Source organism: Genypterus blacodes, unplaced genomic scaffold (assembly GCF_046128005.1).
Source record: "Genypterus blacodes isolate CSIRO-AG114 ecotype Tasmania unplaced genomic scaffold, CSIRO-AGI_Gbla_v1 ptg000030l_1, whole genome shotgun sequence".
Taxonomy (NCBI): domain Eukaryota; kingdom Metazoa; phylum Chordata; class Actinopteri; order Ophidiiformes; family Ophidiidae; genus Genypterus; species Genypterus blacodes.
Window position 1 is genome coordinate 6,672,501 of NW_027466843.1, and position 62,500 is coordinate 6,735,000.

The 62,500-nt window shown below is 48.4% G+C and overlaps 3 protein-coding genes across 4 annotated transcripts in view; 1 reads left to right on the forward strand and 2 right to left on the reverse strand.

Annotated features, from left to right (window-relative positions):
- adgrl3.1 (adhesion G protein-coupled receptor L3.1) overlaps nucleotides 1–25,366 on the reverse strand; it is a 101,312-nt gene extending 75,946 nt beyond the window's left edge. For both annotated transcript variants that reach the window (XM_076145677.1, XM_076145676.1), the window contains exons 1-2: nucleotides 24,930–25,366; nucleotides 15,133–15,218 (exon numbers count right to left, since the gene is read on the reverse strand). The gene's annotated coding sequence lies outside the window, so the exon portion shown is untranslated. The remainder of the gene's footprint in view (nucleotides 1–15,132; nucleotides 15,219–24,929) is intronic.
- Nucleotides 25,367–28,842: 3,476 nt separating this feature from the next.
- Nucleotides 28,843–55,967, forward strand: LOC142994856 (multiple PDZ domain protein; the record flags this gene model as incomplete). Its single annotated transcript, XM_076145731.1, is given in 43 exon segments — nucleotides 28,843–29,034; nucleotides 30,223–30,429; nucleotides 30,531–30,599; nucleotides 30,689–30,811; nucleotides 30,922–31,005; nucleotides 31,217–31,324; nucleotides 31,619–31,727; nucleotides 31,919–32,010; nucleotides 32,552–32,761; nucleotides 32,893–32,974; nucleotides 33,521–33,615; nucleotides 33,774–33,920; nucleotides 34,311–34,496; nucleotides 34,649–34,810; nucleotides 35,216–35,425; nucleotides 35,953–36,102; nucleotides 37,374–37,497; nucleotides 39,267–39,465; nucleotides 41,395–41,436; nucleotides 42,913–43,254; nucleotides 44,440–44,649; nucleotides 45,148–45,325; nucleotides 46,741–46,851; nucleotides 46,967–47,029; nucleotides 47,347–47,418; nucleotides 47,882–47,981; nucleotides 48,566–48,774; nucleotides 49,071–49,162; nucleotides 49,256–49,376; nucleotides 49,542–49,634; nucleotides 49,983–50,057; nucleotides 50,147–50,482; nucleotides 50,815–50,898; nucleotides 51,135–51,328; nucleotides 52,010–52,157; nucleotides 52,259–52,325; nucleotides 52,483–52,611; nucleotides 52,764–52,792; nucleotides 52,937–53,059; nucleotides 53,366–53,470; nucleotides 54,283–54,371; nucleotides 54,778–54,901; nucleotides 55,119–55,967. Coding segments are annotated over 43 exon segments (5,832 nt in total), but the record flags the coding sequence as incomplete, so codon positions are not given.
- A 3,291-nt stretch (nucleotides 55,968–59,258) lies between these two features.
- LOC142994775 (5,6-dihydroxyindole-2-carboxylic acid oxidase-like) overlaps nucleotides 59,259–62,500 on the reverse strand; it is a 3,917-nt gene continuing 675 nt past the window's right edge. The window contains exons 3-8 of the mRNA XM_076145621.1: nucleotides 61,892–62,105; nucleotides 61,599–61,803; nucleotides 60,246–60,413; nucleotides 59,805–59,984; nucleotides 59,558–59,704; nucleotides 59,259–59,464 (exon numbers count right to left, since the gene is read on the reverse strand). Coding sequence (XP_076001736.1) covers nucleotides 59,259–59,464; nucleotides 59,558–59,704; nucleotides 59,805–59,984; nucleotides 60,246–60,413; nucleotides 61,599–61,803; nucleotides 61,892–62,105 — 1,120 coding nt within the window. The remainder of the gene's footprint in view (nucleotides 59,465–59,557; nucleotides 59,705–59,804; nucleotides 59,985–60,245; nucleotides 60,414–61,598; nucleotides 61,804–61,891; nucleotides 62,106–62,500) is intronic.

Genomic DNA, 62,500 nt, shown 5'->3' on the forward strand with positions numbered 1-62,500 from the left:
CTCAGTATTCCACATCAGCATCAGAGTGTGAAATGTATCAATGCTGCAATCTAATTGTTCATTTCATGGTCTATCAATGATAAACAATTAATAAGACGACGTCTCACAGATTAGTTATAGAAGTAACACAATGTTAATGTCTTTTCTTTTTTTCCCTTTCACTTTTTTTTTTCATAGGTGATTACAGCCGGTGGCCGGCCTCGTCCATCACTCACACACTCACACAACCCATTCACTTCTTCCCTAATTACTCTTTCTAAATGATGTCAAACGGTGGTATTTAGCCTTTTCCTCTGACAGTCTGACACATTTATGTATTGTATTTAAATGTGTCAAACGGCAGACGGATCATAATGTCTTGTTTGTTGTTTGTTGTGATGACTTAGGTGATGTCAAAGCTGCATTTCACACGGAGGCGCTTCAAAGGTAACAGCGGCTCGATTTCGGGACTTGAACGTTTTAAGAACTCTCGGGAGAACACACAACGCCCTGCAGCTCCAGGTAAACAGGTCTCTGTATGTGTGTGTGTGTGTGTAAGACAACAGGAAAGAGAGAGAGGGAGGGAGGGAGAGAGAGAGACAAAGGCTGCAGCAGGGATTTGGGACAGCAAGGGACGGATGGAGCGGCGCAGACAGGCAGAGTCGTGGGAAATATATCATGTGTAACAGAGACTATTGATCAGGGCGACCGGAATATTTCAGGGCCGACAGAGACAAAGACAGAGACAGAGACAGAGAAAAAGACAGCAGTCAGCCGTCAGGCCATGAAGGCAAAGAGCTGCTTATATGCCACCATCGCAGATTGGACATTTCCTAATGCAAAGAAACAGTCGGAATGATTCAGATCCTCCCTGTACAGCCGCCAGAGACTACAGGCGGAATTCCTGGAATAGGAAATTAATAAATATTGAATTATCATATAAATAAGTTTGACGGCAGCTACTTTTACATTAATGGAATCGGCGATATTCGAGGATGAGCTTGAGTGTCGAACAGGGAAATGTTAGTTTGTTCGCGACGCATTATGGGAAGACGTTTTACTTCCGGTGACGTAATTTCCGTGTAGTTTTATATGCGACGTTTGAGTCCCGGATATTGTCAATTCCTCGACGTCCTAAAATAAAGACACCAAACATGATCTTTAGAAATGAATCCTATATACTGCAGGTGTCATTTAGCTCTTATCTACATGTTTATCAACTAGCAATCGCCACCGACTGATTCAATTGAGTATCGTAAGGACCTTGAACGCATCACATTTCCAGGTAAGCCAAGCGGGAAACCAGCGTGTGTGTTCGGTAAATAATGAAAAATTGTTTGTCTGACTTTTCTTCCAAACTTTCCAAACGCGATGATCACTGATACGAATCAAAACCCCAAAATAACAAAGTTTCATCTGACCGACCTGGAGCCTGACAGCAGAAATGTCAGCGAGATAAAGCGCACATGTTCTTCAAAGAAGCCAATCCTCACTTTTCTCTTCCTAAACAAAACCAAACCACAAAATCTTCTCGAATCGGTTAACTCCTTTTGTTTCCACTCACTTAAATAACTCAACCCACTGCCCCATTTTGATTGATTGCTCCCTAACTCGCTCCAGCGTGAGCAACACACACACACACAGTTGTCACACACACACACTGACATATGGGCCGGACGCCACCAGCCGCGGCATCGCACCGTTCCTCTCCATAATTCAGGGGCTCTTCCGTCGCCCCTCACCCCCCGATCATGAACCCTTTTCTCCGGCACGACGAAGCTCGCGTGACCGCCTCCCAAACCGGAGCCGCGTTAATAATTCAACAGCGCCGCATTCCGCCATATGCTCCCATAATGATGTAATTACGTCCCATCCGCAGCGTCCGCCGCATCAAAGGTAGACAACAGCAGAGCGCCCGAAGCGTTTCTCTCAAACTGCTTCCTTCCATTGTGTTTAAACGCGTTGATCGGTTACAAACGACAAATAAACTGGCGGTAAACGGCGCTGATTTCCTGCACGTATGCGTCGCCTCGCCTGTATTCATCGGGAAGTGTAGTCGTCACGTTTACTGTTCAAACGATTACGGAATAATGGAGGCGAATGTTTTCAACGCTGCCTCCATCTTCTTCTCCACCATGAGATTCGATGGAGACCCGCGGTGAGATCAGCGGCATCTGCATGAGAGCTAATAAACAAGAGATCAGACCAAAACAAAGAGCTGTGCCTGGATCCAAACCCTCTGATTTACCTGCTGTGTGTGTGTGTGTGTGTGTGTGTGTGTGTGTGTGTGTGTGTGTGTGTGTGTGTGTGTGTGTGTGTGTGTGTGCGTGCGCGCGCGTGTGAGGTCTATCAGGTGGTTTGTTTACAGTATCATAATCATCATAAGCTTCTTTCTTCTGTCTTCTAATGTAAGTGAATGCGGCGGCACTTAACTAATGCTTTGGAGTCAGATTACTGTCGTCCCAATGAATGGAGTTCATTATTTCTGTGTCCTGCTATGACAGTGTGCTGTGGCCGCCTGTCGTGCGTCTCTCCGTCTCCGTGACCTATATGTCCCGTATTTCCTTAAGTTCCTATAGTTCCTATACGTCTCTGTGGCCTGGATCTGGGTTCCCGGAGCGTCCTGAGTGTACAGGGCCGCTGCCGAGGCCTCTACATGCTCAGGCTCTGCCGCACGAGACCGCGAGCGAATTGATGCTTGGCTAATTCTGTGCAGCCTGACCCTGTGTGTGTGTGTGTGTGTGTGTGTGTGTGTGTGTGTGTGTGTGTGTGTGTGTGTGTGTGTGTGTGTGTGTGTGTGTGTGTGTGTGTGTGTGTGTGTGTGTGTGTGTGTGTGTGTGTGTGTGTGTGTGTGTGTGTACGTGCCAGTCCCCTAACGAGAGTCCTGCCTGTCACACGACTCCTCATTCGGGAATTCTCTCTCTTTCGCTAATGAGTGCTGACCGGACTGGGCTACCTTGTCAACGCACGTCTCTCTCCCTCTCTTTCTCTCTCTCTCCCTTCCTCTCTCACACACACACACACACACACACACACACTATAGCGCACACACAGACACAGAGAATGCTTATCACTAGGACACCAGATGCCGTACTCCCTCAGCCTCCAGGCAGAGTCTCAAATGTGTCCATGTTTGTAGTCGACCCTGTGTTTGTGTGTGTGTGTGTGTGTGTGCGCAACATGTAGAAACTCAAAATTTAACTATTTTGTAATCCTATAACAATAATCACTGTATTGTCTTATTCTTCCAAATTATAATGGGATGTTTCTCTGTTATGTTTGTCATTAGTGAGCCTGAAACGCTTTAATTAAACCAAATCAGTGTGTGAGGCGTGTGTGTGTATACGTTTATCTCACGGTCAGTGTGCGATCGACTGCGAGCGCCACTGTGTATGGATTCTTTCTCCCCTGCCCTGCTCCGCCCTCTCTCAGCCTCTTCACTCGCCCATTCTCTGCTCTGCTGGAGGGGAAGCCTGAGCGGAACAAAGCTCACGGGGCCCCGACGCCGTGTTCGCCAAAATGGCATGTGTCCGCCAAAGCTACGGTAAATTACCTCCAGTTGGCTTGCTCTGGGGAGGCAGAACCGCCGCGCGCCGTTTCTCTGTGGCGAGGTGTGTGATTGTGTGTGTGTGTGTGTGAGAGGTGGGAGTTGGAAGGTGGGTTGTGCGGGTGAAAGAGTACGCGTGGGTATGGCTACTGAAGCTAATTATCAACAGAGCAAGGAAATAGGCTTGGAGAATTTTGATTAGAGTGACCACGCACACGCATGCACACACGCATACACACAGCTCACAAAATCAGGTGGTTAATTTGGCTGTGTGAAGCTGAAGAGATGACTAATCAGCATAGGAGTGGGTGGGAATCCGGACCGGTGGCCTCTAATGAGACCTAAGACGCTCACACACACACACACACACACACACACACACACACACACACACACACACACACACAACGCCGCAACACGTTGGAGTGGCCCACGATGCAAACAGACCCACACATGGCACACACGGCACCCTAAGTGATTCTGAATGGAGGGCCCGCCCCCATAATTGGGCTCCGCTGATGAAGCCGGAGATCCTGATTAGCAGCGAGTGGCCCCTCGGTGTGACCACGAGCTGGGGAGGCCAACACGCCGACACCACGGCGACAGCACGTAGACGTACTGTTGCATGTGTCTGTGGGTGTTTTTGGGGTACACACACACACACACACACACACACACACAAGCCCCCTCGGACCGCATTAAAATCACAATTAATCACCCGTCAATGTCACACATCTCATCGCCGGCCGAGTCTTAAAGCGACGGGACGCACACACACACACGGGCACTTCAGCTCGGATCTTCATGTTGGGCTGGTGGCAGCGAGATGCAATATGTCTGTTCCCACTGGCTATTTACTCACACACACACACACACACGGGTGGGTGGGTCCAGTGTAGGAATGTGCTCTGCCCTGAAGACAAGTGGCCCGGCTGGCAATTTATTTCATACAGCAGCGGTTGTAAATCCTTTGTGTGGCTCCACCAGCCGAGCGCCGCAGAGAGGCCAGCGCGTCGCCTTGAAGGTATAGGTCACCCCGACCGCCGTGTCACGTTCACTGGCCACCGTCTGAGAGTGGCCGGTGGAAGATGAAGGTGTGAAGGTGTGTGTGTGTGTTTGTGCGCCACATTTTTCTCGGAAGCAATTGAAAGCAAAATTCTGACAAAACCCAGAAAAGAATCAATTAAAAAAAAATACAATCAAGGAATCAATCAGCAGATAATCCAAACTAATCATCTTGCCTCTGGGCTTGTTTGTCCTTGGAGGAGTTATGAGCTCTAACATGGAAGTGCTTCAGGATCTAACCTCCTTTCAGCATGAGAATAAACTGACCCTTTGCTTTTTGAATGACTTGCACTCTAATGTAGTGCAGCGCTCTGAGCCTCTTCTTCCTCCTCCTCCCCCTCCTCCTCCTCCTCCTCCTCCTCCCCCTTCCCCTTCGCCTTCCATGTTCGACATTCAATGCCCGTCAGTAAATTGTGTCTGGAGAGGCTTTGGCTTTGACTGTGCCGCTGCAGTTTCCGCATGGCCGCCTCTGGCTGCTCGGAGGATGCTCCCAGAAATTTGATGCACCGAAACCACCCTGAAAATCCACCGCCAATGACCTCGTCTGTAAGGCAGCGCCGGCTTGATTTCTCACCGCCTGGCGGCTAGACACCACAGTCTGTTCTGCTCTGAACCTCCTAACACTCGGCTCTAATCAACTCTACATGCTCTCTCTCCCTCCCCTCCGAGAGACGAGATAGGTTGGGAGGAGATACGGCAGGGCCATGGGGGAGAGGGGGGGGGGGTGGAGGTCTGCGAGGGAGAGTGTGAGGAAGATAGAAACAGAGGGATGGAATAAAGGAGGAATGACAAAACCAAAGAGGGCAAGGGAGGCAGTGAAGAGAGAGAGAGAGAGAGAGAGAGACAAAAGTGATCAGAGTGAGTCCATGAGAATCTCAAGCCAAGTTAATAACCTCAGGCAAGCGCTTTAAAGCGGTTCATAACACATTTATGATTCATTCCTGTTCATCTGTGCCCACTGTCACATATTTGGTGGGCAAAATCCACGAAACAGTGAATCTGTGCTGTGTCGTCATGGCACCAAGAGGGGCCGTTATTCTGTGCTTCATCTTAACTGCATTCTACCATATTTCATAAATATCCAACATGTTTCATCCTCAGCGTTTACAAATGAACAGATAGATTCAGACTAACCTTCTTTCCGAAAAGATATTAAGAAGAGATTAGGAGTGGTTGGCAGGTTTTCAGTATTTAAACACACTGTTTCTCTGACTCTTCCAGTGCTGCTGCAGTATCGCCGTGGTTACTGTGGTGATTGAACGGCTCTTTTCTCATGTTTTCACACTGCTAATGATAATATGACATTATTACGCAAAACAAGCGCACCATCACGCGCCAGGCAACACGTGCGGTCCTCCGACTCTGCAGCCCGCCGGCCCGTGAGCGAAGAGTTAATGGCGAACAAAACTGCCTCTGATACGATCAATTATGTCAACGAGAGGAGCGGAGATGCAGCGATGTTGATTCGGCTGCTGCTGCTGCTGCTGCCCTCCCCCCTTTGATTCCTCTCTCTCTCTCTCTCTCTCTCTCTCTCTCTCTCTCTCTCTCTCTCTCTCTCTCTCTCTCTCTCTCTCTCTCTCTCTCTCTCTCTCTCTCTCTCTCTCTCTCTCTCTCTCTCTCTCTCTCTCTCTCTCTCTCTCTCTCTCTCTCTCTCTCTCTCTCTCTCTCTCTCTCTCTGTCACAGTGCTGTAAACCCTGTACTGTCACAATGGATCTGTCAGAAGCCTCAGAGCTAGAGGCGCAAAGAGAGAGAGTGCGTGTGTGTGTGTATGTGTGTCTGTGAAAGAAGAGAGAGAATGAGAGGACGACTAGAAAGGGAGGGAGAGAGCGAGAGAGAGAGTTGTCTTTTACACTACAGAGAGCAGCCGATGATGCTGCGTGATGAAGAGGAGGGAGACACACAGGCAGATAGGATACAGCGCCCATGGCCTAGATTGAAGGTGAAGTTCAGTCTATGATCCATTTTTCAAATCTTTTCACCTCTTGTTTCCCCCGACTCTCTCATCAATTCATCATTCCTCACTTCCGTCCTCCTCCGCAAATGCATCTCTACCCCCAATTCTCTCTCCCTCCACCCGGCCTTGTTTACATCTCTGCCTCCTCCTCCCCTCCCCTCCACCCTCCTCCGTCCACGCTATCATCCGCCCTGTCACTCCCGGCTAACCTGCGTCGCTCCGTAAGGAAGATTAAAAACTGTCTTCCCCGGTCGTCTATCCGTCTGTTTCCCCATTTCAAAATCACCTCACCTCAGAAAACAAAAGAGGAGCTCCCCGGCCCGCCGAGAATGAGATTCACACTAAACGCTCCTTCCTTAGATCCCAATAAGCCTCTGCAGAAATACACACACATACACACACACACACACGGTCCAAAGATTTGTTCAAATCGGCAAAGGGAAGTTTAAATAACACCTCCCGAGTGATTCATTTAGAAATAAAGAAAAAATGACTTCCCTGCCTCAGACATGAACACCAAACCTGGGCGTGTATATCAGAGTGGTAAAATATTCATTCAAAAAGGCCTTTCTGCCGCGCTTACTGGGCCCCCGCTCGCACTTTTAATAATGCATAAGGCCCAACACTGGTGTATAAATATAAAAGGAGGCACTTAACACTGAATTGTCTAACTGTTGAGAAAATGGCATTAAATATACAGAGAGATTCAGCTAAGAGGGGAGTACATTCATTTGTCCACTGTCACCCTGATTTCTGCATAAGGAAACCAGCACAATTGGAACCAACACACACACACACACACACACACACACACACAGTTGTGGTGCATTTAAAAAGCTAGTCATTTCCAGCCCCTCCTGAGCAAGTGTGTGTCTCTAATGCCCGGTGACAGACGTCGGCGGCGGTGCGTGCGTGTTCCGTCTGTCGGATGTTACACTTTGGGAGCCTCGGCTGAAGTTCGGAAGGGAGTCACGAAGCGTTACCGCGTCTAAATGAACATCTACAGCCGCTCAGCTCGGTGTAACGCCCGGATTGAAGTTCAAATCCCCCATCAGTCTAATGGCAGCGGCTGTAAATCAGACCTGCATTGTTCTGCCTCGTCCCCCCTCCTCCTCTGTTTCATCACGATATTGGATGATGTTTGGGAATGCGAGGCCTGGCAAAAGAGAAACATTCCTGGGTGATTGCGATGCAGCGTGGTGATTCTCTACACACACGCGGGGGAGAGGGGGCACAGACCACAACCGTTGCATTTATGATCAGCTATATCCATCACTACTGCAACGGCGATACAATGAGCAATGAGTCGGCGCTCCCTCCGCGCACACGGGGCGGTGATTTTGAGGCAATCAATGCAGACAGCAAAGGTAAACACAGTGCTAAATGTCAGCCGTGGTGATTGCGCTACCACAGTATCACCTCGGGGCGGGAGACCCAAATAACCAGAATCAATAATCTAATCATTTTATATTCAAATCACGCAGGGGAGGTCTGGATCTTATTGCAGCTTCATATCCCCGGTGTGCCGATGTGTTCCAATCAACAAAGCAGAGCGGGGCAGATGCATAGCAAATACAGTAATGCAAAGAAGCAGCGGGCCCGACCGCAAGTGTCAGTCTGCATCCGTGTTCCTGTACGAGATCTTAAGAGGGTTGATCTTCTCCTCAACGCGATGCCATACGTGTAACGTGTCACAAATCATACGTTTTCCTTCATTCCCCCGTCACGCTGTTGAAGTGATTCCTAAAAGGGCATTCTTCAGGTTTTTGGTGTATGTTGTCAGTGTTTTGCGTGGGCTTTCATGTGTTAAATCGTTGCTTTTTTCAAAGGGAATGACTTTGAGATGTTTTGTCTGAGACCTGCGTTCGTGTGAATACAGAGCCGGGCGCTGTGTGTGTGAAGTGTGTAAGATGCTGTCTTTCATCAATGCGGGAGTGTGTCAGCGAGAAGTATTTGATCAAAGTTTCATGTCTGACGCCGCTCAGATCTCGTCTGCGGCTCGTAAGCGCGGGTTTGGCAGAATTAATTAACTTGAACAGGGATCCAAACCTTCAACCTTTCTTTTTTTTTATCTTAAAGAAAATGTTGGGTTGCCAAGTCTGCAAAGTAAAAATGTCTAAAGAATTATTTTCTTCTTTGTTAAATGAAGAAAAACAAACAAATGTATCATAAACATATTTTCTCCAAGTCTTTGAACTCACAAATGTAAGAATGAGGTTTCTCTTAATTCCTCCTTAATATTAATTTATAATATTTTAAATTCATTTTGACGTTCTTCACCTTTGCCGCGTCTAAACACGCCACCCAAGCGGCATGTAAAGTGTGTGTTTATCATCCTTCAGTCGACTAAACGTGATTGCCTTTGATGGCGTTATTGTTGGAATCTTTGCTAAAGTGCGGAGCTGAAGAACAAATCTCTGCAGTGAGCGACAGGCCTAATTGAACCGGCACACAGACTCACGGAGCGAAAACATCTGCCAGCACATCTGCTCATCATCACACCACACCCTCTGCAAATCCATACGCACAGCATACTGTACGGTACACAGTTTGCACAAGTTCACAATCAGAGCACACACACACACACACACACAGAGGCAGAGGCAGAGGCAGAGGACGGGTGGTAGTAACAGCCGCGACTTGTTTTGTTTCACACTGACTCTTCACACAAATAAGATGGCTTATCCTTGCAGGAATACAGTGGCCCTAAATAGCTGCTTTCTTCCAAGTTGTTGACAAAGAGTATCCCCATGGGCTATTCCCAGTTGTCAAGTGCGCGTGTCCGTGTGTGTGTGTGTGTTAAAGAGAGAGAGAGAGAGAGAGAGAGAGAGAGAGAGGAGAGAAAGAGAAAGGGGGGGGGGGGCGCGTACAATTACACTCTGTTCAAGTGCAGGTGTGGGTGTGAGTCTGTGCACAGTACGTCAATGTGAGTGTATGAGATCCCGTGCGTGTGTGTGTGTGTGTTTGCTCTCCTGCTGTCCTGGCTCGATCCTAAGAGAGCGACCCGAGTGCACAGGGGACGAGCCGGTATCTTTAGCAGAGTCAACAGGATATTTGGCTGCCATGGCTCAGATCTGGAGCTTCTTCTTCTTCTTCTTCTGCTGTATCAACAACACGCAGCCAGACCGGGTTTACGCTCCGTACACGCACGTATCTGCCACACAGCTGCTACGTGAGGGGCGTCTCTCACACATACACACATACTGCACGTACTCACTTTACTCTGAAATTAGATTAATTACTTTAAATGTTATATCCATCAGGGGGCAACACGGGAGCCAAAACAAACAAACAAACAGCAACTCCTCCCTGCTCTGCACATTTACTTACAGTTTAAGTTGTAGTAGTTCATCCGAGCTCATACCTCCACCAAGGCCAAACAAGACACAATTAGTATTATTATAATTCCGTATCAGTTAATTGATCTGAGGCTTCTGTGGTGAAATCCTCATCGGGCTCAGGGTTTAATCACCGCCGCCCTCAAGCAGACAAAACACGGCCAGATTCAGAAATGGACTTAATTGATTGTTAATTATTTGTCCCATTTTGCAAATCTCTGCTGTATTTTTTTTTTTTAATCCAATTTGCCGACAAAATATGGTAAAAACTCTGCCCAACGTTGATGATCATTTAAAAATATTCCTGTGTCGCTCCATGGACTCAGATTGGCATGGAAATGGAATGAATTCTTCCCTGGGTCAAATCCAATCCAATCACTATTCATTCCCCAAACTTTTCCTTTGGTTCAGAACTCTTAAATACAATAACGTGGTGCCATCAACAGAAAGCGTGGAGCTTCGGAGGCGCAGACTGAATGTTTATAGACATATTAAAACCTGGAAATCAACCCTCAACACTTCAGGTAAACACTAAGAAGAGAAGAAGAAACCTTTACAGACTCGCCACAAAACCCACCTCAGCCAAGTTTCATTGGTTGTTTCCACTTTGCAACTTTAGAACTCAACTTATATGAATTTTAAATGAACAATTTCAAGCTACTTGAGTCCCGTCCATGTCCTCAGCACACATTGTTCTTCACCATGTGCTCATTGTTCTTGGGCTGCCCAGTGGTGAGCTGCTGGGCACATTCTCACATTAACACAGTCACACCTGGGGACTACACGCACACAGACACACACACACATCTCTGCTCTACTGGGCACTGAGCTGCTCCACTGGAGCAGTTTAAGGTTAAGTGCCAGAGGTCGCAGCCCTGACGGTCGTTGTTGAGGGATTTAAACTGTCAGGATTTTCACAGCTACCTCTCCGCTTCTAAACTGTGACCTTTCTGCCACCAGCTCATTTCCTCTGAGCCAATCTGTTACTGTATGTCAATACACCACTGGTGAGGCTAAACCTGGAGGTATTGTTCTCAGGTCCTCAGGTAGATGAATAGATTGACGATCGGACGGACAGGCAGATGGACAGGCAGTTGGACAGGCAGGCAGGCAGACAGGCAGATGGAGTGATCGGCAGGTAGACAGACGTTTGATATGACGTGGTCGCCCTGGCAACTCAATTCTCATTCTTCAGTGTCCTCATCTATTATCTGTCAGGTCTAGTGTTTCAGACGCATCTGCTTCGTGCCCAGCCCAGTGTATGTGTGTGTGTCCGTGTGTGTGCATGTGTGTGTGTGTGTGTGAGTTTGAAAGGCAGAGGGGAGAAGTGAGAGGACTAAGTGGAATAGCGCTGGGCCATATGCTGATTCCAGAGAAGAAGCTTGCACACACACACACACACACACACACACACACACACACACACACACACACACACACACACACACACACACACACACACACACACACACACACACACACACACATAGATGTGCATCATGCGTGCTTTCAAAGCCTTCATCTTGAACCATAAACAGCCTGCATCCATCCTTTGGCAGCTGTGTAGATGGCAATGAGTCGCATTGTTTACAATATGGACGCTATTGTCTTCAGACAAAGGCCGCTCCGCTCCAGGCAAAGGTCACATTAGAAGACAATAAGCCTGTATCCATGGGGGGTGGAGACAAGGAGGGAAGCTGGGCTTTGTGACATTGTGTGCTAGACTGTGGCGGCCCTTTAATTTTAATTTAAACAAGGCTTTGTTGTTCTTCATGCTCAGTTCAATTTCAATTTGCATCAGTGTGGATTTCAGTAAATGATGGTTTAATCCAGCAGTACAGGAGGACATTAAAAAGTTATTATTCAAGTTATTATTCAAAGTACTTTATTAGAGTACTGTGAAATTAATCCATTTGTTTAGGCCGATTAATTGTAAATATAAATCCATTTAATTCATTTTCAGAATATTCAGTGTAGCACTGAGAGAATCCGCCCTCGGGGCTTGGTATGTGCTGCATCCTGACAATGATGTCATCGAAGGTGGTCAACAGTTTCTTAGAGTCGTCTGATCTGTCACCGTTTGACTTCCTGTTGGCATAACTTGTAAATTGCCAAAGCAGGCGTAGCAGCAAAATATGATACTTTATCCCTTGGTGAGCAGTAGAAAATGTGTGTGTGTGTGTGTGGCCCTTGCAGGTGTTCACACTCCCTCTGTCACATTCAGGTGGCTCTGCCTGTCCCTCATGTTTTTGCTGCCTGGAAGAAGACAAAGTGAAGTGTCTTATCTCCGAGCGTCACTGTCTGAACATCACGGCCCGGCATCTGATGAGCATCTTATTTATTCTTATTTATTCCCGGAGCGAGCTGCTGTCCGATGTGTGTGTGTGTGTGTGTGTGTGTGTGTGTGTGTGTGTGTGTGTGTGTGTGTGTGTGTGTGTGTGTGTGTGTGTGTGTGGGTGTGTGTCACTGCGGTCACTGTAGTTTCGATGCATCCTGTGACATTGTGTCTTGCCTGATTTTACTGCATCAGCACTTTCTCTGCTCCCTAGGCTCTCTCGTTTACAAAAACACCACAGTCTGTATTGTACTGGGGGGCTTTTATTTTGAAAACCCTTGTCTAGTCCTTTCAATATTTAAGTAAAAACAATAATGATTCTTGTTGGATCAAATCTTTTCTCCTGAAATCTCCAGGCCTAATTTCCATGACAAATGCGAGAACGTCCATCGTCCCCCAGAGGAGACGTCTTAATGTTTTTCGGTCACATGATAACTAATTAACCAATCGATGTTATTGATCTCTTGGGTCATTCTTCTAGTGCTAACCATACACTGAAGACATGAGGGGACGTCTACAGAGATCTGCTTGTTTTCATCATATTTATATACATCCAGCAATAACCAAATGGGTTATTTCTTTCTTTATTTTATTTTCTCACTTCATTTCCGATCTTTTCTTGTCGTTTCCCGTCACACTACGATAATATTTTCACATACATGTGCAGAGCAACGCCGCCTCTTCGATTACGCGTTTATTTGTGTTCATTCGGCCGAACCAATACAGACCACGTTCCAATCTCTGTATTCATTAGCAGCGCGGTAAATAAGGGTCGCGTGTTTTTGCTCGCCGAGCGGGAAACACCTGTTTGACGCGCCGGGAAAAACACGACCCTTCCCGTGTGAAGAAAGATATATCCCCTTTGCTATTGTTCTTTCATTTCACTCATTGTTCCAGTGAAATAAATACAAAACACAGCCTTGATAAGGCGCAGAGTTGGATTGCAAAGCAAGCATTCTGAGTCATATAAGAGCAAAAGGAAGGGAGGCGTGCATGCCAACACTAACGGCACAGGAAATGCTTTTAATGCTGAGAGAGCGAGACAGAGAGAGAGAGAGAGAGAGGGAGAGAGAGAGAGAGAGAGAGAGAATGCCTGTGTGTGTGTGTGTGTATGTGTGAGAGTTCCAAATTATAAAATGTGTCATCTTGAGGTTAGGCCCCAGTGTTGAGGCATCAGCCGAACTAAACTCGGATTGCAAAGATTTTATTTTTTTTCAACATTTCCAAAGGGTTGTTTGTGTCAAGAAATGTTTTTCGGTTGCAATTATTTTTCTTTCTTTTAATTTCTTTCGCACATCCACTAGGCAACAGCCACGGTGACCTTGGCCTCCGCTTGGCTGAAACTTAAACTAACCAAAGTAAAGCAAGTACAATTGCCAAACTACATGGAGGCTGAGGCACAGAGACGGAGAGAGAGAGGGAGAGAGGCAGAGAAATAGAAGGAGGGAGAGAAAGAGAGGGAAAGAGAGAGAGAAGGAGAGAGAGAGAGAGAGATAGAGAGAGGCTGAGCCAGAGAGGGAGAGAGAGAGAGAGAGAGAAAGAAGGAGAGCAAGAGACAGAGAGAGAGAGGCAGAGAGAGGGAACGACGCAGATAGAGAGAGAGAGAAAGAGAGCGAGAGAGGCGGAGAGAGAGAGAGAGAAAGAGGGAGAGGCAAAGAGAGAGAGATGCAGAGAGAAAGAGAGAGAGGGAGAGAGAGAAACGGGCAGAGAGAAAGAGAGATAGATGGAGAGAGAGAGAGAGAGGCAAAGAGAGAGAGAGAGAGAGGCAGAGAGAAAGAGAGAGAGGGAGGGAGAGAAACGGGCAGAGAGAGAGAGAGAAAGAGAGATAGATAGAAAGAGAGAGAGGGAGAGAGAGAGAGAGACAGGCTGAGAGAGAGAGAGAGAGAGAGACAGGCTGAGAGAGAGAGAGACAGGCTGAGAGAGAGAGAGAGAGAGAGAGAGAAAGAGACAGGCTGAGAGAGAGAGAGAGAGAGAGAGAGAGAGAGAGAGACAGGCTGAGGGAGAGAGAGAGAGAGAGAGAGGGAGAGAGACAGGCTGAGGGAGAGAGAGAGAGAGCTGCCTCATTGGTGTAACCCTCGTTCAGTTGGATCAATACAGAATAGGATCCCACATGAAAACAGGGCCTCAGGGTTTTTCTACGGCAAAGATGCAACATATTTCTCTTTTTTAGTGAAAAAGTGATATTCCGACTCGCTGTCAATACGGCGGAGCAGCGCCCGGGCTGCATCATCGATAAATTGAATGCGCAATTCATCAGCCAAACTCTAGGAGACAGTATTTCTAATTAAGAAGGAGCTCGTAAATTCCACATTTTACAGGCCCGGCTGAGCTTGTAAATACACTGTAAATAAGTTACAGTAAGTGGCTGCATGAGCGTCTGAGGGTCCCGGCTCGTGGTTTTACCCTTCGCCGATGCCTCGAAGCGGCGGAAACAGACAGGAAGCTGATTGCGATCGATGAACTTTGTGGAATATTTGCTTCTTTTTCTGCTTTGCGCTCAGTTCTGTGTGTGTGTTACCATCGGAGCTCAGCGGGCCTTATTTGATTGAACTAGCAGTTTGAGAGGCGGACACGTCTGCCCGACCAATTAAAAGCACTTTCCTCGCACAGATGGAAATGCGGAGAGCTCCTGAGAGAATCGCGGGTCACATTTGGGCCACCGAAACACGCGAGTCGGCACAAAACTCCAGGTGTGTGTGTCTGCGTGTGTCTGCGTGATGACTTCCCTCCCTCAGGTTGCTGATGTAAATAAGTGCGCACTCTTACAGTAAGCAACTTCTCTGATTAAACAAGGTTAAAAATATCATTACGCTGAGATGTTGCGTGTTCAAACCTACACACACACACACATACGCTCAAACGCTCAAACAAACACACACACACACACACACATAAACAGATGCGTGTTCTTACCTGTTTTAGTGTTCTCTGGTCTGTCAAAGTGAAACCAAACTCCCCCCCAGAGAATCACATCTCAAAGGCGACTGGATGTCCTAGTCCTGTGGAGAGGGACGGAGACAGAAAAGAGACAAAGACAGACGGAGAGAGAGAGAGGAAATAGAGACAGCACAGGAAAGAAAGAGAGAGAAGGGAGGGGGGGGTTATTCGAGCTGGCTGAACTCACGTCCCTGTCATTTTTCACAACAGACCAAGAGAAGCAGATAGCCATTACATGAATATGGGTCGCAATCCCAACGCTCCCCTCCCTCCCGAACCAAACCCTCGTCCCCCCCCCCCCCACCTCCCACCCTCTCAAACACAAGCACCAGACAGCTCAGGAGCCATTCTCGCCCGTGATTGCTTGTTTGGCGTTGGCGTGTTTGTTTGCGTGTGTGTGCGTGTGCGCGGGCATGTGCGTACCTGTGAAGTGTGAGGGTATCATGCTCTGTAATGGCCCGCGTCTGCGCCGGCGGATTGTTTTACGGCTGGAAAGCTCTCTCTCCTCGCGCCACGATAACTGGTTTATATGGCCGAGCGTTTCACTGCCAAATGCCAGAGATGCTTTTGGAAAAAGGCAAACGGCTCAGCTCTGAATGCAGAGTGGCAGTTATGATGCGTAGAATGTCTCTTCTATCGCTGTTTATTTATGCTTGTCGTCTTTTTCTGCATTTTTTTCACTCGCTCTGTTAACAACCTCTCGCTCGCGCTCGCTCGCTCGCTTGCTCACACACTCACACACACTCACACACACAAACACACACACACACACACACATACACACATGCTCCAGGTCCAACGTTTTTAAACTTTAGGCCAAACTTTATGACCTCATCTCACCAGGGTCAATCTCGGCGGCATCTTATGTGGTACGACTGACACTGCAAGCAAATTGCGTGTGTGTGTGTGTGTGTGTGTGTGTGTGTGTGTGTGTGTGTGTGTGTGTGTGTGTGTGTGTGTGTGTGTGTGTGTGCGTGTGCGTGTGTGCGTGTGTTTCATTGTTTACCAGGAGGGCAAATGGGGTTGGGGGGGGAAACTGCATATATCTGCTTTGGCCTTGAATTCTCTGCTCTAGAGTCTTTGTCTGTCTTCCATGCAAGGGTAACGCTGGGTTTCACACAGGCTTACAATAACAAGTGCATCAACATTCAGAGATACCCACACACACACACACACTGACACACACACACCAATGCAGAGAGAATCAGCCCAGACCTCTGTGGCGCTCTCAGGCAGGGCTGTGCAGTAATTGGGTCTATTAGGCAGTACAGGGGGCTGTGAGCAATATCGCTATGGTTGGGTGGGCAGACTATACCAGAAGATGAATACACAGTACAGTGTTTGTGCACATGCGTGTGTTTGTATGTGTGTTCGTGTGTGCGCATGCAAACGAGTGTGTATCCAAACCGTTGTGTGTGTGTGTGTATACACTACAATGCAGGTGAATTGCCCGAGGCAGCAGAGCGTCGGTGAGAAATAAGCCCGGGTGCTTAGCCCCCCCGCAACTAAACGGCACCTTGGTTGACGCCTGTCTCTCCCTCTCTCACACACACACACACTGCATGCATTATTCACACGGGGTCGGTCTACGACGGAGGGATCGATGCAGGAGGTGGTGGCGGAGAGGTTCGGGGAAGGTTTGGACGCAGGGGCGGGGAAGATTTGAATGAGGAGCACAACTGGAGGGGACAGAGATTTTTCATTAGGACTCATTTATGTGAACAAGTGATAAGGGGGAGGAGAAGATTAAAGATGCAGCCGCCGCAAAGGTCCGCGCATACATCATGGGGCGCAGCATCGCTCTGCTCCCATCCCTGCAGAGGAATTCTTCATAAATCCTAATTTGGTTAGGCTTTCCAAGGGAACGGGGCAGAAAGCTGCAATTTGATGAAACAAACGTTTCATGTTACATTCTGCCTATAGAGCGAGGAGGGGCGGGGGTGTGTGAGAGGCAGACACACAGGATACAGACGCTTGTCAATATAGCTTTTCCTTTTTCGACGTGCGCCACAGTGTTTGAAATGGCAACTATTTGTATTAATTTCCCCCAGATTAAATACAAAAGTCCCGTGTGCCTCATTCTAAGCCTTCTACTTGCAATGATAGATTTATAGATGCAGGCAGGAGCGGAGGAGGACGCAGGAACAGGAAATTTCAGGGGGAAAGGCCGTGCGAGGTTAAGGCTTTTAGTGAGAACCTGCTGGCAGAGAGAGCTTTGGATGGCGACTGGCTTAGCTTAGTCTGACAGAACAATGAATGGACACAGATGAGGAGAGGAAGAGGTTTTTTTTTTTTTTTTTTTTTTTTTTACATCCCTGGCTCACCGTCTTCCTGAAATAAGCCGGTAGGTTTCACATGATAGATGTTGACCATTTTCTCACAGTTAAACAATGGTGTGTTCTATTATGAGGGGTGGTTGTTGTATTGACGTCCCGTGTCACCTCCATTACTCACCACTCTGTGTAATTAGGAAGAGAGCACAATATGTTTTCACTAAGGTTTCTGGTGGTATTACCCTTTGTAATTACGCTCCGAGGCGGCACATTGCGCCGTAAGACGCCGCAAATGGCGTTGATGCCTTTTGTTGGAGATTTGCACCGCCGAGTGATGCATTGTGGTCTCTCTCTCTTTAAAGAGGGTGGGGCGCCCCTGCGTTCATTTCAAAACCACAATTCTCCCCCCTGGGCTTCCACAGATTCGATATAAGCATGAAGAATATGGAGCAATAGTGTATATGGTCTACCCAGGCGTAAAATTAAAGACTCTTGTCTATGCCCCACATAAATCTTAGCGAGAGAGCGAGAGAGAGAGAGAGAGAAAGAGAGGGGGACAGAGAGACAGAGGCTGAAACAGAACAGGAGATGTAGATGATGAAACAAAAAGCCGGTTGATTTGTCCAACAATTGTGAACTGTTGAACTGTACTGGACAACGTAATGGAATACTGTGTTCCATTATGAGGCACGCACGCACACACACACACACGCACACACACACACACACACGCACACACACACACACACACACACACACACACACACACACGCACACACACACACACACACGCACACACACGCTCACACACACTCCCATAAAAATAGCCTATAGTAATTGCCTGACACGGTTTTACACAAAGATTGGTTTAAAGATACCAAATATCATTTATCAAAGGCCTTGCTTCAGCGCGCCCTCACTCTGCAGTAAAAGGTCCTGGTCCAATTCCCGCACACGCTCATCATGATGCGCGCCTGATGGATGCCGTCTCATCTATCATACATATACAATCTGAGAAACAATCAGAGGGGTTCAAAACACTTGTAACCACACTGCGGGCGCCCAACGCGTACAATTTCTCACATGGTTAGAAAAACAGACATGCGGCCCGTGTAAGTTATTGCTGCAGGCCCACGGGCCAGAGTGGAGCTCATCTGTCTTAGTGTGACACTATCAGACTCCCTTCTAAAGCGCACGGGCGGCCAAAACGTTTTTTATTGCTAAATGTGAAAGATACGTCAGGGCCAAATTGACAGGTATTGATACGATCCAAAGGCGTGCGGCGCTTTTTATCGGCCGTGATGAGCAGAAACAGAAGCATGCGGGGTTATGTTAAGAGGCCGCATCGTCAATCACCAATCAAAATTTGAGCGCAGGAGCGACAAATAACTGAGCCGCCGTCAGTCGGCTTGATTCCGTGTGGAACAAATGACTTCAACGTACATTACTAAGCCATCGATCACGACTCTATCTGTTAATATTTCTGTTCCATCAAGCATGACCATCTAGTCCTCCTCACCCTGCTTCATCCTATCACACTGCACCATCAACTAAGCTCCGGATCGATACTCCCTGGCACATAGCCTCACTCACCAAGACTTGGAATGAAAATGCCATTCGATATCAATGGAGATCACAGTCGGCGAGAGCGATCGGGTACAATGAACGCTGAAGATGCATGCATTAATATAAACCCGCCCGTCAGATGACCGGTTGCATCAAAGCGGGCTCGCGTCAGATCCTTCAGCCCGGGTTTGTGCTGAAAGGAAACAGATGAACAGAGTGGAAGATGTATGTAATGCAGTTAAAGTAAAAGCCCAGTAAGCAGGAAATTTAAGAGGGGCCTGGGGATGATGGTATTATAGCAGAGGCAGATTGTGGACAATCTGCTGAAGAAGGGAAAGATATGGAAAATATCATTGGATGCAGAGGTGGGTGGGTGGAAGAGGCATGAAAAGCCCCCAAAAGGCAAAGGGAACAGGGGGAAGGTTTGATGTAATGACCCTCCAAAACATCTGGCATTATACGGTTATTTCACTGTTGTTCGTTGGAATAAAGAAGTCAACTAAACTCTTAAACAATATCCAGAATTCCCCTTCCATTGTTGGAGCGTTCCAGTCGCTCAAGCCGACGAACAGGAATCAAAACCCTCCCTAAACAATACAGTGTTTACCAACCGCCGCCGTGTTTCCTCCATTGATAAGAAACGCTACGTTATAACACGCCACTGGTGAGATTTACGCCGTTGCCCCCGCCCCTCCCTCACCCCCCCCCCAGGCCCAGCGATGACCTCATTGTTCACTGCTCCATAATTCAAATCTGCCCCGGCGTGTTGCATCACATTGTGTATACCAGTCGTCGTCCTCTCTCTCTCTCTCTCTGAACGCAGTGGGCAAACAGCAACGGCGGCGAAAAAAGGAAATACAAAAAAAAAAACCTTTTCCCGTCAATACTGTGGTGGTGGCTGACTGGAGACTTGCAAGACGGGCTCGGGCACATACACACACACACACACACACACACACACACACACACACACACACACACACACACACACTGCTACTACCACCACACTGTGTAAATGGACTAAGCTGGGAAGTACGGGGTGAGGGGAGGAGGGGAGGGGGGAGGGGGGGCGTGAGTGCTATTGTAAATGATTTCCTGCAGAGACCAAAATAATCGTCAGACCTTTGAGTGAGCTTCTTACAATCACTCCGGCCTTGTACACTGATTCTCCATTCAGCTCCCTAATGGCACCGTGTGTCACTAAATACACAGCTGCAGGCAATTCTACTTTTGTGGACTATTTGTGGACTTTGTGGGGGAAGTTTGAGCCTGTGTGTGCGAGCGCGCGCTTGTGTGTGTATGTTCGCCTTTTGATTGTGAATATGACTGTAACAGATGGGCGGAGGGTAATTGTTGTCCTGTGTCGTCGGCGGTGTGTGTTTAGAGGTGTGGACGGGTCGGAGGGGGGGGTCGGGGGGGCAAAGAGGTGGAGGACGGAGAGAAGACGACGCGTGATTGGATGGACAAAGGAGGGACAACGATGACAGAGGGCGTGAGAGAGCGAGGGCGTGTGAGGACACAATGGGCGGGAGATGGATAGATGGATGGATAGATAGATAGATAGATAGATAGATAGATAGATAGATAGATAGATAGATAGATAGAAACAAAGTGGGGAAGGTGGAATAAATTCACAAACATGTTAATAACTAGTCGAAGCGAAATAAGAGCTGTTTTAAGTGGTAACATTGATTTTACTAAGCAAGCCCCTGATCCATTATCCTAAAGCCAAGGCTGGTAGAAAACAAAGTGTGTGTCGGCCGTTAACATATTCCTGTTGTTGTTTTAAGGCCAGTGGAACATTCATTTGATTCATGACGGAGGGGATTTTTCATACTAGGAAAATATAGATGTAGGGCAGATATAGATATAGATATAAGGTGTGTGTGTGTGTGTGTGTGTTTGTGTGTTTGTAAGTGGGCCGCCAGGTGAAGAAATCTTGAATTTTTTAGACCTGGAAGTGGATCCACATTGTGATATTTTTGTCAACTGTATCCAGGTAACACACTAATAACACACATAATTTAACTATGTGTTATATTTCACCATAATCCATGTTAATCCATAAATGTGACTGGGTCAGGATCTGAGTATGTGTCTGGTTCTGGGAGTCTAAATCGTTGACAGGGGCCATATTAATGTAATCGCTGTAGAATAAGAGAGTTAAAAACACGCAAAAACAACAACAACTAATGAGTCGCCGTGACGACGCCGATTCAATAATGTGTGAAATGTTCTGATCCAGAAAACACGTTGTTTCTTTCTCTTATTATTAGAACGTGACTAATTCTTTCGGTTTCATCGCCGCCGCTGCTATTGTGACATTCAAATCTTCCAACCACCTCTGCACAAAAACACCATCTTCACTTTTTGACCTGCACACTTAAGCAGCAGCAGCAGCAGCAGCCTGGCGGAGAGAGCGTGATTACAATCTACGGCTGAACAATGCAGCACCCATTGAGCGGGGGGATTATTACATGTATCACATTCACTACTACACACAAAACGGCCCAATTAGCAACAGGCATTAGTCGCCGGGGCCAACAGTGTACAATTCTCCTCCTCAATCAAGCCTTAAAAATCTGAAAGATAATAAGCTTGCGGTGAAAGCAATGAGCCTTTCCAACATCCCCGTATTTAGGGCGTAAGTGAGACATCTTAAGTCTTGCAGGTCTAATTTGGTGGAAGGCCATGGGAGCAATGAGTCAGTGAACGAGGTAAAAAAATAATAATCTGACAGACTGTCATCTACCGCTGCTCTCTCCTCCATTCCCAACCATGTCACTAATCAGACGGCAAAGTAAAGTGAACGAGCCCCGGCGCGTGGATCGGCCCTCTAATAGGGTTGAGTGATACGAGAGGCGGCTGTCACACACTGAAAGAGGTGAAGTTGAGCCCGTATCGCCCGAGTCGTCAGTAGGGGAAAATGCAGGGGAGAGCGAGTTGAGGAGGACGACGGGTGTGTTAACACATGACCGAGTACTTTAGGTGGATGAGGAAGACAGGCAAGGATCTGCCCTCATTACTTCAATATGGGAGAGAGATGTCGTCTAGCGCAGCAAAGGGCTTTTGAATTAGGTTAAACTCGGCACACAAAGTGGAGCTGAGACTCGGAATACGAATCATCGTCGCATAGGGGAGGGAAAAAAAAGTGCGGCGGAATTCTACGGCGGCTCAACTTCCATTGAAACTTCACATTATTATTGCAGCATTGACAATTCTTCTTTTTTTCCTTCTTCTTCTTCTTCTTCTTCTTCTTCGTCTTCTTCGTCTCGCAGCGGAGTGACACCTTATTTATGCAGGAGAGAGCCGAGAGTTGTCATCGCTCTACTGGGAGGCACAATAGCACACCGCCTTGTGTTTATATCTCTGACACAAACCCTTTACCTTACCCGGCTATTGCTTTAGAAAATTAACTAATTACCAGACTGGAACCCAGGAATGAAAAATTTCTTGAGGAAGCGCTTGTTAAATTGGTTGTGGGGGAATCAGCCCTCAGGTTCCGTGTGCCCACTAACAGAATTAATTGCACGAATGTTGAAGTAAGACTCCCTAATAACCCTTGACGATGGAAATAGAGTCTTTAGCAACAGGCTCATATGATTACATGCTTGTTTGTCTTATTATTTGGGGGTGTGTGTGTGTGTGTGAGAGTGTGTATGTATGTGTCTGTTATTGTTTGTCTAAGGTTGTTGCTTGAAGAAATAAATCGTCTCATCTGCCGAGGGTTATTTTTTCATTAACTTGGGGCGGGGGGGTTTCTTTCTGCGAGAGAGGGCGAGACGTCTCTCACACGGCCCCGCCAATAAATCACGGGTTTGATTTAATTACCGGGGGTTAGTTACTGCAGTTGGAGCGCCAAACAAAACAAAAAAAAACCGCAATCACACCGTGGCATTAACAACTTCCAAGTCAACCCGCCATCAGTCAAGCGGAACGATCCAAATGACTGCCAGAAACGTATTTTGGATCCCATTTTCTTTAAGGGCCTCTTGTGTCCCCCTTTGCGGCGCCTCGCATCATAACAGGTGAAATGAATTAGAGAGCTAATTAAAAGCGAGCAGATAGACCCGCAGTCAGCAGAATGCTTGATTGCTGTTATTGCACATTACGAGGCCTCAGGTGCCTTCAAACCACGTCAGGACCCGTGTGTGGGGGCGAGTCGTTACCCGACGTGACCCCGGATGCTTCCTGACGCACGTACGAGTCGCTGTAGCGCGGCGTGACCATCCTTAGACTTTTCCGGAGGCGATGAGACGACGGTCAAAGTCTGTCCCCCTGCGTCCTTCGCCGAAAACGAAATCTGAAAATGTAGTTTTGTCGATAAGGAGGCAAAACGTGTTTCTAGAAGGTTTAAAAACAAAGATAAGAGATTTAGTTTGAGGGTGGGATCGGCGTCCCCCAACAGAACCAAAGAGGCGCCCGGGCTCTTTTTAGGTGTAAACAGGTGCGATGATGACGGATGATTTAGTGATGTTTCTCCCATCTTTAAACATAATAATCTCCTTGGAGACGAGGCCCGTGCTTTAACAGATGCTGCTAAAATGGCAGCCAAGCACTTCTATGTAGAAACGTACAGCCCAGACACACAGATAAGTGCCTACACTGACCATTTTCCCACCTGCTCCTCGCATTCCTGGGAGACTTTTCCTTAGCTGCGGCGCTGACAGATGAGTCGACACATCGTCATGCACCCTAGTTTCCGTCCACTCTTATTATCCCCACACACACGTACACACACCCCCCGATATGATAATACACCCGAGAATGAGTTTGTGTGCCTTTTGTTCTTTGCCAGTTGTTCAGATTCGTGCAGATGTGGGGACAAAGGGAGCGAGAGTGTGCGTCTGCCTGCGCCGACTGCCTGATATCTGCAAATATTTGTAGCAGACCACTTGAGATTAATCATGATATTGTTCATCAGCAGCGTGGAGGCACAAAGGCAGGATTATGTGGTTAAAGCACTCTGTGATCGCAACGAGTGCACCTTTATGACACACACACACACACTCAGGGAGGCAGCTTGCTCTTTCCACTTCAGCCCCAGATGGAGATACTGTGTGGTTTTCACCTATCAAGGTCATTTGCGACTCTGCTGCTCCTCCTGGTTGGTAAATAAGACTCATGGCTTTCACTCATGGATCCGCATGATTGACGTATCCCGGGATGCACCGGCCTGATGGACCCTTACACGCACACACGCACACACGCGCACACACACACACACACACACACACACACACACACACACACACACACACACACAGTAGCGGGAATTTATTCTGGGGATCCGAGGCTGCGGCTGAGGAGCCACACACACACACAGGCTAACTGCATTCCCATGTACCCCGATGATGACACACACACACACACACACGCCAAATAGGAAGGGAGAAGAGGGTGAACGCTTTGCTCTATCTGCTCGATCTGCTCTATCTGTCATCCATCACGCCAAACACACCGTCCCTGCGCCCTGCAGTGAGGCTCGTCTACGTGCGGATACGGAATTAATACCGACACGTAAAAGCCCCGATGTCGAGAGAAACACACACCGGACAGATGATTGGGATCGTTGACAGTTCCACTTTGCCGTAGAGACACACGGGAACGAACGACGCCCATTGAGCCGCAAGCCGCCGGGGCAGCATCTGCACCGACACAAGGCGCTACGTTCTGTTTACCCCTCCGCCCGTTAAACGACGTGTTTCCGCGCCCCTTTAAGTAGAACAATCACAGGCCACATTCCCATGGGGGGCATCCGGGAGAGACTAAGTCCGAGACCGCTGTGTTGGAGCGAGTCGATCCGCCGCCGCTGAACGCCGCTGCTGGCACACGCTGACACAGTGTGGAAGCTTTACCGACCCCGAGATCGAACAGGCAACATCATTGACGAAGAGGATGAAGAGGAGGAGGAGGAGGAGAGCGGAGCCTTACCGTGATCACCGGGCGCAGCGATGGAGGCGCGCACGCACACACACACGCACATCCAGCGCAGAGAGGAAGAGGAGTCTTGAATAACCTTTTCTGCGCTCTGTCATACACACACACGCTCCAGCAGCAGGCAGGCAGGCAAGGCAGGCAGGTCGCGGGTGTAAATCTACCGTCCACAGTCGATAAATAATGTCACTGCTTGGCGCCGCGGCTCCTCGGCAGCTTTCTGCAGCACAAATGTCCCAGGCTGGTGTGACGGGAGGGAAGAGGAATAAACAAACAGCTGCGTGCTCCGGATCCCGATGGAAGGAGGAGGAACCCAGTCCAGTGTCCACAGGAGCGCGGAGGGAGGACAGAGGCGTATCCGTCTGTCCGTCTGTCTGTCTCTCTCCCTCCCAACCTTTCCCCTCTTCTCTTTATCTCTATGTTCTCACTGACTTCCCCCGAAGAAGTCCACAGGCGCAGAGAAGCGGAGCCGCGGTCAACGGAGAGAGGGAGGGGAGGGAGGAGAGAGAGAGAGAGAGGGAGAGAGAGAGAGGGTGGAGATGGATGAGAGAGAGCGAGAGAGGGAGGAGAGAGAGAGGGAGGGAGGAAGGAAGGAGAGAGAGAGAGAGGGAGAGAGAGAGAGGGTGGAGATGGATGAGAGAGAGCGAGAGAGGGAGGAGAGAGAGAGGGAGGGAGGAAGGAGAAAGAGAGAGAGCGAGGAGGAGGAAGAGGAAGAGGAGGAGGGGGGTCAGAAATGACAAACCAATTTGGAGACGCGGTGGATGCTCGGTTGATCAGCGCGCAGCCCGGCGAGGAGAGCGTCGCGTTGCAGGCGGGCGGTAGAGAGTCTGAAGGGAAGGAGGAGGAAGAGGAGGAGGAGGAGGGTGGTGGTGGTGGTGGTGGTGGTGTGTGATGATTCCTGCCTACTGGGGATGCAGAAAGAGAAAGGGAGAGAAGGGGGGGGGGGGAGTGAGAGAGAGATAGAGAGAGGGAGGGAGGGAGAGAGCGAGAGAGAGGGAGAAAGGGGGGAGATGGAGAAAGGAAGAGAGAGAGGGTTGGGAGGGAGGGAGGGAGAGAGAGAGAGAGAGAGAGAGAGAGAGGGGGGAAAGGGAGGGGAGGGGGGAGAGAGAGGGGGGGGGAGGGAGAGTTAGAAAGAGAGTGAGATGAAGTGTAGTGGGGGGGGCGGTGTCTGGCGGAAAACACGGAACTGGATCTGGCTCCGAAATCTCTGGACCTAGGGCTCCACCTGCTGTGTGAACGCGCACAGGGGTCCGAGTCTCTCTCCCTCTCTCTCTCTCTCTCCTCTGTCTGTGTGTGTCAAGGACAGACGTGGGACGTCTCTCTCTCCCTGTCCCCCCCTACATGCCTCCGCAGCCCCTCACAGCCCCCAAAACAAGTCCCAGCATGCCTGAGACGACTCACGGGCCTTATAGCCTCGCTGTTTGATGACATCATCGCGCTTCAGCATGCGCGTGTGTGCCGTAAAACCATCGAACCAGTCGGCAATAGTTTTTTTTTTATTATCATCACATTCTATTTTAAAAGAGGCGAGTGGAAAATGAAATCAAAGTAGTTCCGCACTTCAGGCCACCGTGACTTCCTGGAACCCATTAAATGTCTCGACTTGATCTCCGATCCCCATTTTGGGAATACTGCATTAGAAGGCTATCGACGTTAAATGCAGAGCGAGGTAGACTGTAATAATTCAAGCTTAATGGCGTTTGCACCGTAGCCTACTGGAACTATTCACAAAGATAACAACTTAGAAACGTTTAAAAACAAACAGAGAGAGAGAGAGAAAGAGAAAGAGAGAGATCGCCACCGTGATAACAAACTACTTTAATCTCAAAATGTTGGATTTCACCCCAAGAAAACACTGAGACCTGAGGGAAAACATGTAAATAAAGAGGGGCCGTGACGTGGAGCTCCACTGAGGAAACATCTGGAGCTCTAAAGTGGGAATGTTTGATCTGATATCACCTTAATATGCTGCACTTTGAGTTTGACTGTGATATGCATAAGATAATAGCGATTTTAACATTTATTTGTTTGTTTTTAGCATTTGTAGTATAGTCTGTATACTTGCCTTTGAGATATTATTATATTTATTCATGTTTAAGTATCTGAGATGTAATCTGAGAGCCTGAGGGGATTTCTTCATCCTCATCCTCCTCCTCCTCCTCCTCATCAGTATACGGATGAGCCCCCGGTGGTGCTTGAAGATCAGAGGGTGACATGCGCACTGCCTAACACGACGCGCTCACAACCCCGCGGACACAATGCAGCAACAATAAAAAGCGCTCATCTTGAGTCGTTTGGCTCCTTCCTCCCGATGTGTCCGGTGGCGCCGTTATGAGCTGGATCACAGCGTGGGGGGGGGGGGGGGGAGATGCCGGTGCGTCATCCCGGGGCTGGGGGAGGTCGCTCTGCTGAATCTATACCCCGGTGGACTGGAGGTCGTGGTGGACGCGTTGCGCTTGTTGGAAGTTCAGTGTGGACCTGTTGATAGAAGCAAGGCTGCGATGGAGGTGAGGGATGAATCACGCATCGAACGATCCACAACGCTAGTTTGGTGCGATTATCAGAGAATGATCTCAGGGTCAGATCAAAACAAAGCGGCCCTGCTTCATTTTGGAGTGTTATAATAATACTGGAACATGAATCAACAGGTTTTAAATATCGATTGAATCACAGCCACGGAACCTTAATCATCAGAGCCTATAATTAGATTCAAAATGAGACGCTGTCATTTCCAGTCCGTCGTTGTTTTTTTTTGTGGGGGGGTGGGTGGGCAAATGAAATCATGTCATCGGCACCCTGCTGCTCTCGGAGCTGCACAGCCATCGGCTCAAGTCGGGAATAGTCGGGAGTTCACTTGTCGCCTTTAATTATCATCACAGGCAGATAAAGCTCTCTGGAGGAGGTTTAAATCCTGCTAAAGAGCATTAGATGACAAGCAAAGCACACACACACACACATATATATACACACACACAGGCCCTGTGGATGGTTGAGGTAAAATGTAACATGGTGCAGAAGATGTAAAGTAACAATTGGAACACTAATTGTTGCTTTGTACAAGAGGAGGAGGAGGAGGAGGGAGGGGGGGAGACATCTCACCCGTGTAATTTGTATAATAAACCATATTACAGACGGAACAAACAATAAAGCAATCATCAAGCTACTGTATATTACCACTCCACAACCCGAGCTGTCACATTATAGTAAGCAGGCAATCTGTACAATGTCATCTCAAACTGCAGTCATTTGTTTTTGTTATTTGCAGCTTCCAAACACTGACTAAGACTGAGACGAGGCGGCACACAGGGCGACGAAGATGGAAACGCTGGGTAAGTGGGTTTGTTGTAAAAGGACCAAACATGTTCCAGTCACGCTAAACAAATCTCACCCCCACCCCCACCCTGTCGCCCCAACCCACCACCCTGCCCGGGCCAGTTCCTCTGTCAGGCCTGGTCTGGACAAGAGGGGATAGTTCGGTGTGCAGGTGGACACACAGACTCCTGATCTGGTCCATAATCTGGTCCGTGATCTGGTCCGCGGTGGAGACTTTTCTTGGGGTTCGTAACCTCCTGCCACATGCAATTACTGCACTCGGGGCATCGTGCTCATTAGCTGCTGCTCGGCAAAATAAACAAGGGCAGTATGACCTGATGTGCTCTCTGCTTGAAATACGGCAATTTATTTAGTATTGCTGAATGGGTCATAAACGCCCTCGCCATAGTCTTTCTCGCCGTGCTGTGGACTGTTCTGGATGAGCTTCACTCTGAGGTCGTCCTTCCGAAAACACTGATTCCCTCATAATACAACCTCATGCAGGGCTGTACTCTGTACCAGCATTGTTACATAGCCGCTGCCGCCGCTGCCGCCGCCTGCCTGGGTTTGTGTTTAGAGTGATGTATGATTCCCGCCCCTACCCCCCGCAGATACCCGGGGAGCCTTGGAGGCCGTGGGGCGTCTTCATGCCAAGCTGAAGGTACGAGGGGAGGTCCCCATGCTGGAGAAGCTCTCCATGCTCAAGACTGTCCTGCAGAGCCCCCTGTTCCAGCACATACTCGGCATACAGCAGCAGGCACAGTGGCAACCTTCAGCCAAGGTGACGCGCGCGTGTGTGTGTGTTTGTGTGTGTGTGGGTGGGTGTTTTGGTGTATATGTGTGTAGAAGGAGCCAGCATCGTTCCCTAAAAATACGTTTAAAAAAATGCAGGAAGTAGACTGAATGACTAATCAGCTTACCTAAGCCTCTAAAGCTCAGAGAGAGTTGTGTGTGTGTGTGTGTGTGTGTGGTTGTGTGGTTGTGTGTGTGTGTGTGTCATATATAATTGCAGTTTATGACACCATTCAGGTATTTAACACATTATCTGTTGAATCTTACTAATTGTCCTCTGTTTGTGAGTGTGTGTGTGTGTGATGTGTGCAGTAATAGGTCACACACTCAACGCCCTGTCATTATTATTGCATTAGCTGTTGTGTGTCCTTCGCTGTCTTTTCATTCCCGAGGAAGCGTCGGCAGCGTCAAAAGGCTTCCAATCTCCCCCAATCAAACCGGTGGCGTGCAACATTGAAACGTTTCTCGCCGCTTGATTGGTTTATTTCTCGGCGTATAATTTTGCAGGTGTGGGTGTTTATTAGGGATCGGCTTGCGATTCAGGCGGGCTCATTGAAATTGAAATGTCCCATCAGTCCTTTGATATCTGGCTTGTCGTTTATTCTTACCACCGTTTCAAAAGCGATGGGAGGCGAAGGGGTGGAATTGAATGCGGAATCGAAAATAGTTCTCCCTTTATTCCTTGAAATAGAACACATGAAAGACAAGAGAGGCAGATTTGAGGTTATGCGCGCCTTTATCTCGGTTCCCCACATATTTGTCTCCTTGTGTTCCGTCTCGTCTATCCGTCTCCGCCCTGCTCCACTTTCCACTTATCTGCCTGTTGGCTAACACACACAAACCTGCACCTCTCCGCCTCCTTTTTTTCCATTGTCTCGCACCCGCAATGTTCTCCTCCTCGCCGCTCTCCCGTCCACTCTATTCCCCCGTCGTTCAATCACTCCATCACCCTCTCTGCTCCTCTGTGTGTCCTTATCTCCCGCAACTCCTTTCCTTAATTAATGTCTCCACCTCTCCGTCAAACCGCCGCCCCGCTTCTTTATCTGGCTCATATGTTTCTCCTTCAATCTCTCTCCATCTGCCCACTCTCTGTCCCACCCATCCATCTCCTCTACTTCCACCCGTTCAATCTCACGTTCTGTCCTTCCACCCGTTTGTCCCTTCCAACCCGTCTTTAATACTCTAGGGGAGGCGAGTCTCCAAATCCGCCTCCATGACCTGTGGGCCCTGCCAGGTCGTGCCGCCTGGTCTGAAGGCGCTCGGCCGCAGTGACTCCTACACGTGGGCTGTGGAGGACCTGAGGCCCAGAGCTGCCCAATCCTTCCACCCAGATGGAAGCGACTCGTCTCTGGACTCCCAAGACCTGGACGGCTGCGTTCAGGCAGAATTCCAGGTACCTAAGACCATTTGGCATGTGAAGGAAAATAGTCACTCTAGAAAATCCCATTACCTGATCAAATCCAAATGTTTGGTTTATTCGCGTTCCTCCTTTAGTTCTGCACTCCTCCCCGCATCTCCCGCACCATGTCCATGGGCAGAAACCTGTCTGCTATAGCCAGTGAGGTACAATAAACACGCACACACACACACACACTGACGAAACCTGTTTCTCACTACACATCTTTGAATGAGATCACCTTTTCCCCTGTTAGAGGCGTCATGTCCAGGTGGTAGAGCTGATCAATGATGGGAAGGGTCTGGGCTTTGGGATCATAGGAGGACGGAGCACTGGCATCATGGTGAAAACCATCCTGCCTGGAGGAGCGGCTGGACGGGTAAACGCTTCCAACCAACCAGCCGGGCCTGAATGAATGAAATATCAGGGCAAACAACCTGTAGAGCTTACATGTGATGTGTTTGTTGTTTTGTCCCCGGGGCACCTCAGGATAAACGCCTACATAGCGGAGATCAGATCCTGCGCATCGGCCACACAGATCTGTCCGGCATGAACAGCGAACAGGTGGCGCAGGTGAGGCGGCCATTAGCAATCGTTCACATTCCACTTCATTATTTTCCCCTATTTCGTTCCCTAATCAGCTCAGTAATCTGACCCGGTCTTTTTGCATGGACAGTGTGCCGTATGCCGCACGTTTCCTAGGAAACTGTCTTCTCGCGGATTGTTTATTTTGTCGTCCAATGCAATCACTTTTCATCGTCTCACAAACGACCACCTGGTGCAGGTGCTGAGAAACGCTGGTAGCAAGGTGAGACTGCTGATCGCCAGGGACATTAGCAAGGACAACCACCTCTCTGCACCTGTCCTCTGCCAGGACAGCCTGGACGCCAAGGTCTGTATGTGTGTGTGTGTGTGGGGGGGGGGGATTGAATGTGCATAACCCTTTTTATTTTTTGCATATGTGTGTTTCCTTTGCAATTGAGCGGTTTTCTCTGTCCAAACCTGCCTTCTCATCAAATTGAAACCTGTTCTTTGTATGAAATATTCCGTGAGGCAGCGTAAAGCAAACTGTGCGTCAGCGTGTGTAAGCGTGTGTTTGTCAGGCAGAACAGCATTAAACTACATTGAAATGCAAAATAACCACAACATACAGATTCATTTTCCTCTCCCTCTGCTTTCTCTCCAGCTCAGCGATGTGAACGATGAGCAGCAGCATGAGATCAGTGTGCACTTCACTAAAAACAGCCTCGGCCTGGGATTCACCGTCTCCAGCTACGCCGATGATCTAAACTCAGGTAATAACTGACACAGCGAGAGGTGCGGGAGTCTTAACTAAAGATCACTGAACAATCTGGGGAAATAACAAACGTTCTGATGAAGTTCTCCTGCTGCGACGGCTTAATGACGGCGTGTGTGAGCTCGGAGCTGACGTGAAACAATCTGCGTGCTCTAAGTGCTCCTTTGTGTTCACGCTGCTTTCCCTCAGTCTTCGGCGCCGGCGTGGCGGTGAAGAGCATCGCCGAAGGGGCCGCCGTCCAACAAGACGGACGGGTCCACATCGGCGACGTCATCTTGTCTGTGAGTTCAGTTCAGAACACGGCACCTAGGTTGTTTTCACAGGAACCTCTGATGAAGAAGGAGAAGGAGAAGAAGAAGAGGGAGAAGAAGAAGAAGAGGAATACCTTGTTGTCTCAGAAATGTGTTCTCTCCTGCATCTTAACGATTTCAGCATCCACCCAAAAAAACTGCAATGTTTGCAACCTTTAGTTTTTCATAGACACCAATTAGGATATTTTTTTAGCTGATAAAGTGGAATTCTTCTGGATACTTTTTTACTTTTACTCCTTCTCTTCATCATCTCTGGTTTCTACCTATGCTTTCTATCTTCATCTTTTCTTTTTCATTGCTATTGATTTGTTTTTACTCTCATTTTATTTACCTGCACTCGCCTTCCCTTCGCCCGGCTCCCTCGATCCATATACATTTTGCTTCTATCTCATCAAACCTGCAATATCCCTCTCTCTCTCTCTTTCTCCCCCTCCCCCCCTCTCTCCCTCTCTCTCCCTCTCCCTCTCTCCCCCCTCTCTCCACCCTCCCGCGTCTGTCTCCGTGCCCTCAGGTCGATGGCGTGAACCTGCAGGGTTGTAGCGAGCAGCGGGCCGCGGAGGTCCTGAGAAGCACCGGCCCCCCGGTCAGGCTGAAGCTGCTGAGGAAGCCTGCTGGTCTGTGTTAGATTTGACCTTTGGCTCAGATGTTGTGTTGCAATCTTCATCATCATTCTGATATCAGTGTAGACGTAGAGTCTGAATCTCTGAGGTGGTAAAGTGAGATTCTTCTTTGAGTCCGGCTTTGAATGAAGCTGATTTTGCATTTTACCTTCAATTTCGCTAACTTAGATGTGTGTGCGTGTGTTTGTGTGTGTGTGTGTGTGTGTGTTCTCCCAACATCCTTCCCCATCACCCAGAAATCTGCACACTGCGTGAAATCTCCCGGCGAGCAGCATATGCCGCCAGACGACCCCGCCGCCGCAATTCCAGAAACGGTGAGCTCTCGTTCCATTACTGCACTGCAGCCTGGGACTGGATCATGGGGACTCGCTCTGATTGGCTGATTGGACTCGGCGAACAGCTATGTGCGGCGGCGACGCTCGCGCCTCGATGGAAATCTATTTATAGTGTCATGTGCAGTCATGTGTTTATCCAACTCATTCAGTTCATTCCAGATGATTTGTCTCTCGCCCGCCTGCATGTTCGCCTTTATTTAGACAAGGATTTTTGGGCTTGATTAGAGAGTGACGCCAAATAAGCCCTGACTGCTGTACAGCTTTAATAGAGCCAGAACACATGAGCTTGCCAAGAAACAGTCATAACATGGTGGGTGTTAGTATGTGTGTGTATGTGTGTGTGTTTGTGTGGGTGCGCGTGTGAATTACAGTGTCTTCTGTCTATAAAGCAGCCCAGGTGATGTTTTCATGCGGTCCCTATTCTTTATTGATTGGATCGTCAGCTGCTCGGGATAATGTATTTGTTTATGTGATATGAGAGAGATTGTGTGTGTGTGTGTATGTGTGTGGTCATGCGTTTTACAGGCGTGACCATAACATCAGCAGAGGAGGAGGAGGAGGAAGAGGAGGAGCTGAGGAAGCGTTGGCAGCAGGCGCTCGGATCACGATATGAAGTTGTGGTACGTCTCTTGAAAATTGTCCAATTCTGCATCATTTAAAAGTATATGAAGTTGCCCTTTTAAAGTAAAAGAAAACTCTATTACTTCACAGGCCGACGTCCTCGTCTCTATTACCCACTAAACCTTTTCTTCCTTTATTTCCCACGTTGCCCTTTCAGGTGTGTCAGCTGGAGCGCTTCAGCGAGACGAGCGGTCTGGGTATCAGTCTGGAGGCCCGGGCGGGACACCACTACCTTTGCTCCGTCTTACCTGAGGGTCCCGTCGGCCAGAGTGGCAAGATCTTCCCCGGAGACCAGATATTGGAGGTGATCCCCGAAGCCGTTTTTCAGCAAAGCCTCGCTGGGAATGATAACACAGTTTGAACCGAACAGTTCTGAAAAAAGTTTGTACCTCCAGGCAGTAGAAACTGCTCTGTGTTAAGATGGTGGGTGTTGTGAGTGTGTGTGCGTGCGCGTGTGTGTGTGCCTGTGTGCTTGAGTGCATGCACTGTGGGGGTGTGTTTGCTCTCAAACATCTCTGTCGGGCAGGTTCACGCCCCCGCACGAATCACTCATCTTGACGAGCAGCCTGGTGAACTTGCATCTTCTGCAGCCGAGTTCATTTGCATTAACACAGTGTTTAATATGGCGAACTGCATCATGTTCCACAAATAAGGATGAATAAATAAACTAAGATATGCGTCTTTTTCCCGGCAGGTGAACGGGATCCCTCTTATCGGAGTGACGCACAAGGAGGCGGTGGAGATTCTAAAGGCCATGCCGGTGCACGTGTGCCTGATCTGCGCTCGAATTGTGCCACCGGCTATTCCTGACAGCGACGAGGAAGAGGATGATGATCCCCGTCTCACCCTGAAAGAGCTGCTCGCTGAGTTTAACCAGAAGGTAAACGTGTAAAGAGATGGAAAAATCCTTCTTACTAATGAGATTGACACCGTGAGAGTTTGCTTTTGGAAACGCCACTCAAAACCACCAATTTCCTGTAATAAATCAATGTCCTTCGCCGTGTCCTCCCCCGTCCTCTTTCCTCGTCCCAGTTGGACCGCGGCTGTGTCATCCCCTGTCCTACGGCAGAGGACATCACCAAGCGCGGCGTGGCCCCCGCCTCACCTCCTCTGGCCATGTGGGAGAGGGAGGCTCAGGTGGTGGAGCTGGAGAAGGGAGAGTCGGGCCTGGGCTTCAGCATCCTGGACTACCAGGTCAGAGACGCGGCCCGTCTGCAAATAGAACAGGACGGGAATAGGCCGCGCTCTAAGAATAAAAGCGGTGGAGTCAGAGAGAGGCTGAACAATAAGGAAGTGTACCACGGGAGAAGTGCGCCGTCTGACCTGAAGTCCCGCGGGGCAAAGTGTCCATTTGCAGGGTCGGATTGTGTAATTATTTATGAAACCTGTTTGTTTAGTTGTCTGCTAACACTAAATCCTATTACCGTACCTTCCCCACAATGCACTTCCTCTCTTTTATCTCCAATAAGCAAATCCGACATCGGCATCCTTTCCGTTCTGTTGTAGTCAGATTTGGCTGAAATTGTGTTTTAGACCGGCCCATCCCCATTCAAACAAGCCCATGCGTAGATATGTAAAATCCCTCCGTTTCACCCCTAGGATCCAGAAGACGCCTCAAAAACCGTCCTGGTAATCCGCTCGCTGGTGCCCGGAGGCGTAGCGGAGCGAGATGGTCGCCTGCTGCCCGGCGACCGCCTCATGTTTGTAAATGAAACTGACCTGGAGGGTTTCAGCCTGGATTACGCCGTGCACGCTCTCAAGTCCACCAGCTACGGGCCCGTACGCATCGGCGCCGCCAAACCGCTGCCGGTATGTGAACTCCCAGGATATGATGGATAAGGTAGAGCGAGGCTGGGTTTATTACACCTGAAATCTAGACCGAGAATAGAAAGGAAATGTCACAACACTGGTATATTCTGTAGCATTTTTGTGATCCGTACCAAAGTGCATGATTCACAACACGTATAACTCATGACTTGCGTTTCTCCACACACACACACGTCTGAGAACTACTTAAATGTGAGTTGGCTTTCTGTTGTGCTCTGTGGCCTGGTAACGAGGAACGCAGCATCCAGTTACAGGCCGTCTGAATCTTTAATGCGGCTGAGAGGTGAACACAATGCTGGACCACGGTGCAGATGGAGAGAGCGAGCAGGAGCGGAGTGCAGGGTGTCTAATTTACACTCCTCACCTCCTCTAGACTCCTGCTCCTCCTCGTTAGCTCTCTACGTTTGGAAGAAGCCGTCGCAGCCCTCATTTGTTTGTTTTGTTTTTTGGGCCCCCGATTTGGTCCGAACTCTCACATTCGGATCTTTGGGATTCTTGGTGTTCTTTAGCTGGAGTGCCTGGCGCCCGTTTCTGAGGGGAGCGTTGGGGTTTCCTGCCATGACGCCGGCGGCCACGCTGGGGTCAACGCGCTAGCAGAGGCAGCCTGGGCTACAAGCGGTAACCAGAACAGCAGCACTCGGCCCTGCTACAACACAACGGTATGCTAATCGTATTTGCCTAAACTCTTGCATGTTTGTCTGTCTGTGTGTGTGTTTGTGTGTGTGTGTGTGTGTGTGTGTGTGTGTGTGTGTGTGTGTGTGTGCGTGTGTGTGTGTGTACATTCTTGCTTGCTTTTCAACCCCTGTGATCCAACAAACAAGGAGAGTTTGGTCCATTTTATCTTTCTTGTATTGATTTGACAAATACATCAACAGCAGAACTCCAGGTTGGGTTGGAACACAAGCTAATGTATTTGTTTCTCTGCTCTGTGTGGAAAACATAGATCTAGAATAAACAGAGTTCTCATGTATGTATGCATGTGTGTGTGGTGTAATAATATCAGCAGTAATCTTCAAAACCAGCAGACAAACCCCCGATCACCAGCTCCGTCTTTGCAGCGACGCCCCTGCACGTCTGCGTTACTCCACACACTCGTCACCGTGCAAAACCTGAGATTCTGCGGTCGCCATTTTTCGCCAGCACCGAAGGAGATTGGCGTCTCGTCTCTCCACTCAGGCGTGTGCGGTGGGGGAGCTTAGCTGCGCCTGCTGTATCAGTATCACATTGTCAGGTATAGAGAGAAAGTGCTCCGTGTCACTGACTTGTTATTCCTTTGTGACTCAAGGCCTCCGTGCGATCCCACTGAAGGAGGCTTTTGTTCGCCGCGTTTGCTTCATTACCGACAATCGCCTCTCCATTAAAAGTGCTTACTTCTACTTACTCTTGCGCACGCGGGGTCTTCTGCAAGGACACACAGCAGCAGCAGCAACGGCTCGGTGTCTTAAGTCTAAGCAAATACGCACAGACTCAGCAGCACAATGTGTCAGGATGTTCTTCATCAAAGGCAGGCTCCATGCCAACGCAGCCTCAGAACTTCAGCGCGGCTCGTACGCTCTGTGAAGGTTCAAAGAACAATCTCCTGGTTGCCCTTTACTTTGTGAGAGTGCCCCCGGGGGACCAAAGTAGTCCACCTCTCTGCCTGTCTTTAAGTCTCAGAAGTGCGCAGAAGGGCCCCACTTTAGATAGTTCACATTTGTTTGAAATCAGGTTTGTGTCAAACCGGGTCTCCGTCACCGCGGCGATAGCAACCGAGGACCTTTGCAGCATCCATGTGAAGGACTTTTCTAGAGGTCGCACCATTTATTCCGTCTCGTGTTTTGCCAAAGCACACACACAGCTCTTTTTCATTTGTTCTCCAGTCGTCCTCGTTTCCGTCTCTCGCCCTACCTTCACATGTACTCCCCTTTCTCTCTCTCTCTCTCTCTCTCAGGAAAACCTGCTGCGTCAGCGCCTCGGCGTCATGGAAGACGGCGATAAGGAGCAAGCGCCGCCTCCGCCCCCCCGCACCAGCTTTGAGAGGACAATCACCGTTGTCCGGGGCAACCGTAGCCTTGGTATGTTCCCCGTCTTTCTCGTGGTGGTGGTGGTGGTGGTAATGATGGTGGTGGTGGTGTGGTGGTGTCGTGGTGTGTGTTCGTCGCTGGTGTGGAGATGACAGCTGCCCCGAGGAAGAGTGATGAAGTGAGGAAGAGATTTAATGTGTGTGTGTGTATGAGAGAGAGAGAGAGAGAGAGAGAGAGAGAAACCCCAAATAAGGTCGAACATATGAATTCTGGATTGTTATTCTGGATAGACACGTCTTGATTTCTCTGCGAGGAATTCGGACGTTTAACTTTTCTAACGTGACAGCGATGAAACAAAGGCACTCCTGCACTTTCATCTCAGGGCACGATGCAAAGCGTGAGGCTGGGGGGCGGGGGGGGCTGGAGGGCGGGCAGAAAAGAACTCATTTGTATTCTGGATTTGTGCTCCACTAAGGCGCTGCACTACTTGTGTATGTGAAACTTTTAAATTACAGTATGCTGTAGTCGACAGGGAGAGGAAACCAAGGTCACACTCCTGTATGTCACTACATTCTCTGGCTCTCGTCGGTGTGAAATACTGTGTAGGACTTCTTGTTAAGTCATTTATATGTGCATAGTTTTCTGAAAACACAAGGTTTATGTATTTAGGGTGGTTGGATATATATTTTCATGCATTTGAGTGTGAAACGCTGGACCAGGCTTAGATTTGGGGACATTTAGGAGCAGCACTGCAGTCAAACAGCTTTTATTACCTTTTGATTCCTTCTTCTTATTAGGTGCAATGTGCAACTCTACCCCTCTGCATGAGTATGAGTCCACTTCTTTAACTACACTATATACATTTATGCTCATACTGTAAGACTTCTTTATTTTAGAGCCTTTAAACCATCATAAACAGTAAACAGCCCATCTGGATCTTCATCAGAATGGATCTATTGTGCATTAATGGGATCCATAAGAATTTTCTGTCGAGGTCAAAACAAATTAAGTTTTATTTACAAGATATAGATCCTATATATCATTTAAAGGTTTATTTCTTCAGTCTTTCTCTGTCTGTTGCCTTTAGTGTCTCATTGTGTTCCCCAGCGCCATGATTGTGTTGAAATTTGAATGTAAACCTGAAGTCAATAAAGTCTTTATCTGATCAAAAATAAACTCAGTCTTTTCTTGGACCGATTTTGAATAGTGTGCATCCGCAGTGTGTGTGTGTAGTATGTGTGTGTAGTGTGTGTGTGTGTGTGTGTGTGTGTGTGTGTGTGTGTGTGTGTGTGTGTGTGCGCATAGTGTAGCGTAAAATGTAGCGTAAATGAGCTTCCTGTGCTGCTGTAGCCTAGGCTGCTGATTTGTTATACCCTGTCTATACCGTGTGTGTGTGTATGTGTGTGTGTGTGATTCCAGATTGACCTGCTTCTGCCTGTTTGCATAAATGAACTGCTTGTGTAATCCACCTTGTGTCCAGATTGATGGTGCCAAAGTTGGATGTTTGTACGACTGGCATGTGTTGTTCCTCCGCTCACCTCTGCCCTACACACACCCCCCATGGGTGTGTGAAGGCATGTCTGTATCTGTGTGTGTGTGAGACTGTGACGGATGACGGTGTGTAAATGTCAAGCATTTGTAGTCATGTATGTGTGCTAATCTGCCAAGTGTCTGTCTTGATTATGCTGATTATGCTGCTGTCAGGTGTTTGTTTGGGCAACTGTCTCTGTCTGTTTGGCACGTAGTCAAACCAGCCTTAGCCAAGCCTCCCCTCACCTGTGCATCTGTGTGTGTGTACGTGTGTGTGTGGACATTGGCAGGCATGTCGGTGAGCGCTATCAAGGACGGCTCAGGCATGCTGGTGCGCAGCGTGGTCCAGGGAGGCTCTGTTAGCCAGGATGGCAGACTCGGGGTTGGGGACGCCATTCTGGCCATCAACAGAGAGCCTACCTCCAACCTGACCAACACTAAGGCCCGGGCTATGCTCCGCAGACACTCTGTCATCGGGCCAGAGATCAGGTGAGGAAGCCAGCCGCATGTCCTGAATTGACACTTGCTCCTCATTACAGCATGATTTAGGTTACACAACTCTCGAACATCTTAAGGGCTTTGGAAAGTTTTCTCTCTCTGCATTTTCCCCCGACTCCCTCCGGATTGCCTGTTTCCAATAATCTTCTTCTGTGTTTGCATCCAAAATCACCAGGTTACTGAATATGCAGAGACTCTGTGTGTGTGTGTGTGTGTGTGTGTGTGTGTGTGTGTGTGTGTGTGTGTGTGTGTGTGTGTGTGTGTGTGTGTGTGTGTGTGTGTGTGTGTGTGTTTTGTGTGTGTGTGTGTGTGTGTGTGTGTGTGTGTGTGTTTTGTGTGTGTGTGTGTGTGTGTGTGTGTGTGTGTGTGTGTGTGTGTGTGTGTGTGTGTGTGTGTGTGTGTGTCATTCCCTCTTTTCTTGTACTGACGGGCCTCCCAAAAGCATTGTTATTTCTGGCCCATAAGTCTGACACACAACATGATGTCACCAAGTGCAGTAACAGCCCACAGTGTTTTGGTTCGGTTCGAAATGGGGAAAGAGAGACATCAAGTTATTTTTACTGGCAAAAATCATCTATTTCCATTGTAATCTCAGGTTAAACACAACAAATACTTACTGCTATATCCACAAATCTGCTGTGGATGCATTATTATAAACACATAAATGTCCAATCTATGTAATTGAATGTTGTTTTAACCTTTTCTTACTCCTGCAAAGCAAACTGGAGACAGCTGAGAAAAGGGATGTTTATGATATGAAACATTTGATTGTTCTGTCTTCCAAAACAATGTTCTGTATCCACACACACAGTAACACATGTCTGGGGTATTAATATCTCCAGAATTGTAAAAATTCACCTCGTCGCGGGACTGAATCTGCTCTTTGGTGAATACAGTATTTGCAATTTATTCATATTTGGGGTTCCATGTTTATCTGCTGCTTGATGACTTGGCATCATCACTTTCCTCGAGGGGGAAGCCGGTCTGGACTCTGTAATAGGCAGCATTCAGTGGCCCGGGCTGGCTTGATTGCCCATGAATATTCCCAGCTCCTCACACACATGCTGAGAATGTCCTCCTCCTAATCCCAGGCAATTTCCAATAGCGCCACAGGTGCACCGCATGCCTCTGGCACAATAATGACAAATGTTCACACACTCTCAGTACATCATGTGCCATCTGCGAGGCGGCCGGGCTTATTTATTACTTTGATATATTTCAAATGCAGCACATTAAGTAGGTTGGAGGTATAGCTTCATCCAAATGGGCTCTGGATGCAGGTGAAACTACTACATCATCATATGTCACAATCGGTCTCCTATGGCAACGCGCGTGACTGCACGTCAGCCTAACGACAGCTGTCACCGCGAAATGCCTCGCTCATTAACTACGGGCGTTAACTTCGCAGACGTAACGTGGCCGATTTTGTGCAGCTAAATGCAAATTGTAACATAAAAACTAGAGTCGTGGCTCCAAGCAAAACAATTTGTAATCGCCGAGGTCGTAACAATTCGGCGGACCTTAAACGCCCCACACGCCATTAGCTCCCCAGGAAACAAGGATCCCGCATTACATTAGCGTACCTTTACGTCAAACACCAGGCAGTTCTATTTACTGCAAGTACTTTTTACATTTATTTACTCTCTACAGTTAACCATTGCTCAGTGTCGCGTATGAATATTAAGAACTCCGGGGCTGTAAGATTGATGTGTCTGTTTCAAAGTTTACTCTAGTTTGCCGCTTGGACAAATCGTGTAATATATTTTAGGGACAATCGCTGACATAAAAATGAACAATAAAATTCAAACAAGCCCGGCTGCTCGCTGCGGAGAGAATCTAAGCGAGGTCCAATGACTTTGATAATAATCATCAACTGCGGGGGGGAAAAAAAGTAATTGAATATAACTCACATTTTTCCAGATCTACCCATGCAGATCCTGACAGTCAGTGTGACTCTAATGAGTGAGTATATATATAAATATAAATGTGTGCCCTTCACAGTCACAAACATTTCCCCGCATTAGCGCCCCTAAATGAGCTCATCTCATCTCCCTGCACATCTCCATTACCACCTTGTTTTTGACACCCGAGTCATTGTTGACTGAGGCACTGCAGTCGTGTTCAATTAGATTAGATGATGAAATTTTAAAGATCGCCCGAAGGGAAATTGGGTAAATTATTACTTGTTCTAACATCAGCAGTTATGGCTCCATACCAGCCACGCTTGTTTGGGCAGGTTGGTGATGAGCCCCACCTCTGCCTCCCCACTGCCCAGCCAAACACTCACCCCCCCCAACACACACACACACACACAATCTTTCCTAGCCTTTCAAATGGTCTAACCCCGCAAAACACCTTTTTCCTGCAACGGGAAATATCTCTGAATAATTCATCAGTCATATCACCTTGAACAGTGCACTTCTGAATAAAAGAGTGTTTTAAACAGCTTCTCAGATGCACAAGCCGTACACGCAGAACACACACGCACGCACGCACGCACACACTCCCTCATCCTGACAGCGTTGCAGACAAACTAACAGAGAGCGGAGGCAGACGAGTTGCTTTGGCAGCCTCAGAGTAAGACAGATATAAAAGGGTGAGGGCTTGTCACTATCAAACCGCCTCTGTTGAGACAAGACAGGCTGTCCACATGGCTCAGTCACAACAGCTTAACGCAGACGACCTCCATATTCAATCTGCCACCACGAGCGAAACACAGAAATTGGCTCTTTGGGTGGATTCAAACAGCGGGACGTCTCGCGTGTCTGGTGGCGCCGCACACATGAATGGACGTGGGAGGCTTTAATGACGTCCTTGACACTTTGGCTAAATGATATCTTTGTATGTAAGCTTACATCCAGGCGTAGCTCCTGAAGTTACTCCTGTCGTTTACATACCACTAACTCTTTCTCCCAACTTTCCGTGACAGCTAAAGTATCCATTCACTCCGCCGCTTTTTACGCGTTTTCTCCCCTTTCATCTCATCTCGGCGGTTCTATACAATTAAGGCTGAAAGAATACGTGAACAACTGTCACATACCCACTAGACTGCAAACCTCCAATTAATAGAAAGGCTGACATGTAATGCTTCAGCCGCCATAACAGCTAATGTCTTTTTTTGTTGTTGTTGCTTTTCTGAAAGGAGAAACTCAGGCGTTCATGCAATGCTAATATGCAAACATTACAAACCGAGATCTGCTCATCAATCTATTTCTGAGGATATTTGACTCATAGATGAAGTTAAGGGATGAATCAAAGCAGCGTTTATTACCTCCTTCACTTTCAGAGGCAACCATCCGTCCGTCCGTCCTGTGTAGACGTCATTCATGCTGTCGTGTGTCATATTTGTCTGCGTGTCTCTTGTGTTAGCTTACATTCGTGCGACCCTGAATGCAGCATTAACACGCTTCTTCTTCTTCTTCTTCTCCCTCCCGTCAGTGTCACGTATGTCTCAGCCCACCAGCTGGATGAGTACCGGTCCCGCCTGTGCTTGCCGCCCCTGGCATCCATCTTGACGGACAGCGCCCCTTCCTCGCCCACTCCCCCGCAACGCTCCCTGGCCCCGGCACCGTCCCAAGCCCCGGCTCCCGCCCCAGCCTCGGCCCCAGCCCCGGCTCTGGTCCCAACTCTGGCCTCAACTCTGGCCCCGACTCCGGCTGCGTTAACGGCTAAAAAACTAAAACCTCCATCTTCAGCCAGACTCAGCGCCCCTTCCTCCGTTGTAGCGGCGGGGAGAGACGCAACCAGAGTCTCCACCATCACCCCGGCTTCAAACTCGAGGTAATAAAGGACCCAGAGGCCTCTAGTCTGGTGTGCGAAGCCTCAACCTTCGGCTTTTGTGTTGCTATTGCAGGCGGATGGTTCCACTAACACGCCCGGCATTTTAAGTAGCTCACTATCTTAAGCCACACTAATGACCCGACTTATTGTCTGGCGCATTAATGAGGCGTATCCGTGAGGAAACGCTGCGGCTCTCGGCTGATGGCGAGTCTCTTCCAGCCTCTCGTCGTTCTTCTCGCCGACGCAGGCGAGAAGCTTCTCCAAATGTTGAATCTCAGAGTTATATTTAGCCGTTCGCTTATGGATCTCAGTGCTGACTGTCAGCGAAAATGAATTGTTTCGCTCCTGTCTGTCCCCGCTCACTCTTCATCTCTGTGGCTTCCTCCCCTCTCTCTCTCTCTCTCTGCCACCCTTTCTTCACTCTTTCAACACATGGCGTCTTTGTCTCTGTGGCTGCTACACTCCTCTCTTGACTCTTTGTGTTTACACCTGTCTCTCATCTCTCTCACTTTCTGTCATCTTGCCTGGCTCTTTTTCTCTTTACCTCATTTTCCCTTCCTGCCCGCCGTCCTATCCCCCCCGCCCCCCCTCTGTTTCCCGCTGCTCTCCTCAGCCCTGCTGGAACCATTTGTTCTGCCCTTCTCTGTAACTTCACTGGCTATAGGCTCCTGCTGTGTAGATAGCACCACTATCACTCACCTCCATGGGCTTATTACAGCCCTTCGCCGTTAAACATATTCATGAAAAATTCTCCACTTCTCTACCTCTTCTGGCGCACACACACACACTCACACACACATATACTGTATATCCATGGATACACACATCTGAGGAAGCACACGCGCACGTCATCCCAACACCTCGACGAGACCTCCCTGGCATAAAATGTGTATTTTCAGGGCTATTTGCTTCCAAAGCTCTCTATCTTCTCAAGGCTCACCAATATATGTCGCCATCGGCTGTGTGTCACGATGTGTCGGGGGGGGGGGAACAGCAGCAGCCTGTTATCCGCGGCTAATCTGCACATACGCAACGCAGTAAACCGCAGTTTAACACGTGTGTATAATTGACTGAATGCATTGATTTATCGAGAGTAAACTCCAAAGAGGAAATCAATCACAGATTCCTCAACGGATCTCAGACATTTATTCCATATGGCTGTTTATTTATTTTTGTACCTCCAAGTTGGCAGGTTTCCAAATGTCTACCAGACAGCGAGAAGAAGGATGCGAAGGAGGACGGACGCAGTGTGGGGGAGAAACGGGGCGAGAGCGGCGCAGAGGGGAAGTTACCCGGGGCGGAGGTGGAGGTGAGAGTGGAGAACTGCAGAGAGGAGCAGGAGCAGGAGGAGGAGCCGCACCCTCACGCCATCACGTCCTGGGATGAGCCCAGAAGGTCGGTGGAGCAGCGATCCACGTCACACTGTGTGATTTCTCTTAGCCCGAGGGCTCAATCTAGCCTCAAAGCTCCGCCCATAATTTAAACGCCCTTTGCCCTTGCTGGGTCAGGGAAGTCAAGTCTTTGCTTCTCTGCTGTATGAATATGTGTTTATGACTGCAACCTGTGTGGATCAGTCACCTAAAATGGCAAGAAGGCAAATATTCTATTGTTTTGACTTCATATCTTATATCTGACACTCCAGAAGTAGAGAAAGGAAAGAAAACAAGCGCGTCTGTGAAGGTTCTCAGTCATCCAGGTCGTAGTATTCAAGAAAAGTTCAGCTTAAGCAACTGGACTTTCTAGAAAAGGCTTGAAGACGCTGAGAAGTCTCTTTCCTGTTTATTTCTTCTGTTGTGTTTTCAAACCAAGTAGCTTCACATCAGCAATAACAAGGACTTCAGCAGAACGATAAAGTGCGCCTGGATGTTTCTCGTATCCCGCTCTGTCTCTTAGTGTGCGTCTGACTCGAGCACCGGGCCAGTCCCTTGGTATCAGCATAATGGGAGGCAGAGGCATGGGCAGAAGGCTAAGCAGCGGCCAGATGATGAGGGGAGTCTTCATCAAGCACATCAGCCCCGACAGCCCGGCAGCACATAATGGCACCCTGCGGACCGGAGACAGGATACTGGAGGTGCGTTTGTGCCTCTGTGTGTGTGTGTGTGTGTGTGTGTGTGTGTGTGTGTGTGTGTGTGTGTGTGTGTGTGTGTGTGTGTGTGTGTGTGTGTGTGTGTGTGTGTGTGTGTGTGTGTGTGTGTGTGTGTGTGAGAGAGAGTGTGTGGGTGTGTGTGTGTAAGAGAGTGTGTGTGTGTGTGTGTGGTGCAGAGACGGAGACACAATTAGGAATTCAAAGAAATGGAGGAGCTAATAAAGGAAATGTGTGTGTACGTGTGTGTACATGTGTGTGTGTGTGTGTGTGTGTGGTATTTGCTGAATGAGCATGTGTGCATATGTTTGTGTGTGGCGTCTGGGCAATCATTTCCGCATTGGCCTGAATAGCAGGCAGTGTTTTAGTCTGGATTAAAGAAAGAGGTTTGCCTTGGAAAAAGGAAACATTTAGCTGCCATTTTACATTGAAAACAGCAGATGGCGCATGCAAAACAAAAGTTCTCTCTTGACTGGAATGGGACGTCACTGGACACGTTCGGTGCCAGGAGTGACAGATGGAAGGACGCCGGGATCATCTTGGAGGAAAGAGAAGTGTCTCATGGAGGAGTGAGGCTGGAGATGGAGCCGCCTCACGATGCCAGTTTGAGGTCAAAGTGATCAATGAGGCGGAGCCATCAAACAACTGTCCAGCAGCCAAGGAACAGAGTCAGAGAGAAGGACTGCTAAGGAAACGCAGGGACGGCCGGATAAAATGCAAACAGCCGGAGACTCTCTGCTCCAATCCAAAACCGGCCACTTCCAAGAGGGAGAGGAGAGTGTGTGAGAGTGTGTCTGGGAAGCAGAGTGAAGGAGTATATGTGTGTGTGTGTGTGTGTGTGTGTGTGTGTGTGTGTGTGTGTTACCAGACGGACATGCTGAAAGCTTTGGAATCACTATATAGCAGAATTAATGGAATTAAAAAGCAAAAAAACCTTAGTTTAGTCTTGTTTAATGAAGTTAAATATAGAATATCTGCCTGGGTTTCTTCTCTTCTCTACAAAATTTCTAAATTAAAGACGAAGAGCGAGCGTACGTGAGCAGTCAGATGGTGATCAGAGTCGTCTCAGCTTTGAGCCATTAGCAGAAATATATTTCGTGCCATTATCGTACTGATATTGAAGCCGCTGTGATGTGGAAGAGGTCATTAATATGCACCATCATGCGTGCTTAATGCTGTAGGATCAGCAGATGTTCCTCCACCTCCATGCAGTCAGACAGACGTCTCTCTCCTCACAATGTAGAAGCTTTAACACCGAGAGACACCAACATAAACCAGCACGACGTCAATCCAGCACGAGTTTCAAACTTCTGACATTTGTTCAAGTACTTTGTCAAGGGCAAACTTATTTCTGCGCTTTTTTTTTTCTGTCTGTGTGTGTGTGTGTGTATATGTTGACCAAGGTGTGTGGCGTGGACCTGAGAGATGCCAGCCACGAGCAGGCAGTGGAGGCCATCCGCAGGACCCGAGAGTTTGTGGTCTTCCTGGTTCAGTCCGGACAAAGGAGATCTCAGGTGAAGAAGACAAGGCCTAGAACGTTCTAGGGCGTTCTAGAACATTCTAGAAGGTCGACACGCAACTTCCAAGCGCCTCGAAATCTTAATCTCACGCTTCTGATTTCTCCTGCAGTCTCCTTCCCTTTCTAACCATGAGAGACGCAGTCCGACGCCACATTCAGACCGGCACAGTAAGGTGAGACTCCTCCACAGATAAACATTTGCCTTTATGTTGGCGATGTGTTTTCGTCTAGTTTGTTTGTGAAGCATATTGATTCCACTGCGGCAGATGTGAAGCTATTTGTCAGAGTCGCTGCTGTGCTGTTTGTCTCCAGTGTTTCCAGGTTGTTATGTATGTGGACGCTATGGCGATGAGTCATACGCGAAAAATAAAAGAATCTCTCACACTGGCGGGTCGGTGATGGGGGTGTGTGTGTGTGTGTGTATACAGGCTCTATACAAGTTTTGGATCTGTTCTCGTCTGTATCTGTGTTTTCCCTCCATTGTCCATAGGAAGCAGAGTCTCTCAGTGGTCTGTTCCTTAGTCTCTCCCCCACAAACCCCTTCACTCCCACTCCCTTTAAGGTTGGTACAGTCTTGTCTTGTGTATGCGTGTTTGTGTGTGTGTGTGTGCTATCATCGCTACTTAACTTCCCAAATTTTAATGTGTATATTTTATGTCGGACTCTTCTAGTTCAAAGTCCCGTAGAGCTACCTTGTTTTTGAGGCCCTTTGTTTTCCTCTTTGATGGAGACGTGCGGCTCTTTAAATAGACGTCGACTTCTTTTGAAGTTCTTTCCCACGCATTCACACGCCGCCTCGCCAAATAACGCACCATTCCGGTCATCTTTCATGTTATTTTTAGCTGACATTAAAACTCAACTGTTCATTAATTCATTGCGTTCGTCAGTATCTCTTCCCCTCCCTCCCTCCCTCCTCACCCCCCACGGCGCTGCTCAGGCCTCAGGGGTAGTCCGACTCATGCCTGAAGGACCCCTGAGGCATCGGCAACTTTTGTCTGCTCAATAATGCAAAAACTTCGCCAAAGGTGCCTCGACCGGCTGCTGATAGGACGGATCGGAAAAGCCCTGTGACGGTCCCGCCGGCGATCACCGTGAAAGACGAAGACGAGGACGACGTGAGCAGGAGTAAGAGATGACACACACACACACACACACTTTTGACAGATCCTAATGATACAAACACACGTACACAAACAGACTTCTTCTATTTATGTGCATTTATTGTTTATGTTTGTATCATTACTTCATAAAGTTGTCAGTTTATAAGGCACAGTCCAGCGTTCTTAACATTACATTGTAATCATCATTCCAAACTACAGCCTCAAATATTAATACATTTGACACATGGTGCCTCACACAGTCATACAGTGTATACAGAACACACACACACACACACACACACACTCTTTGCCTTTCCTTCCACATATCTTACATCATCCTTTCCAAACAAGCAAGTATCAGCAACACACACACACACACACACACACACACACACACAGACAAACACACACACACACACACACACACACACAGACACAACGCAGAAGAAGCAGCGCCAGCACCTCTGCCGTGTAATGCCAGGGGGGCTTACGCTCCACTTCAGGTGTCACTCATTACATCCAGTGTACCAGCCGTGTTTGTTTTGCTTCTCCGGGAGCGTCGAATTTTCCACCTAACGCCCTCCTGTTTATTAACCCTTCCTCTCCCAGAGAAGATGCTTCAGCGCTACGGCAGCCTGTCAGGGAATCTCCACCTGATCGAGCTGGAGAAGGACCCTCGCACTGCCGGTCTGGGAATCGACCTCACGGGCAACAAAGATGGCTCCCGGGCCCGCATGAGCGTCTACGTGGCGGACGTGGACCCTGGAGGACCCGCCGGGCAAGACGGCAGAATCCGGGTGGGGGATGAGCTGCTGGAGGTGAGAGGGATGCAAGGATGGGAAGCAAGGATCCTTAGGTAGGAGGTTGACAGATGGGTGAGAGACGTGAAGAGCGAGGAACACGAGTACTTCAACCATTTGAATGATGTCTGGATCCTCGAATGTAATGAGCAACAGCGTGATAAACGTGAGCTGGAGGATCAGAGACAAAAGGAGCGGTGAAAGGGGGGAAGGTAGAGAGGAAGATGACAGGAAGTCAGATTTATGCAGATACAGATGGGATAAAGGAAACGACAGGTGGAAGAGAGACGAGCTGACCTTATTTCTCTCCACAGATCAACGGTCAGATCTTGTACGGCCGCAGTCACCAGAACGCCTCCACCATCATCAACAACGCCCCCTCGAAAGTCAAAATCATCCTGGTCAGGTAAGAGTCCCCTCCAAGCTCTTCACTTTTCCGAGTCCATCTCAGAATCAGAATGCCTGCAAAAAAAACTAAAATCTTGTGTTGTTTTACAAGGAATAAAGCAGCTGTGGGTCAAACAGCCCAGGGCCTGAGCACAGAGGAGGCTGAGGACACAGTGGACTCCCACAGAGACAGAGGATCATCCAGAGACATCAAGCACATCATCCTGCCTCAGGTACCTGCCAAGATATCTGGACTTAACCGCTGTCGGGGCCTTCAGCCTCACAATGTCTGTGCCGACGGGAATTGGAGCAAAACAGTGACCCAAGTTTGGTTGTTGGAGAAAGTTGGGATCACGCATCAAAGGTTGAAGTATTACAAATGCTGTATCTCTCTCCAGGATAATGCAGGTCTGGGTCTGTGCCTGGCAGAGGACGAGTGTAAGGAAGGAGCGGTAGTGAGGTCCCTCATCCAGCATGGCACTGCTAGTAAAGTATGACATCATCCTCACCCCAACTCTGATATCATAGCTGTATGTCACTCACTCATGGATCTCTCTGTAGGGATTGACAGTAGATGTATGGGGGTTATAGAAGGAGTTCCCTCATGGAGTCCTGTACTGTGTCACATAATCTTATCCCAAACCTGGATGGCTGCAGGTTTCTCCACATACCTGCCCTGTTTTTAACCCCGCGATGATTCTCTGCACTATAATCGCAGGATATTTTTATGCTTTCTGCAATCTCTCCACCTGAAGTCTCATCACATTACTAATTTGGTATTTTGCGTCAGGTTTGTCACACGTTGCCTCATGGGCTCCTTTTGTTTACCTCCCGCTCAGGATGGGAGGATAAAGGTGGGAGACAGGATCGTGGCGGTGGGGGATGAACCTCTGGCCGGACTTTCAGCTGACAAGGTTCGACGCCCACATCTGGTTGATTATTAATTAACAACAGAGTGATTGATCAAGTCCTTAATTGGTTGGTGTTTCCCCTCGGCGTTCAGGTGTCTGGGTTGATTCTGAAGCAGCGCGTCTCCGTCAGGCTCTCAGTCAGCCCGTCCAGGAGCGTCTCCTCCTCCCTACCTCTGCCTTCATCCTGCTCCCATCACTGCTCCCCATCCCCCTCCCTCGCCTCACCTTCACCTTCACCATCATCCCTCAGCACCAGGCGATCCCACGACTGGTCGGGATCAGGATCGGGAGCGGGATTGGGATCGGGCCCGGCGACCTCTGACCCCCTGAGCTGTGCGGTGGTGGCTGGCAGGGAAAGCACGGTAGAGATTTGCAAAGGGAACGTGGGCCTGGGCCTCAGCGTTGTCGGCGGCTGCGACTCTCTGCTGGTGAGCGCACGTCAGCTGACATATGACATCAATAATTCATACCAAACTATAAACGCTCTGTAATATTCATGCATCGGTGCAGGTGAGTGCTTGTTTGTTATCTTCCTGTAATGTCTTGTCAAACCTTGAATGGCAATCACATTCAAAACGCTTAAACTCCATGTAAATAAAGGTTCTCAGCTCTTCTTCTTCTTCTTCTTCTTCTTCTTCTTCTTCTTCTTCTTCTTCTTCTTCTCCTCCTCCTCCTCCTCCTCCTCCTCCTCAGGTGCACTGCTTCTTTCCCTCATTGTGTCTGAATAACCTAAGGGCGTGTTTTCTACTTGTTCCACCAGGGGGCAGTAATAATCCATGAAGTGAATGCTGGAGGAGCAGCACAGAGAGATGGTCGACTGCAGGCTGGAGATCAGATATTAGAGGTAGACTGCACACACACACACTCTCCCACACACACACACACAGAACCATTTCCTACATTTATTAATCCTGTAATTACACGGCATCCCCTTACAACATCACACACCATATGTTACCGCTTAACTGTAGCGTCACATCTGCTGGCTTGTGATTGTCAAACGTTCACAGAGCATCTCTTCCTCCTCCTCCTCCTCCTCCCCCCCCCCCCCCCTGCCCCCCTCCTCCTCCCCTCTTGCAGGTAAATGGCATAGACCTGCGGCAGGCCACTCACGACGAAGCCATCGTCGTGCTGCGTCTGACTACCCAGCGTCTTCGTCTGTGTGTCTTCAGGCACCAGGAGGCCTACAGGGAGGAGGACCTGTGGGACGTCTTCGCCCTGGAGCTGAGGCCGCGTCCCGTAGAGGGGCTGGGCTTCACCACGGTGGGAAAGAGGTACTGGATGTTCAAGGTGCTGGATTAACAAGTGAGGACACGCCCCCGTGGTTACAAAGGCAATTTTGGCCGCAGGTTAGACGACAGAGGAAACAAATTATAGAATGTATAAACTAGGTGAACTAAACATTAAATGAAGTCAGACGATCTGTGCTGCAAGATGGTTGGGAAGAGATAGAGTGAGAGTGGAGCTCAGCACAGCGGAGGATGATGGAGTTTCATTTCCTATCTCACTTTCTGTTGGAAGTCTGTTGGAAACTTGACTGAATTTGCTTAAGAGCTTTCCGGACTTTACAGTTTGAAATGCTGTAGCACAAACCGAGGACAGTCCGTCTGGTGACGACGTCATTGGCTTTAGTCAGAGGACACTTGTCAATCATTTGCTTGTTAACAGCTCATCTAGATGCCGGCAGAGGCTTACAGTCAGATGACGCTGCTCATCCAGGCAAGATGATAAAGCTGTCCTGATTCTCAAGCAGGACAGGACATCACTGCAGAGGCTTTAGACACAAAATAAAATCCCCTATGCGTCTAAAACATATACTTCCCATAGATTTGAGTGCTCAGCTGCTTGGTTCTGTGATGTCATGTGTATCAGCAGGTTGACGACTGTCGTATCCTCCCTCACCTAGACACAAACACAGTTTTTGACCTCTGCTTTTTCCTTTTCCTCCCTAACAGCAATGACACGGGCATCTTTGTCTCAGACATCGTCAGAGGAGGCGTGGCAGAAGCAGACGGAGGGCTGTTGCTAGGAGACCAGATTCTGTCAATCAACGGAGAGGACGTTCGCGCGGCATCGCAGGAACACGCCGACAAGTTGCTGCAGGTCTGACACCTAAGCACACACACACACACTCACATACTCGTAGAGACGACTGACTAAGCAAAGCCGTCCCTCTGTGTGTCCCTCTGTGTGTCCCTCTATAGAGCTGCAGCAGAGACGTCCACCTAGAAGTGGCTCGCTTTAAAGCCGGGCCGCCGTACTCACAGGGGAGCCAGGTAAACTCTTTCCTCCTGCTGCTTGTGCCTAAAATGACAAGGAAGACCAAATGAATGTCATATGTTGCAGAATAGAGTTTCTTTTTAGCTGTGATTTGCAGGGTGAATCGTCTTCCTGTGGTCTTGTAATTGTAACAATGCTACTTTGTGAGCCTTGGCGTACTTTAACTTCTGTGTTCTACAGGGCGAAGACTCCGACTGCTCCACCCTGACCCCCCTGAGTGGATGCGATACTTTCTTTGGCCACCAGAGGGAGACAGAAGACAAAGCCGGGAGCTACAGTGAGTTCAAGGGCGAAAGAAATCTCATTGTCAAGGTCACAATCGTTGTTTGTCTCAGATGTTTGACACTTTACGTCTGGTGCAAATAATGAAAACAATGCTGTCAATGTACTAATTATGCAAACCTTATTAAATCTCTTCTTCAGGACAAGAGGATATCAGAAAAGTAATAATACAAAAGGTGAGGTTGGAGATCTCCATTCTGCTACATTTCCAGAGGTTCTTCCATATTTACCTCTATGTATTTTTCATTTGAAGTTTCTCAGTAAAAGGGGAAGAAATGTAATAAACTTAAATTTAGAGTGTCTGTGTTGTATCACCACAGGGTGCACGTGACTCCCTGGGCCTCAATGTAGCAGGAGGAGTGGGCAGTCCCCATGGCAACGTACCTCTTTTCATTGCTACCATGGATACCAATGGACTGGCTGCCAAAACCCAGCAATTACAGGTGGGAAGCGTGGATGCCTAGTGTGTGTGTGAGTGTGAGTGTGTGTGTGTGTGTGTGTGTGTGTGTGTGTGTGTGTGTGTGTGTGTGTGTGTGTGTGCGCTCGTGCTTGTGTGTACATCTGCTCTCCAGTTTCATTTAGTTGTTTGCACAGTCACAAATCATAAAAGCAAATTATTTTTAATGAAACTGCGCTGATGAAATGCGTGAACAAAACGATTAAACAAAAGATTTAATCAGCAATTTGTGCAACTGAGTGTTTCTGTATGTGTGTGTGTGTTTGTGTTTGCGTGTGTGTGTGCCCATCAGATAGGAGACAGGATCATTAGTATCAATAATGTGCCCACGGAGGGGATGACTCATGTCCACATCGAAGCCCTGCTGAAGAATGCCACTGGAGCCGTCACTCTACAGGTGCTGTCAGAGTACAGACGTGCTTACCTGTAAACCCCCAGGCCCAAAGTTACTCTGCAGTGAAGTGTGTGTGTGTGTGTGTGTGTGTGTGTGTGTGTGTGTGTGTGTGTGTGTGTGTGTGTGTGTGTGTGTGTGTGTGCGTGTGTGCGCGCGCGTGTGTGTGTGTGTGTGTGTGTGTGTGTGTGTGTGTGTGTGTGTGTGTGCGAGTCCAAGACTGTTGCATTGTTAGAGCCCCGACAGTGAGAGAGGACGAACACTGTGTTACAGTAATGAACCGTAAGTGCAGTTTCTGGATCATTGTGACGGCGCGGTGTCATGGGGTGATTTAGAGAGGGAGAGAGATAGGGGGGAAGGAGGGAGAGAGAGAGAGAGAGGGGAAAGGAGTGAGCGGGGGGCAGAGAGAGAGGGGGGAAGGAAGGAGGGAGGAGAGGGGGAGAGGGGGGAGGAGAGGGAGAGAGAGAGTGGAGAATGGAGAGAGAGGGAAGGATAGGGAAGGAGAGAGAGAGTGAGGGAGAGAGGGAAGGATGGAGAGAGAGAGAGAGTGAGTGAGGGTGAGAGAGAGAGGGAAGGATGGAGAGGGAGAGAGAGAGAGAGCGTTTGCAGGGAGTGAGAAAATGAGGCATTTCATCGATGTCATTCGATATTGCAAAAAGTTTAAAATAACTTGGTGCTGTTGTGTATCACAGCAGCAGACAGAAGTATCAATTATAAAACACACGCTGTTCTGTCAGATCACGGCCCAGCTGCTTGAAACACTGCTAATAAGGGGAACGTCAATGTGTGTGTGTTTATGTGTGTGTGTTGATCCTTAGGTGGTGGCAGGTGCAGGTGGTTACAGCACGCAGCACGGTGGTGATGCTCATTCTTCTCCAGATCCTGCTTGCTTCCTCAACAACCTCTGGTAAGCGCCGCTTACAGACCGTTTCCTCGTCACTGGACCGTATCGGAGGAATTTCACTCTGGGTTTATCGACATTTACAGATGAAATTATTCATTTTAAAAGTGTATTGCTACTGCAATTTGCCACGTTGCACTATTTAATATCTTCCAGCGTTGTTGTTAATACATCGGTTGTGTCATCAGATTGGATTAGAAAAGGTTAATATGCCTGTGAGAGGAAAGAGCTGGGAGATAAACAAAGACATAAAACATGATGTCATAGCAGCGGATCAGAACCACATGATTGGGGAAAGTGGGGCACTAAATAAATAGGTGAAGAAAATATAATTGTATAAGGGAAATAGCTGCATAGCCATGAAGTACACACACACACACACACACAGTCATTGAGTGTTGTTTCCCTGCAGTGCTCGTGTGTATAAGACGGTCACTCTGGACAGAAGCTCCTCTGGGCTGGGCTTCAGCATCGTGGGAGGGTTCGGCAGCCCGCATGGAGACCAGCCCATCTACATCAAATCCATCTTCAACAAGGTGAGAGGACGTCCTCAGAGGGGGAGGAATGCATGACATCATCGCAGTGAAAACTGTGACAAAGGACGGATTTATTGTGAAATTTTATTTGATTATCACGCAATTTGTCACATTAAACATCAGTAGTATGCTCACACTGATTCAGGGAGATGTTTATTCCATCATCAGTGTGTGTGTGTGTGTGTGTGTGTGTGTCTGACCTGTCCATCCTCTGCAGGGGGCCGCGGTGGAGGACGGCAGGTTAAAGTGCGGGGACCAGATCATCGCCGTGAACGGACACTGCCTGGAGGGCGTCACTCACGCCGAGGCCGTGGACGTCCTGAAGAAGACCAAAGGGGCCGTCGTCCTCACCGTGCTGTCCTGAGACGCCCCTCACACAGACACACACCTCACAAGAGGACATCAGTGTAAATTCATGCAGTATTTCAAATATAAAACACAGGAACTATTTATTTATGTTGTATTTATTTTCCAGTCTATTCATGAAACTCTGGACACACACACACACACACACGCACACAAACACACTCCAATCATAGACATAATGATCTGTGTTATTGCTCTGCTAAGATGTGGCGCCGCACATGTAAACACACTCATGAATACTTCAAACATCCTGTGATGTCGACATCATCTGTGCATTAATGCAACAGAAACATCTGTCAGGAAACAATCCCACCGACCATATTGATTGATTGATTGATCGTGTCTGGGATGAACTGGGTTCCGTCAAACTGCTGTCACACACTTCTTAGACTCAAACCACGCCAAGTGCTCCTGCCAAGCTTTTGTATGGTGGCATTGAGGTTTTAGGATCTTTGCTTTTCTTTCTCTGTGTTCCAAATCCTGATGAAACGTTTGTGTTAGGAACGTGGAGTTCTTCATTTTTAACCTGTTTTCTTTGTCTTCTTTTGCAGATGAATGTGATAGTCTAATGTGCAATCTTGACATAGAAACCTTCTCATACCCATGACAGTTTGTTTTTATATTTATTGATTTGTACTGTTATATTGATTTTTCCTTCACTGTTATTGCTGCCAGAACACTCGCTTGTGTTTGCCGTTGAACGTACCGTATGTGATTAAATGTGCATTTACATTATTCATCATCTGTCTTTGGATCTTTTCATTCGTTTCAGGCTTCTTATCCATTGATTTTCATTGGCTTTTCCGGGTCAAGGTCACAGACATGTTCTCCATCTCTTCCTTGAGGAACACAAACGTTCCTTGTCGTGACGCCAAATATTAATTGAGTCCCTCCTGCATGTTCTGGGTCGGGCCCGTTGTCCCCCTCCGGCTGGACACGCCCGGAATATCTCCAGAAGAGCCCCAAACCACCTTAGCTGACTCCTTTCGACTCGGTTCTTATCCAGGCTCCCCGCTGATGCCCTGACATCCTGTGGAGGAAACTTGCATCAACCGCTTGCATACATAATCTCCGCGTCTCAGTTGTTTCCCAGACTTCATGAGGTGATCAATAAATTAAGAGCGTCACCTTAAATGTTAAATGTGAGAATAAATCTAAACAGAAACCTTGAAGGCACCCGGAAGTTTACAGGGGGAATCACAAGAATCCGGGAATGGATCCTACTTTTTTTTCTTCGGATTTATTTGTGAATACTTTCCAAACAAGAGAAAAGCTGCGAGTTGCCTGTCTGGGATAATACTGTGCGTGTGTGTGTGTGTGTGTGTGTGTGTGTGTGTGTGTGTGTGTGTATGTAAGCCAGGGAACAGCACCAAGTTTGACTTTGCATAACCACGGACGCAGAACAAAAGGGAGGTATTTGAGGAAATCTGGCTTTCCCGGACTGTTAAACAAGGACGCCTGGCTCGGCGCGTACAGTTTTTTACGGATAGAGAATGTTTTGCATAAATTTACTAATTTCCAAACCAGTGACCTCGGAGATGTGAACGCGTAGTCCTCCTTTCTCATTCTCTGTCACACAAGTGTACATATCCAGAATCACTCGGGTTTACACCGGAGTCAGGATGAAGTGTGTGTCATGGAAAGGAGGGACAGACAGGACGAACAAACAGGACAGACAGAGACATCATGAGGGCCCCACCCCCCACTGTCACTCCTATATAGTGTTTACATCCACAAAACTTTAATTACTGGAGTTACCGAAGACAACAACTTGACAAAAAATACATTTGCACTCAAATGTCTCATTTAGGAAATAGGAGGCATCAAGGGAGATCCTATCTGGAGCGTCGGCATTAATCTAAGCCATCTGTTCACATTGCAAGCTTTATTGAAACGCAGCCATGACAGCCTGGTTTATCTTTCTCCAGATGAACAATCGTCTTGCTTAAAGCCTGCGGAGAGGAGCGATTGAAGATGGAGGGATGGAGGGATGGAGAGATGGAGGGATGGAGGGACGCTTCTTTACCTTTTCGTGGGGCACCTGGATGCTCCCTTGTGAAAAATGAAACCATGTGTTGCAGGATGTTTTATCCCCCATCTCTCTCTGGCATGGACGCTGATCTACTTGCACTCTCACCCGGCTCAGTGAGGACGATGATGATGATTAGGAAGAAGAGGAGGAGTGTGCCAAGCAGGGACCTTGTGACCTCCGAGCGCTGCAAAAACACAGAGATGTTGTTTTCTGCAGTAGAAAGTTCAGTTGACTTTCATAAGAGCACAAAAGTATTAATGATCACATCACTCCAGAGGACAACGGTGGCCAAATGAATATTGTTCTCTGTGCGCGCGCGTATGTGTGTGTGCGTGTGTGTGACATTTCTATCCACATTAATAAATCCACACGGCTGTCTTTCCGCTGTCACTGAAGCCTGCTGTCCCCCAGAGAGAGGAAGCCAACTCTGCTCCTTCATCCGTTCCATGATTTTCCTTTTCAACATTCCAGCCTGCACTGCAAAAATGTCAATCTCAACAAATTCAGTCCAGGGCTGAGTCTCAAAATCCCATCTCTTCTTAGTTAAGTATGAGGAGAGAATATACCAAGTGGGTGATATAACCGTAACGGATCTAACTTAATTCCGGTGCTTCCATTTTAAGAACATTTCTAAAGAAGTATCTACTCCATGTTGTATTCTAGTCTTAAAAACGTGGTCTCTCGACAAAATGTCACTTGATTTGCAAAAATTCATGATGCCAGTGAACGCTTGTGAGTGTGTGTGTGCGTTTGAGTGGGTGTACAGAACTGAGGTGATCCCTGAAAGTCCACCTTAAAAGTAAACCCAAACTCTTGTTGCTGCAGACTATTAGGAGTCCTGGTCCTTGGTGGGTCAGCTGTCCTACCTGCTTCCCCGCCTGCTTCCTGAGGTTCTCTCCCTCAGGACCCACAAGCTCAATACCTTTGAAACAGATTTATGGTGGAGTTATAAAGTTATACGCTCGGGCTCCGTGTTGTGTTGACCTGCGACTGAATCTGAAGCTGCCCAAAGTAAAGGAGCCAGACAGGTGGGAAGTCACATTTATCTCAGACTCAGCCGGTCCCTGCAGCTCAGTATAACACAGTCCAGATTGTTTCACTTCTCCATGCAAATGAGACTCAGTGACGTCTGAGCTTATTAATAGCCGCACTTATTCATACCACTCGTGTTCGCAGATGCAGCAATTACCCAGATTAAAAACAAACCTCACGTTATGTTTGTTCCTTCTGTGCCATTGTTGTATTGTTATGTCACTATTGATCCAACAGAATGTCCTTTACTCTTGTAGTCTCCATTACCTCATCAAAGTTTCTTCTCCCTCCATCTGGTTGAACACACGCACCAATACACTGTGTTATGTTGCAGGTAACTCGTCCACTCATGACGCAATAATGAATGCTCTCCACACGGGGGCGCTGTGCGTGTTGTTATGAGGCTCTAATCAGGCTCATCAGCTGCAGACCTGCTGTGTCTAAGGCGGTGTGATGGTGTCAGTTCGCCTCAGGGAAGCAAATTTGCGCCTGAAGCCAAAGGTCTCCAGTTTAGACAGATGATGTTTGTGCCGTTCATGTATCATGTTTATCCACACGGGAATGAGTCTGTATGTGCGTCCGTACAGTGGGAACGGGATGGAAACACGTTGATTTAATGCAGATTCAAGCAAAATGACCTTGGACATAACATTTCAATGATGCGTATTATGTCATTGCCGTTATTCTGCAAGTGTGTATTTTTAGTTTGGACCTAGAGTCTGATCCCTTAGTCTGATCCCTTAGTCTGATCCCTTACAGTCTGATTTGTTACCCGTCAGACACACAGTCTGCACCACAGTGACCCAGGCACACAGATACTGGGCTGGAAACCAGTAAATCTTTATTAGAAGAATCATGGGAATAAAATAAAAAAAGGCAAGACAAATGCATGTAAAGGTTTAAGGCCTCCTGGGTGAAGGCGTCGTTCTACACCACAGACTGTGATTTGTCCAACCGGCGCTCGTCCTCTGAGTAACATCGGAAGGTTTCCCCTAGCAGCGGCTCCAGGCCCTCGGCCGAGCGGTACGAATGCGCTCGCGCGGCGCAGGCGATGACACCGCCCACCACCCCAACAACCAGCACCACAGCAACAATCGCTATGGTGATGATTTCAGACAGGGTGTAGGCACGGGCTGTGGAGGAGAGGGGGAGAGGGTTCTGTGTGTCACACTGTGGGTGTTTGTGTTCGAATATATGTGTGTGGGTGTGTGTGTAGTGCTACTCACTTGGCCATTGAACTTCATAAGAGTATCCAAGGTTTTCTGGGGCAGGAACAAACATCTCAGCATTGGTGACAGGAGGCCAGAAAGGAACCATGTTGAACTGGCGGTTGTGACCAATAGGAGCGTCCTCCTCAGGGTACATTAGGTCCCCTGGACAGACAAAATATTGTGTGTTCATCTAATCATCCAGGTGTAACAATATGTCTCTGTTTCTGCATGTGGATTAGTGTGTGTGTGCGTGTGTGTGTACCGGCGCTGTGCCTGCCGAGCCACTCGTCGAAGATGGCATCGGTGAAGGTATGCAGCAGGACAAAGATGGGATCATTAGGGGAGAGGTGAGTCTGTCCCCCCGTCCCGTTCAGGAAGAGGTGGGCCAGGTTGTGGAGGCTGCGGATCACGGGGTCGTACGTCCCCTGGGGGGCGCTGTAGCCTAGAAAATGAGGAGAGGCTAAAGTTATTTCAACAAAGGCAGAGATTTACCAAAATTAGGAACAACAAATGCTGTGCTGAATGGAACCATATGTGCATGTGGGTGGAGGAGCATGTGTGAGTGCGTTCCTGGCTTTGGTTTGGTGTCTTTGTAGTCACACAGTGATTAAGCAGCTCTGTCATCTGTGCCGATACCAAACCAAAAATAAAACTCTTCACTTGTCTCACTTCAGTGTTTTGGATCAGGTGTGTAACTGTGAACCTTCAATGGTGTTCCTGAAGCTCTCTGAAGAGGTGGAGTAGTAGGGTGGAGTGTCAAAGGTGTTGAGCTCCAGGCAGTCTAGCACATCCTGGGGTTCCGGAAGCCTCTGCACCATGGGCCGAGCCACGTTCCCCGCCGGGTTCCTCCTGATGGGACTGGACTCCGTACCTGGGTAGGGGTCAGGAACGAGACGCAACGTCACGTCAGGCAAACGCCACTGCTTCCATATTCTTACCTAAAGCAGAAACTGCGGCAGGAAGTTTAAAGTAATCTTGGCGAGTGTGTGTGTGTGTGCGTTTGTGTGTGAGTGAGTGTGTGTGTGTGACACTTGGGATAGATATCAGATTCGAGCCAGTAATCAGAGCAGAAATAGGAGTGAGGATGATTAGAAACATTCACTGATTTACCTATTTTTAAGTGTGTGTTTGCAACTGAACTATTCGTGATCAGTCTCAGACGTGACAGGTTGACAGTTTTCCCTTTTAATTATACAGGAACAGACAACAGTGGTGATTGGGAACTAATTAAGCAAAGAAGTAAAGTTTTGTTTAACTCTCTCCCTCCCTTTCTTTGCCCCCCTCCCCTGCCCCCTCCCCCCACACACACACACACTTGCACACATGCTCATGGCCATATAAACAGTACGCTACATCACTGAGTTGTCTTTGTGCTTAAAGATCATTCCCACGGATCAAAGGAGCTAGTGAACCAGTCACATTCCTGCGAGCACCTGCACCCAACCCCCGCCCATATAAGGAGACCTTTGCTCCTCCACGCAGGAAATAGCGTGCCTCTCATTCCATCACTGTAGGGGATTAACCAGAGATCGCTCCCTCACTCACACTTTGGCCCGCTCACATGATCCGGCTACTATCGTATTCGTGGAATTCCTCAATAACGAGCCGGTTCACTCAGCACTGCGGTGTTGCGATGCGAGAGGATTGGAATTCTTCATAATCCCATAATACCAGATGAAAACATGTCGGTAGATGTGTTTGTTTGGTTACGTTGCAGGCTGTAATCTGGTACCAGGGAGATCAAATCACGGCAAATCGCATCACGTAAACGCCGTAATGTGCTGACGGCGAAGGCTGTGGCTATTAGCGACGGTGCTTTGGATGCACACAGCGACTCCAAAGACAATATTTAACTGGCGGTGTAGTTTCTAACAAACTGTAGTGATAGGAAGCCATCTCAAATGCAGCACAACAGCTGTGAGGTATTATTTATAGCAGCTTATGTTCTGTGTGCTCTCTTTATGGGTTCTTTGCCCTCTTTTCTGATGCAGCAGCTGTGGGTACGCGGTACAATCAGTGTGTGTGTGTGTGTGGGTCTCCTTTTGTGTGTTCTCACTGTTGCAGATGGTGCCCAAAGTGTCGTACTCGTCTACGCTCTCGCAGATGACCCGCCACTGGGAGAAGACAGAGTTGGCACTGATGGAGTTGGCGTCGAAGCTGCTCCTGGCTCCCAGCAGGTCGTCAGTGCAAATGTCGCACTCGCTGCCCCCGATGGCAAAGTTCCAGTAGGGCAGAGCGAAGGTGGGGTTGTCCAACATGTCCTGGAAAGAGAGAGAGAGGAAAGAAGGATATGGCTTTTCTTCTTTGTCCCCAGTTCAGTTCTCTCACGCCCTTTCTCCTTCCTCTCACCTGCATGTCTTTCTCCAGCTGAAGCAGATGGAATCGGTGCCAAGTGACGAATCCCGGACCCTCGTGGGAGAAGTCCACACCTCCGAAGCTGGCTTGGCCCGGCCCCAGGAACGTCTTACTGACCGAGTAGTAATGGCTCCAGACAAAGTAGTTGTAAATGGTGACGTTCTCAAACTGGGGGGTGTTACCGTCTGGACCCAAAACCTCCTGGTACCTAAAGGATCAGAGGAGCAGACAGCGAGAATGTCAACAAATCTGCCTCCATCCATTTGTCTCTGGTTGAAGTTGTTGCTTTTATTTGCTAATACATAGATTCTCCACACACACTACACAGATGGATACAAAGGATCTGACTGGTCCTCGTTCTGAGGAACTAAAGGCCCTTGGGGGAACGTTGTCTTCAGACGTGATACCTGCAGCCAGGAGAGTAAGCTTGGACTGGTTGGACTACACCAATCCCACCAGTACACACTGCTCAACCAAAAACACCTTCATCTCGGTTTAGTGATTATTTGCCATTCACCTGCAACATTAGTGTGCACACTGAGCCTCACAGAGATCCATAGGCACTTCACAAAGTCCCATCAAATCCATGATCCCGGATAGGGA